This window comes from Hoplias malabaricus, chromosome 10 (assembly GCF_029633855.1).
Source record: "Hoplias malabaricus isolate fHopMal1 chromosome 10, fHopMal1.hap1, whole genome shotgun sequence".
Classification (NCBI taxonomy): Eukaryota; Metazoa; Chordata; class Actinopteri; order Characiformes; family Erythrinidae; genus Hoplias; species Hoplias malabaricus.
In genome coordinates this window covers 14,449,601-14,521,689 of record NC_089809.1, presented here as the reverse complement: position 1 = coordinate 14,521,689, position 72,089 = coordinate 14,449,601, and the positions used below count along the sequence as shown (strand labels likewise).

General features: G+C 43.0%; 1 long non-coding RNA gene and 1 pseudogene across 2 annotated transcripts; one reads left to right on the top strand and one right to left on the bottom strand.

The window, feature by feature from the left end:
* Positions 1-40,573: 40,573 nt before the first annotated feature.
* LOC136709137 (5.8S ribosomal RNA) lies at positions 40,574-40,701 on the bottom strand (annotated as a pseudogene).
* A 22,786-nt stretch (positions 40,702-63,487) lies between these two features.
* LOC136708792 (uncharacterized) lies at positions 63,488-66,356 on the top strand. Of its 2 annotated transcripts, XR_010804385.1 has the most exons (5): positions 63,488-63,612; positions 63,786-64,099; positions 64,333-64,401; positions 65,455-65,621; positions 65,768-66,356. It is a non-coding gene; the product is annotated as an uncharacterized lncRNA (long non-coding RNA). The 2 variants fall into 2 exon arrangements; XR_010804384.1 differs by having other exon boundaries at positions 63,786-64,401.
* The last annotated feature ends 5,733 nt before the right edge of the window (positions 66,357-72,089 follow it).

Below are 72,089 nucleotides of genomic sequence, written 5' to 3'. Positions count from 1 at the left end.
TTGAATAAATAAATATAAATAAATGAGTTTATTTATACGTAAATTCTACCCTCCGTTCCTTTTCAATAAAATGATCTATGACCCGTACCAACAAGGCGTCTTTTCCAGGGGACTTGACTAGTGTCCTCTCAATGGCCAGCAGAGCTAGGCTGCTTAGACGGCCTTGGCCCATGTGAAGTGTGTCCACCTGTGAGTGCTTTGTGACAGTGGAGGGGCTCAGCAGCACCTGCTGGACAGAAACTGCGATAGAAGTCAGAAAAAGTGATAGAAGTCAGTCTCCAAACACAAGCAGCTACAAAAAATACCAGAAATAGAAGCTCAATTTGTCGCTAGTCATTTTTAACAAAGAAAATGCTGCTAAGAGAATTAGGAAGTCTCCGGTTCAACTGAAAACAGATTGAAAATGCAATGCTCTCACAGATCTTTACACCAAAGGATCGCCAAATGCCCTATAGAACCCCAGAGACGCTGAGTGTCCGACGGGCGGGACAAAGCCAAGCATTTATTCAATAACTCGTCTCGTTTTGCTGCACTTCACTGCTTCGCTATTGAACTCTGTGGATGCACTGTTTAAAGCACTATGAAGCTAGGGGAATGATTGAGAGGAAAGTCACGTCTTTACCAGTGATAAGAAGCTGATTCTGAACAAAAGTTGATCACGTTGTAGTGCATATTTATTCAATGACATGTACACACAACCGTATATATTTGATCATTTATTTTTTGACATTTTAGGGGAAGCTGAGCTTCCCTTGCAGTCTTAGAGCAATCGCCTCTGCTCCACAAACTTTCTGGTTTTGTGTGTATCAAGGAATTTATTTTTGTTCTTGGACTTCTGTATGCTGAGCTGTAGCTTTACTTCAGCAAGCTCTTTCCTTAACTGTTCTGTCTAAGACATGTACTTGTTTCAGCATGTGGATACAGCAATGAGGATATTTCCAGTGCAGAGTGAAAATTCATGGATGGCTTTGGCTTTAAGTTGCTAAAGTGCTGTTGCATTCATTTAAGTTTTGAAGCTCTGGTGTTGTTCAGAGTAAAAGGAGAAACTCCACAATCTCTGAAGCATTACTGAGATTTGCCTCCAGCTGTAGGCTAAGTATAAGGGTTTGGTCCCAGCAACAACTGATTAATTGTTTTAGTATCATGCTTGTGCTCCTCTGAAAGTGAGCTCGGATACATATGTGGATGGCATGGGTCAAAACACATAACTGAATGAATCATTGTTCTCCTGCAGTGGCAGCTCTGGCACCAACGGGACATCCTCTTCAGCCATCTGTATGGCTAGGCCTTTGCATTGCTGTAGCACTTGGCTCCTTCATCGTCCCACCCATGCAGGAACCACTTCTCCACAATCATATGGTTTCAGACAATTGTGATGCATTATCTGGCTGTGCTTCAACCCCTGAATCTCATAGAGGACAGGACCCCGGCATGCAGAAATGATCAAGGGGTCCTTCCAAGGTGCCTGGAGGTTGGGGCTTAGTTCCTTCCTTTTGGTGTCATCCCTCACATACAACAAATCACCAACGTTGTAGGTGTGCTCTTGTGCTCGAACAATGTACACCTTCTTCTGTTGTTCTTGTGCAGTGTGGAGGTGTTCCCTGGCTGTGTTCGGTGCCTCCTTGAGTACCTCTTCCAGGTTGTAGAGGAACTCCATTCACCTCCATTCACAAAGATTTAAGTTCGGCAGCCCCTGACTTGATATCTTGTGGTTGGTGAACTTCTCGGCCAAACATGAGCCGGTTAGGTGTAAACCCAGTGACTGCATACCGAGAACTGCAGTCAGCCGAGGTGAGCAATGGCAGGTGCTCGTCTCAGTTCTTTTGGTTTTGGTTACATAACACCGGATCATCTGGAATAAGGTCCTGTAGAACTGCTCCACCTGTCCATTAGACGCCGGGTGGTAGGGGGTGGTTCTAGTTTTGGTGATCTGCAGAAGCTTGCATACACTTTGAAACAGGAAGCTCTCAAAATTGCAGCCCTGATCAGTGTGCAACTCAAGGGGGGCTCCAAATCAAGCAACACACAAGCAGTACACAAGCTTCCTGGCTTTGGTCTCTGCCTCTTGGTCAGGAACAGGGAAGGCTTCGACCCATCGGGTGAACTGGTCAATTATGACCAAAATGTACTTGTACCCAGAGCTGGATACTGGAAAGGGACCACGGATGTCTAAATGGAGACGGTCAAGAAGTGCTCCAGCTTGGTAGCTTTGTAGCTTGGCTCATTTCAGTGGCCCTGGGGCTTTGCGTGCACTGCAGTGTTGGCATTTCCTTATGAATCGACAAACATCCTGACTCATTCCATACCAGTGGTAGCTCTGGCGTAGGCCCTCGAGAGTTTTCAATTCCCCAAGATGACCAGAATAGGGGGGGTTGTGACAAGCCTGCAGGACCTGTCCTTGCATGGAAGTGGGAATGAGCAGTAGCAGGACTGGACGGGCTCCTATCGTCTCCCAGGAATAATGGAGAACTCCTCCTTGTAACACAACCTGAGGCCAACAGAGCCAGAACTTCCACACTGCAGGGCTCTCAAGCATCACCTGATCTTTTGTAGGGAGCGTTCTCGACTTTTTCCACACATGGATAGTAGAGAGGACAGGGTCAGTTTTCTGGAGTATGGCCAGCTCTTCAGAGATGACTGAGTGCAGCCAGTTAACCACTGGAGTCATATGCGCAGGCTATGACTTGCTTCTGTCGATTGAATGTTGTCACCAGTGGTCTCACCACCAGACTGGACACATCTCACCGCCAGTGGCACCACATCATTGACATCATCCTCAAACCTTGCCCACTGCTCATGAAGTCTTTGGCAGTACTTGCATCCTTGGCATGGGAGGTTTGATGGGTTCTTTCCAGCTTGATAGCAGTCACACTGACATAGACCTTCCCCTGTTCGTCTTGACAAAACATCAGCATTAGATTGTTTGTTGCCCTCTCTGTTCTCTATGTGGAAGTCATATTGGCTCAACTCCTCCAGCCAGCAAGCTAACTGGCCTTCAGGCTATTTGAACCCGAAAAGCCAGGCGAGACTGCCATGATCTGTCTGCAACAGGAACTTCCTGCCTAGTAGGTAGTGGTGGAATTTACAGGTGTAGCGAACAACAGCCAGTAACTCATGTCTGGTGATGCAGTACCTCTGCTGAGCTGGTGTGAGTTGACTATTGGCGTATGCCAGAACCCGCCCCTCTCCCTACTGTAGTTGTGACAGGACTGATCCAATACTGTGGCTTGAACAGCATGAGGGTCTACTCATATAGCCCCCATTTGGTAATGAATGACCCACCTCAGAAGTAGCACCAAGCAGGTCGTGGAGGTGTTCAGGTAAGTCAGAGATTGTCGCCACCCTTCCAACCGCCAGCGCACCTTCCGACTCCCTCTCCATGCTGGGCACTGGGCTTTGCTCGGGCAAGGAGAGTGGCTCCTCAGGATATGCCTCGACTAGGACGCCAAGGCAGGTACATAGCATAGCATAGCAATGCATAGCCTGACAGGCACTCGCTTCTTCATAGTAGTGGCCACGCTTCCAGAGGCTACAGCTTCTGTAATGTTCAAAGGCTCCAAACACACCTGGCCTTGTGTCGTCTACTTCGCTCCACACCATGCATTCAGAGGCAGGTGGTATGGTGGTGGTCTCCCCTAGGGTCACTCTGGCAACACAATAGTCTGACCCACCCTCACTTACTATTTTGGAAGGTACCAGTTCATTACCAATGAAAACTTTGCCACGGGTGTGAATGACAACATCATAAGACTTCATCAGGTCCAAGCCTAGCTGGACAGAGTCACGTACTGGTGTTACATGCACACTCCACACGAATGTTTTGGATGCAATTCCAAACATGACGTGTAGTCCACTCCTTGCCTCCATACCACCTTCAACCCCTGCATTCAGTAGTAAGTATTACGCAGGTTTGTTGGATCATCTCCAAAAATACTCAGATGCAGCTCCAATGAGATTAGTTGTTTGAGCTCCAGTATCCACCCCCGCCAGTGTTGGAGTGCCATTTACAGTGACAGGAATTTGCAGACTCTCCCCTTTGTTGCTGGTGCTGCTAATCTGCAACCCTCACAGCTGATGATCTGAAGTTGGATCCCCATCACCATGCCTAAGTGCAACTTTTGGGCTCGGTGACCTTGGGCAGTCCCTTCAGAAATGTCCTTTATATCCACATTTAAAGCACGGGCCAACTGCTTCACAATTTGGGCTTGGGGACTGGGTGCGTGTTCGGCTGGACTGCATGTGAGGCTGGTTCGCTTTCCTCTCTGATGGCAGGGGGGTCTTGTATTTTTCTTCTAGTTTGCTGGCGCTCTGCATGTGTAGACTGAAATTGGTCAAACTGCAACTTTAGGTCCCATACCATGTGAACAAGGACCTTCACTTGGTCCGCCAGTGCAGCAAACTGATCAGTGGTTACATACGGAGGGGTCTGCACTCTACGAGAAGTAGCAGTGAAATCCTCACAGATGCCCCCATCTTCAGCCCAGAAAATGTGCCTTGCCCTGCTCTTCATTTCAGTTTCACGTCCCATAGTAGCTTTGAAGTTATGTTCATGGGCTTCCACCCATTTTTGGGCCTCTGCCAGGGAGCATGGGTCTTCATAGGCCACCTTTTGATTTCTCAGGCCCTTGAAGAAGGCATTGGTTGCCAGTTGATCCTGCAGCTCGAGATCCACCCCTGGGTATGCAAGTGTGACGAGGCGTCGCACCTCTTCCGCAAACTCAGCTGATGTCTCTATACTTTGCCGAACCTCTTCTCCTTACTTTGGTAATGGGGTCCAAAACGCTGAGTGAGCTGCTCCACTAAGAGAACATAATCATCCCTGGTGCGTTCTGGCAGTGAGCAGACATAGCGTATTGCAGCTCCCCGTAAGCAGTCATGCAGTCTGTCTATTCTCTCCACTGAACTCCATACTTCCTGACCAGGCACTCAAATGGCAACAAAAATGAGTCCCAGTCATCATTTCCATCAAATGTGGCAAGTTTAGGCCGATGCACTTCCTGCAGAGTGTACTGACTGTTGTGGTCGGAGCTATTCAACCTCTGCCCTTCATGATAGGGAAACAGGCGCTGGGCCTCCTGCTCATGGTCTCTGCTGTTTCTCTGTCTGCTAGGTTCAGGTTCAGGATTGAAAGCCCTCCTGCCTGGGCCGGAGTTGCGAGGCCGCTGGCTAATTACATCCAGCTCGGTGGCAAAGGGGCCCCAGGCATGATTTCTTGGTCTTACAGGCATCCCCCAAGAAGCCGAAGCTGCAGCGCTAGGCTCTGATATATGCCTATCCTAAGAGTGATGTAGTGCAACTTCATCCCCATTGCCACTAGGGACAGCAAGAGGTGGTGTGACTTGCTGTGTAGCTGCGTTTCCTCCTGTTATGTGTGTCAGGACAGGGGTAAGCATCATTTGCAGCTGCTTAGTCTGCTGATTTTGATTGTCCAACAAAGCTTGTAACCATTTTGCTGAAGCTTCTTGTATCTCTTCCGTCATTTTATTATACTCCTGTCCACAAGGTTATGTTTTTATTTTAACTAGCTAGCTAATTAGCTTCTCCCTGCCGGGTTGATGTACTCACAATTGGGAGCGGTTTTGGAAATCCCACTTCTGACGCCAGTTGTTGTGCTTGTGCTCCTCCGAAAGTGAGCTCGGACACTTGTGTGGATGGCGTGGGTGGAAAAACTTTGCACGACATGGAATCCTCAGTTTACAACTTTACTGAAACTTCTGCAGGTCAGTATAGAACATTCAGCGTTTTTGCGATTAAGAACAGTTTGTCAGGATCATGGCCTCTAGCTCGGGCACAAAACAGCAGATTTGCACTGTCCATGTGATGAGCCATGAGCGCTGTCTAAACCGTAGTCCAGTAAACAGAAGCTCGTCTGCCTATATTGCGAGCATATAACATTTCTAACCAATCAGCATCCTACATGCGCTTCACGTAACACATTGCGTAAAGAAGAGAGGAGGGAACAAAGTATTCAAGTGTGAACTGCCTTACACTATGTAACGATTGGCACAAGACTGGTCAACACCTCCTCTTTTGATAGCAGAACCAAGAAGAACTTGTAGTCTTGTAGAACTTTTTTCTCCAGCATTCTGATGTGTGTTTAAATATTTTGCAAGTCTCCTCTCCATCCTCAACAAACCCATAAGCAGATTCAAACAATGTAACATAGTCTTCTCAATGAGCAGATGGACCAAGTTGCTTTACAACTGTTGCTGCTGGTGGAAGGAAATTCTCTAATATCTTCCTCCTCAGTAGGAAGTCTTGGAACATAAGCTCTACATGGAGATCCGTTGTTTCAAATCTACCTCCCCAGCTGGCTTTGGGGTCTTCCTTGAGAGAGATCGTAAACAATTAGACCCATAGCTCTGTGCTGGCAGTGATTAATTCCTAATAACATGTTCTATCACTACTTGTTGTATGTAGGGAGAATTTAACATGTCACTACTGAAGTTTTCAGGATTAACCTTGCATGACTTTCATGCTTTTTTTGGAGGAATTTCAAGAAGTAGGACTAGCACTGACGAGTGGTTGATGATGTGATAAGTTTTTACTTGCATTTTTATCAGAGGAACTGACAAAATCACTACTCCTACCCTGTAGTAGCTGGAGTTCTGGTAGGCTTTTTATCCTATCAAGAAGCCACTGGAAATTTGATGCCCTTGGAAGCTAAATCAGGAAACAAATCGCAGAATAGGAGCCCCAGAAATAAACTTTACAACGGCTATATGATCACCTGTCTGCTTTGTCTGAAGCCAGACAAATGTGGCTATAGTACCATATTGTTCTAGAGCAGCTAACATTTCATCTTTAGTTTCACTACCTGAGAGGCCAGACACATAAAGTGACCTGCTTACTAATTCCATAATTCATAATGGAATGGAAAATGTATGACCACAATATTAGGGGGAAAAAAGGTGTGTGGGGGGGGGGTGTCTTCAAAACCTTTCTGGATGACTCGTCACAATAAGTTATGTAGCATATGTTTGTGAAACGCAGTAGCCAAAATATCTACTTCACTGTTTGTATGAATTGTTATACTACAATAGTACAAAAGTATGAGGAATATGTCAACCATAGATTGGAGTTGTTTATATTTTAGGGGTTGTACCAGTATCAATATCTCCATATTTACGCTAAGGAGGGCTTTGACAGAAATGCAATGGACCAGGGTGTTAAAGTTAAGTTAAAGATGCAATTATGTATTTGTTAACAGTGCCACTGTGTGCATAAATGTGTGTGAATAAATGAGAAAAGGAAAAAATAAAATAAAATATAGCCACAAGTGACAATTCCTGGGGTCCAAGATGGTATTTGCTGGTAGAAGAACAATGTGCTAGCATATGAGCTGTCCTGAGATAGTAGGGGCTTTTTGGGGAAGTTTAAGTGGTGTTTGTAAGGTGTCCCATGCTGTCCTGGCATCTCCTTGGAGATGTAGCTTGAGATGGAGGAGTAGCAGATGACAGAGACAGCACAGAGCACAGATGTCACTCTGGAGTTGCACCCTGGTTTCTCACCCTAATGTTCAGGACCCCCAAACAACAGATATGAAGTGGAGTTGCTTGTACTTGAGTCCGTCATCAGTGGACACAGGACACTGTCTGCTGGATGTGTTTGGTTGTGGACTATTCCCAGTCAAGCAGTGATGCTGAGTGATTTATATCTCCAACACCTGCTGTATGGGTGTCCTGACCATTGAAGAGCAGGCTGAAAGTGAGCAGTCTTTGCAGAGCAAGAAGGTAGCATATGACATTTCCTGATACAGGAGCCACACTTTAAGATCGATTTTGTAGTGCTTTAAATGTGATCCTTGGTGTTCTAGATTGTAAGAAGAAGGGGTAGTAGATGAGTAGGTGAATTTCTGGTCTACAGACAGGCGAACGTGGGGTTTGAGTTACAGAGACAGCAGAAAGCACAGAACTTACTCTAGAATTTCACCCTTGATTTTGACCCAATGTTCAGGAGCTCCACAAAACAGATATGACTTGGGTGGTGGATATTTCTTAGCACAGCAGTGACACTGACATTGTGGTGATATGACAGTGTGTGTAGTGCTCTTATGAGTGGATAAGACAAAGCAGTGCTGCAGGGGCTTTTAACACCTGTGTCATCTCACTGTCCACACAGAGATACACATATTTTATTGGTCCAAATTATAGACATACATTCAGAGACAGTAGCACTAACATTGTGGTGATAAGTCAGTGTGTATTGTGCTCTTATGAGTGGAACAGAAAGAACAGTGCTGCTGGAGATTTTAAAACCTGTGTCAACACACACTGCCCACAGTGTTACACACACCTACTCTGCTGGTTAATACTATAAATAAAAAATGGCAGATACAGTAGTTCATACATTTGCAGCATACCTGCTTTGTTAGGTGTCTTGACCATTGAAGAACATGTGAAAAGGAGCAATGAAAGTATGCAGAGCAAGAGGTGCACCCCTCTCTGTAATTTTAGATCTACAAAGTGCTCCTGTGGACAGTGGAGCTGATAACATGGACACTGAATGTAGAAATAAGGAGGTGGCCATAATTTTAGTGTTTATTGCTGTAGATCTGCATTTCTGTGTCTGTTTTCTCTGGCCTTCTCTGACTGGCAGGGGGGAGGGGAGGGGAAAAGGTGATAGTCTGTGAGGAGGAGCGGCTGGAAGGGGAATCTGCAAAACAGAGTCTGCAGGCATACATGAGATGTAGCCGACATATACTTGATCAAGAACTAGTCCTTGGATCAAAACCCAATATAGACATATGTGGTATCATGAGAATCGTAAGAACTTGAACTTTAGTAATTATCAAAAAAATGTGGAACTTTCATTACTGTGTGATTGCAGCCTCTGCTTAAATAGAGATGTGCAGCTTGCCGTGGAAACATCGCATAAAGAACAGCTGTAACTCAAAAATGCTTTAGGCATATGTTATGAAAATGAACAAGGTCCTTTCCCATGATGTTCAGAATATATCTATCTCATCTTGCTCTAGGTGGCGGTGTAATCAATTAATAACCTATGCAACCAGTTGCTGTCTAATTGTAGCACCCCCTTTCTGTGCAATGTGGTCACATTTGGTACACTACCTCAGAATAATGGCATACATATGTGTACCAAGTTTTGTTTGATTTGGGTGAAGTTTGAAGGACCTGAACTTTAATAATTATTTAAAAAATGTGGAACTTTCATTACTGTGTGATGGCAGGCTCTGCTTAAAAAGAGCAGTACAGCTTGTCTTCAAAACTTCACATAACTAACAGCTGAAACTGAAAAATGCTTTAGCCATATGATATGAAAATGCACAAGCTCCTTTCCCATGGTTTTCGGAAAATATCTGTCTCATCTTGCTGGTACTGCATCTCTAGGTGGCAGTGTAATCAACTATGAACCTAACACAACCATCCATCCATCCATTATCTGTAACCGCTTATCCAATTTAGGGTCGCAGGGGGTCCAGAGCCTACCTGGAATCATCGGGCGCAAGGCGGGAATACACCCTGGAGGGGACGCCAGTCCTTCACAGGGCAACACAGACACACACACACCTACGGACACTTTCGAGTCGCCAATCCACCTGCAACGTGTGTTTTTGGACTGTGGGAGGAAACCGGAGCACCCGGAGGAAACCCACGCGGACACGGGGAGAACACACCAACTCCTCACAGACAGTCACCAGGAGCGGGAATCGAACCCACAACCTCCAGGTTCCTGGAGCTGTGTGACTGCGACACTACCTGCTGCGCCACCGGGCATATTTAGCAGACTACTTCAGAGTAATGACATACATATGTGCACCAAGTTGTGTTTGATTTAGGTGAAGATTTTTGTTGTTATAGTTCAAAGAGTGCATGGAGCCCCGCCCATGCATATTTGTTCAATTACTGCTGCAACAGCGTGTCAAAAGTTCCAACTTTTGTAAATAATTATTGACCTACAGTCTATAGAGATTGCAAAAATACCAGTTGTTTATTGTTAAGACAAGTTTCCAGGGAAGAGTTTGAAAAGCTCAATTTTCACATACCTGACTATTGTGGATAAACTGTGCATTTCTTGACAATAGTTGCAATTGCAAAGTTGTAAGACAATATGCAGAGTATGCAATAAAGCAAACTGCTTGTCGATGTGTTTATATTTGCATGTTGAAAAATTGAATTGCGCCCCCTAGTAGCTATCATTATGAAAATTTTTATGGGCTTAGGAAGTTCTGCCATGAACATACCATGCAAGTCTCATGAGGATACGGCCTTGTTAAGGTCATTAAACAGCTGCTGAAATTTGAAGGTGAAGTGTTGTAACTTTCAAAGAAAGCGTTTGTGAGTTATAGCTGTATTTGTGTGATTTTTGGAATGCGAGCTCAATCCCTGTATTTGGGCGGAGTCTGGAAGCCGAGCAGAGATGAAATTTCCAGAGACTAGTTCTCTCTCAAAAATATGTGCGATTTTGCATATTATGCAAATTAACTCAAAATCTAAGTAGGTGGAGCTTATGGGTTCTTGAGGCTTTTTTGTAGGGTCTGACCTGAGAAATCAGGGAAAAAATTAATTTCGTCTCTATGCCACACGGGGTAAGAGATATAGGGGGCAACATGTTCCACGTCGCTATAGCACCACCATCAGGCTGATCGGGTTGATTCTTTGCGCCTGAGTAGCGGGAGGGTTGCAGTGCTTGGACCCCAAAAAAGATGAAACAGACCAAAAACAATAGGGCTCCAGCACTTGCTTGGACCCCTAATAACCATAAAAATATTATATAGTAGGATTATGTATAACGAGGTATCTCAGGGTCTATTCAGATTCATTCATTTATTTATTCATTAGCTGTAACCACTTATCCAGTTCAGAGTCGCGGGTGTCCAGAGCCTACTTGGAATCATTGCACGCAATGTGGGAATACACCCTGTAGGCAGCACCGGTCCTTTACAAGGCAACACGCACACATTCACTCACACTTATAGACACTTTTGAGTCACCAATCCACCTACCAATGTGTGTTTTTTTTGTGTATGTAATAGGCTTTTATGTATGTAATAGGTCCATAAGTATCAGAAAAGGTGTTCAAAATCTTCACTACCCAGGTAGACTAAACCTACGTGTGTATGAGTTTGTTTCAAGTGTCTGCTCCTTTTAACTGTGTCTGTCTCTCCCCATGTGGTGCAGATTGGGTGTTTGTTCTCCAGATGTCACTCACACAGTACTCTGGGAATTGTAGTTTCGAGTTGGTTTGCCATCTTGTATTTTGTAACGTTCACTTGCAAATCCCACAAAAAAAAAACGAATCTGTATGATATAGCACTTAGTTTAGCAAGGTCTCTGTTGCAAGCATATTCATCTCAACATGTCTCTGAGCCATTAAACAGCAATCTTACACTTAGCATTGTATATTTATACAAGACACTACACTTAAACAAGACACTAATTGACCCCCTTAGCCTACAGCTTACCAACTGAACACCTTTTTAACAACGTATATCCCTTATAAATAAGTCCCACTGGATTCTTGCTAAAAATGTGAAGGTAACACCTACAAAAACAGTGTGAAGGATTTTTCTGCAGGACTATAATCCTTCAGGATTTTCAGTGACATTTTCCTGTGGGATTCCTGCAGGAATCCAGCTGTACATCTCTCATGGAAATTCTTGGATCTTACTTCACAGTTTCCTGCAGAATGCTTTGAGAAGGCCCATAAGAAACTGACTGATGAAAATACCTGCATATAATTCTAGTGTATTTATGATTTAAACATTTCCAAAGGTTTTCCTGAGTAAAAGAATCTTAAAGAAAACACAAGAATTAATGCTTAAAATACAGGGTGGGCCATTTATATGGATACACCTTAATTAAATGGGAATGGTTGCAATGTAAAAAAATAAAATCATAATAAAACTGTCAAATGTCTGGCAGCAATGGCTGCCAAACCAAAACCATAAAATTAAAGTGAAATATCCTAATTTAAATTCAATGGAAAATCAATAAATTTACAGAAAATGCCAATACAATTTATATAGAGAAATACCATTATTTTAGAGATTTTTCCTGAATTATTATGAAAAAACACTTTCAATATAATGATGGCGCTAAAAGTTCTGCAAAGAAATACCTTTATTTTACAGATTTTTCCAGAATTATTATGATAACATACTTTCAATTAAGTGACAACACTAAATGTTTTACAGAGAAATACCTTTATTTAACTGATTTTTCTTGAATTATTACAATTCTGCACTTTGAATTAAGTGACGGCATTACAAGTTATGCAGAGAAATACCATTATTTTACAGATTTTTCCTGAATTATTATGATTAAGCACATTCAATAAAATGATAATGCTGCAAGGTCTGCAGAGAAATACTGTTAATGTACAGCAACACCCAGAAAACATTCACATATTATTGTTACCTTCACATTCATCCTAACTCAACAGATGAACACAATTAAATTGAAATCAATTTCTAATGTGTTGATCAGAAATTATAAATCAACTCAAACACTAAATTAAGCAGATAATGTATTATGTACTAATTCAAATGAAAGAAAATACATTTTGTTAATTCTCTAACATCTTTGGTTGAGAGTTAACAGTTTATGAACAAATGGTGTCAAGAAATGTTCAGATTTTAAATATAAACAACTGTAGACTGGCTGTGTTTACAACAATTAACTAACCAAAACAACGGGTTCTCAGACTTTCATGGCAAAAAATTAGGCAATATAACTATATACCTGCATCATGTAATTGGTTTTATTTTCCTATACTAATATCTTCTCCTTCCCTGACCCCAGTCAAGACTTAAAACTGGAAAAACTCAAATACTATTTCAAATATCAACATCAATATCAACATCAATTATCATCATCATCATCATCATCATTTTCTTCTCCGCTTCTCCATTTCAGGGTCGCGGTGTCAACATCAATTATCATTTCCAAAAACAACATGAGCATAACGACTGAACTCTGACAACATGTGCAAAATTTGTGTTCATTATATGCATTCAAATTAATCAGGATTTCCAAGACCAAGTCAAATGTATATTCAAATTGTCAGGAACACGGAGATCAAGGGAATAAATAAGTTCAAAAACCATTATTAATACAAAAATGTTGAGCACCTAAATGTCCTCTATAATAATGACAAAGTCCTGTGGCTCAGAATCATCTTCATTACCATTGCTTTGAATCGTGTAAATCCCCATGACTCAGTGTCCCCCATGACTTTCTCCACTTCACCAATAGCAGCAGCCTGAACACAAATACACAACGCTGATGTGAAACAAAACTTACACTAAGATTATCAATGACAACTCAGAAAATTGGATGTTTGCTGCTGTTAATTATGTGCCTATAACATTAGAAATATTACAGTGCTTATAAACTGATGTAATTACTATGATTTGATATAACTGATTAGTCTCTGATTCATCATTTACTTAGATTCTGAATCTCTAAATGTAGAATATTTATTGATGTTGAAATTACATCATAAATTTCATCCTTGGATAAAATGGATGTCTGGGAGCACAAATGTGCAGATTACTGAAGCTCCATTTTTAAAGGGACAAAAATTAGGTGAACATGTGGCTGTGAAAGTTTCTTTACAAAATTTTTCTCAAGTCCTAACAAGTTCACCTTATCTGAGTCCCTTTGGAAACCTAAAGAGCTTTGTTTATGCATCTAAACATCAGATTCCTTCCAAGAATGAACACTGCAAATCCATTTCAACAAGAGTATTACATATTCAAATTAAACAACTGAATCAATGACTTTTGGAATTTAGGCACAAAAAAGTGACTCACATTAAAAAACTACCAAATTTGTACTGTGAGCTCTGGCTCTGAGCTGTACTTCTGCTGCTACTCTGATCTCTGGGCTTTGCTACTACTGCTGCTCTGGTCTCTGCTGCTGAAGCACTGGTCTCTAGGCTGTGCTGCTGCTGTACTGGTCTCTGGGCTGTGCTGCTGCTGTGGCTCTGGTCTGTGCTGCTACACTGATCTCTGGGCTGTGCTGCTGCTGCTGCATTGATCTCTGGGCTGTGACGCTGCATCAGCTCCTGCTCTTTCTCTGGGCTGTGCTGCGCTGTTGCTGCTTTGGCTGTGCTGTAAACAAACCACAGGCCAAACTTGTTATGCATTATTTTACTTCCATTAGGACTAAATAAGGTGTGATGTACAAAATCCTTACATTGACTCCAATAATGATCTTGAATAAATATACACAAACCATGCCTGTGCTTGTAGGATGCGTTATCTTCTTCACCCATTCACTTTTTCTGAAGACCTGCATTGGCTTAACTGAAATGTGGTCCAGCTGCAACAAGACCTTTAATTGCAGAGCCTTTTATGCATTCACATGGAAAGGTTTTGACAAATATACAGTAGTTTATTTATATTTCTACCATAAGTGAAGTTATGCTAATACCATAATTTTGGGAGTAGGACCACACCCAAACTCCTCCTCTCAGCCCTATATATACCCTGCAAATTCACGTCATTTCCGCGTCAGACAAACTCGCCTCATTTAGTTCAGGAGACGGATCTCGACTCGACTGCTTCACAACGTCAGCTCGCTCCTCCGCGCTGGGTCATTCCTGTTGATCCCCATATTCGGAGCCGTGTTCGGCCTTTATCAAGCTCACTGAGCCTCCTGTTTTAAACTTGCTCTGGCTTAACAGCTATGGGACTGCCCGGTATCTGAAGTTACGTACAGCCGTTGTCACGCCTGCAACCGCTTCAACTGTTCTATGCTCTGCTGTCTTACCCGCTCTGGATAGGTGCTCTGTTCTCCTGCTTCTCCTCCTGCTGTATCCGGCCTCCCGAGTGACCCCCCGCTTCTCCCTTCAATGCTGGTGCAAGGCTTCGAGCCTCCCCTTATCTTCATCTCCGGCTACGCTGCTACGGGACTGCCTCGTGTTTTGGGAAACGCAAATCTACCGTCTTCACGGCTGCAGCTCCACAGCTACGAGCTCTACAGCACCTTGAGACTCTCATTTCCTCCTCTCCAGCAGAACAGCCTCGGCGTGCCCTTTCTAGTTGTGTCTAAGCTGGAGACATTAGCCTCAATAGTCTTTGCTGTCTCACTGGTCGGTGCCTTAGAGGGCTGTTTTGATAATAATATAATTATCTGAGTTGAATTGGATCATGGCTTAGAATCTGCAATATTTATGCACATCTCCAATGCAGTAGTTTACCTACACTGCTTGCCAAGCTGGTCCTATCTGAAATGTTGGAAGAAGGAAAAAAAAAGCAAAACAGGCAGCATGTTTAAGCCTCCGTTCCAAATCGGCTCCTCTTTCCATCTGAACACTACCTTGATTGACAGCATTGCACCCATTTAGACACAGCCCTTCGAGTTTGTTTCGTTCTCTCTTATCCTCTCTACGCATCATCTCACCCCTCCCTTTATCATCCCACCCCTCGCCCTTTTTCTTCCTCTACATCTGTCTCTACGCATCATCCCACCCCTCCCTTTATCATCCCACCCCTCCCCTTTTTCTTTCTCTACATCTGTCTCTATGCATCATCCCATCCCTCCCTTTATCATCCACATACATTCTAGCTTGCACCCCTCTATAGGTGCTGCGGCGGGCCTGTCTCCTGTCCAGCGCTCTGACCACTCGACGCGGTCTACTCTTTGTAGGTCTACTCTACACATCATCCCACCCCTCCCTTCATCTTCCCACTTCTTACCCCATTGCAGCCGCAGCTGTATGCCTCAGACCTTCTAGCCCACACCCCTCTATAGGTGCCGCGGTGACCTGTCTCCCGTCCAGTGCTCTGGTCACTCGATGCGGTCTATTCTACGATCTACTCTATGCATCATCCCACCCCTCCCTTCATCATCCCACCTCTTCCCCCGTTTCAGCCGCAGCTGCATGCCTCAGACCTTCCAGCCTGCACCCCTCTATAGGTGCTGTGGCGGGCCTGTCTCCTGTCCAGCGCTCTGGGCACTTGATGCGTTCTTCTCACTGCATGGCTTCCTCATTGCTGATTCATTTTATTTCCACCCTCTTCCCCTCCTGCTGCTCTATGCCTTATACTTTCCAGCTCGCACCCCCTCTACAGGTTGCTGTTGCGGGCCTGCCTCCTGCCTGGCGTTCTGGGCATTCTATGCAGTTTCCTTGCTGCACGGCTTCCTCACCCTAGATTCGCTCCCATCCGATCATCTCATTCTCCCAGCCTCTACATCAGCAGCTTGCATACTTCATGGACGCTCATCCCAAACTCTTCAATTTGCGGCCACACCATACCCTGCCTCTAACATTACAATTCTCATTTTTCTATTTAGGTGCTGCTGCAGACCCTCATCCTGACTCCTCTGCTGATGTGTTTCTCCCACCCTCCGGCTTCCAGTTTATACTCTCTTTTCAGATGCTGCTGTGGACTATCATACTGGACCCTCCTCTGTGCTGTCTTGCTGCTCACACTCTACAGCTTCTAGCTCCTGCTCTGTTTACAGGTGCTGCACTACTCCGAGTCTCTGACTTTCCAGCTCATCGTCTTTCCGGGTGTCGTTACAGGCCATGTCCTAATCCTCTGATTTGTGGCTGGCCCGCACCCCGCCTCTTCCTTTACAGCACACCCTCTCTCCTGATGTGGACGTTCATCCTAATCCCCTTCCCCTCGTGGTTTCCCTGCATCCTGCCTCTTCCTTTACAGTACTCCCATCTCATTCCACAGACCTTCGTCCCAACCCCATAGCTTTGCGGCCGCACTGCCCACCTCCAACTTCTCAGCTTGCACTCTCTCCTCAGAAACTGCTGTGGATGCTCATCCCTATGCCTTCCCCTCACAAACATACGGCGCCCTGCGTCCACTGTATGACTTGCACTCTCTCCTGCTGGATCTTACCTTCTGCTTCTGCTTGCAGCTAAGCTTCTCCTAGCGACTGCACCTCGCACTGCCTCTTATGGTACTGTTTGTACTAATTCTTCCAGCAGCTGTGGGCTTTCAACCTGACCTCTCCTCTTCGCGATCATGCCACTCCGAGCCCCTAATTTCCAGCTTATGCTCTCTTCTCAGGCGTGGCCTTGGACCAGCCCCCCTACGCAGCACTCAGGCCCTTGACGCCACCTCAAATTCAATTCACCCTCTCACATGCAGCCTTGTCGCTCTCAGCTTCTAACTTTCCAGCAGGTGCCAGTGAGGACCTTAGTCTTTCATCTCTCTCTAGCAACAGCACCTCACCCTGCCTCCTATGGTACGGTTCTCACTGATTCCTCCAGGCGCTGTGGACCTTCAACCTGTCCTCCTGTCTTCACAACCACGCTGCTATCTAGCCCCTAAGTTCCAGCTTATGCTCTCTCCCTAGGTTACCTTGGACCAGCACTCAGGCACTTGACGCCACCTCTAGAACCTGTTTTTTCAACACCCTCTAGGCATCTTCGTTATCTTGTAGTTAACGTTCTACATTGCCACCTTGCTTGAGCTCCTCAGCACCTTTTGAATTTTTCTCTTTCAGAGTTTTCTCCCGTGTGACAAAATGCCTTCTCTCTATCTCGCCTTTCCTGCGGTGCTGACCTTTTTGGGCTTCTTAACTGGCCTCATCTGTCAACCCTCTAGATCACCATTCCATTCTCGATTCCCTCTATGCCATTGGAAAGGCACCACGAGGGCACACCTGCCAACGAAGAATATCTCGCTTTATTAACACTGCCCCTCTGTAGTACTTGACTTCAAAGCTGCTACTAATCCACTTTCCACCTATTTTTGCCAGCCTCAGACCCCTCACTATTACCCAATCACCATCAATTACACTGGACTTAGCAACACTCTGTCCAGTGCATGGTGGCCCCAGATAAATGTCACTATTACACTTACACCGTAGCTTAATGACATTTAGCTGGTGATACGTTAAAATTCTATTATTAGTTGATCAATTTGATTTCTGCCAATGCGATGATCTTGTCCATCTTAAGACCAACTCTGACTCTATATCACTTTTCGCAATCATCACCCCTTTACCGCTGCGGCATCTGAATACTTTAATTACCAGTCACACTAGAATTTCCGTTATCATAATCAAAAAAGTACATTCAACTATTTTTCTACCGTCTCACATGACACTCAGTCATACACCAGTTTATTAAAGGTAGTTCATTCAAAGACTCACTAACCCCTTCATTCACCTAAACACAATCAGGACACCAATCATACCCTTGACCAGAGTACCTGAACCTATCCATTCTGTAGCACTTAATGACCAGCATTCCTGTAAATTTTTGGGGGTCCGGCTTCATACGCATTCATAAGCTGCCATGAACTCTTCCCCAAAAGCATTTCTCTGAGGTAACGTTAACGTTAAGGCGCTAAAAGTTCGCTAACATTTTCTATTGTCATTGACTATTAGTCACATTTAAATGATCATGTTGTCATTTTGCATTTGTCTCCAAGTCTGTTAACAATTACTTCCTTGGTTATGCTCAAACATAGACCCAGTTTTTTTTTTAGAAGTGTTGCTTTTGTTACGACCTGGTCTAGGGCAGACCGCAAAAAAAAATGAAATAACGGAGTGTGATGAGTGCAAAAAAAACAACAACTTAGGACAGTTCTCTGAAGTGTATTGAGGTGATTGATACAGTTTTGTGACCAGAAAAGTGACAACAAACAAACCCCACACTAACTACTTTTAGGTACACTAACTAACCTGTGAAAGACGACAAAAACAAAGACAATGTGCTAACCTGACTCCCTTGCTGTGTATAAACAGAGACAAACCCCAGTTCCCAAAACAAAACGGCAGCCACTCCCTACAACTGGTACTAGTTACAAATGTAAACAATGACAGACAGGCAACACTCACAAAAACATTCAACAATTAACAATTCAAACACGAATCGAGTTTCAACAGCGAAAAAGGTAACAATTGAGTGAGGAACCATTCCTCCCGGGTGTGACGTAACTCTCTCTTTTATGGCTGATGGTTGAAGCCAAACCATGGACACAGATTCCGGCATCCGGCATGCAGTCAGTCAGGAACCCAGGACTGGATCCTAGAACATATGGACAGGACAGGACAGGGATACGAGAGAAACATCCATGCCCATAACACTTTTTACAAAAAAAAAAAAAAAAAAACAGCAGACAAACATACAAACGCATTTTACTGACATTGACTGCACAAGAACCAAAATGAGAACTGACAGATGGATCAACAAAAATCTCTTACAGCCACCACTACTTCTACTTCAAAAGAAAAACAAAAAAACACTGTATCCATATGACATACGTATGTCTATATAAAAATCTATTATCTGAATTGTCATCATGAAAATAGGCATGAGCATGATTTTCAGGGGCAGAAATGAATATTTTTTTTTTTCAAAGCAATTACCTGCATCATGTTCTGTGGCAAATACATATGTTCAGAATACTACACCATATTTTGTTTTGTGTACTTTTTTATCTTGTACACCACTGGATCCTCTGAATTATAAGGACATTAAACAGTCAAAATATGAATATTGCTACATGAAAGCTAATAGTCCTGTGCACTGGTTCAAAATGAGACTGCCACATCTTAATCAACCACGTTGTTTACCGCTAGTCTGTCAATTTGAATACCCACAAAATGATACCACCACTCTTGAACTTTGCTTTGGTGAATTTTAGCTCACTGATGTCTAACTGATGCATGGCATTACATATTAGTATTACTCTTAATTTTACTTTTAACAGATTTATTTATATGCTTTATCTCACTGATATCACTGATTGTTTGCTGGCAGAGGCACAACATGAGAGGTGTTGCTTTATACTCTTTTAAAAAAAAATAATATGTATGTATGAATAATATTGTATTTTTTATATAAAAAAGAGAAATACATCTAATCTGTAATTATTAACATAATATGTAAAACATCAGTTATGTTATTAATTTACAGATAATTTCTATAACTTTACAGAGTTGTGTATACAATCAGAAAAATAAGAAAACTACTTGTGTTATAAAATGTGTTATTTTCTATAAAATTAGGACTTTTCTACAGTGTGGTGATATTAACTTCCTGTTTGTGGCACATTAGTATATGGGAAGGGAAAAACTTTTCAAGATGGGTGGTGATCATGGTGGCCATTTTGGATCCAACTTTTGTTTTTTCAATGGGAAGTGGGTCATGTGACACATCAGACTTATTGGGAATTTCACAAGAAAAGCAATGGTGTGCATGCTTTTAACGTAACTTTATTCTTTTATGAGTTATTTAAAAGTTTCTGACCACTTATAAAATGTGTTCAAAGTGCTGCCCATTGTGTTGGATTGTCAATGCAACCCTCCTCTCCCACTCTTCACACACTGATAGCAAGACCGCAGGAGAAATGCTAGCACAGGCTTCCAGTATCCGTAGTTTCAGGTGCTGCACATCTTGATGGTATGGTGTGGTATATGGAGTACAAAGATAGTGGGGCCATTCTTCATCAGTGGAAACCTTAAGGATGTTGCGAAATTGCTACATGATGATGTGTTTCCCTCGTTATGCACATAAGCTGGCACGTTCCCTGAATTTTTCCAGCAAGATGGTGCACCACCACATTATGGGTGTCAGATCCAAGCATTCCTAGATGAACAGTTTCCTGGAAAGTGGATTGGTCGTCGTGGGCCAGTTGAATGGCCCCAAAAGTCTCCCGATCTGACCCCTTAGACGTTTATCTTTGGGGTCATCTGAAGTCAACTGTTTATGCTTTGAAGATATGAGATGTGCAGCACCTGAAACTACGGATACTGGAAGTCTGTGCTAGCATTTCTCCTGCGGTGTTGCTATTAGTGTGTGAAGAGTGGGAGAAGAGGGTTGCATTGACAGTCCAACACAATGGGCAGCACTTCAAATACATTTTATAAGTGGTCAGAAACTTGTAAATAACTTATGAAAGAATAAAGATACGTTAAAACCAAGTGCAGTGTTTTTCTTGTGAAATTCCCAATAAGTTTGATGTGTCACATGACTCTCTTCCAAATGTAAAAACAAAAGTTGGATCCAAAATGGCCAACTTCAAAATGGCTGCCATGGTCACCACCCATTTTAAAAAGTTTTCCCCCTCCCATATACTAATGTGCCACAAACAGGAAGTTAATATCACCAACCATTCCCATTTTATTAAGGTGTATCCACATAAATGACCCACCCTGTATATTTTAACATTTAATTATGTTGTTCAAATACATCAGTTAATTCACTTCACATCATTTAAAACTCCATTTTCCTGCACCTTCCATTGCTACACATGCTACCACGAAATGTTTGTCAATTTTATTTTCTCTTTTTCTGATTTCTATACATTTGCCATCCGACATAAATTATCTCCCCAAACCCTTAATATATCTTTCAAAGAAGGTCTTAAAGTTAGTATTCCTTCTTGGGGCATTAATTTCAACTGATTTCTGTAAACCTAATTTCAGGTGATTACTGATCATTTGCAAAATAATGATTAGCATCAGCCAGTCAGAATCATCTCAAGAACTACCTCTTCTATTGAGGCTTTAAAAAATTGTTAGGCTGTAAAAAGATATATATATATATATATATATATATATATATATATATATATATATATATACTTTTTAGTAGTGATTTTGCACACATGCTTCCAAATAAAACAAACAATAGACTTGGACTATTGAAAAGCACTGTAGAAAAATTATCAGAAATATTACCGTAGAAAAATTATCATATGACCAAGGGGTAGAAACCAATACAGTCTTCTACCTTCTCTAGTCCACATACCCAGAAGCTCACATCTGGACTGCATTCATTGTATTGAACCCTTGTCTTTACTGGCAGAGCAAGGGTAAATCCCGAAGATGAGTGCACCCTGGTGGGAGTGCTCCATTACTCTGGTCCCTGGGCATGACAGGCCTGGCTCTGGGGCTTCAGCATGCTGAGAGCAGGTGTTGTGTATCAGCTTAATGGAATATTCACCCGTATCACCTGTCCAAAAGCATTTGGCTGAATGACAGACACAAACATGCACTTACATAATCAAATTCATGCACACTTTTTTCACTCATTCAGCCCAGAAATTCATTGAACTCATACCTGTAAACATTCTTACTTATTTGGCACAGAGTGAACACAAGCCTGAAGTAAAAATTGCATGCAGATTTTTGGTGTTTTGCTAAACAAAAATTCAGTGCAAATTTATAGACATCATTTACACTTAATGCAGTGAGATGTCATGTGGTCAGATGTCATGTAACTGTCTCACTGGTCTTGGAGACAATTAGGATCAGACATTAGTGTCATCTCTATGACTCATTTGCACATGGCAGCAAATCAGCCAGCCCAGCCCTGCATTCCTGAATGTCTTTGCTAATGGCCATAGAGGAACTGACAACACGAAGCTATTGTTTACGTGTATTGGGGTCACATTCCCTGGAAGAATTCTTAGGAAGCACTTGAAAAAGAATATAGCCCAATTGGTGTCTGGGTTTAGTTAACTAAAACAAATAGCAAGCAAACAAACAAAAAAACACTAAAGACCAAAAAAAAAAAATATTTGAAAGACACCATAGTACAACTGTATTAGTGCCACAAATACATGACGGTAAATGAGAAAAGTGTGTGAATTGTTGTTTTATATATAAAGTATCTTTGCATAACGTAACAGTTCTTAAAGAGCAATCTGTACTTGGTCATAAAGTGTCTAGGGTGTGTGATTAAGAAAACAGTCAAAGCTAAAACACTGCTGCCTTTCATAGCTGAAGCTCCTATGATCCCGCCCTCCGAGGTCCTGCCTCCCGCCCTCCTAGGTCCTGTCATCCCGCCCTCTGTCCAATCACATTATGTCTAAAACCACTGCGTTGCCAGGCCTACAAACAGTGACTTGCAGCCATGAAATTACCAAGTGAACTGAGTTAATGTTATATTTTATCCAACCCAAAATTCCCAATTGCCCTTTTGAAAATCTCCATGACCAGAGATAAAGTAAAATGAGAGCAAATATTGGCGTTGTGTTTGAAAGTGGAAGCAGTTTAGAAGCAGCAACACTACACAACAGAACCAGAGCTGGATCATTTTCTCCTGAACAGGCCATTGCAAATCATAAAAAAATATAGAAATGAAAAAAATATAGAAATACAAATGCCTATGAATAGATTAAAAAAAGGATTAAACACCATATGTTGTGTGTTTTATATAAAGAAAGTGAGGCATAGCGATGTTTTAAAGGTGTCAGGACTGTTGTGTGTGTTTTATACGATGAAGGTGAATAACAACATGATTGAAAGGTGCAAATACAATTTTCTGGTTATTTTAAAGAAATTCAGGCAGATTCATGTGTATTCCCTTTCTGTAGTGTTTTAAACAAATTAAGGAGAAAGAATTGTGTTTGAAAAGCCTCATATTTAATGTGGAATGGAAAAATCAAGCTTGGTAGTACAGAGCAAATATAAATATTTCAGTGGGAAGATGTTTTAGTTACATGATGTACACTTGTTTGTGTGTTTTAAATGGATAAAATGGGAAATAAAAAGTGTTTAAAAATGAGCTTTGTACAACATAACACTGAGACTCATGTAACAATTAAATTGACATCAAATATGACCTATAAAGCCTACAGGAGATCCTGAATAAACTTTCAGGAGCGACTGCAGCCATATGGAACAAGCCCTCAAGTGGCTGCTATAAGCTATGTCGCCACGTGACATCAAAGAAGTCCATTGTCCTAGCGCCTGCGATAATACCTGTATGTTTCTTTTCTATAACTGTTGATCTTGTTAATCAAGGTTGTAGCATTTTACAAACCTCCTTATGTTCTGGAAATCCCTGATATAATCCAGCCTAGATTTGTAAAGATGAATGTTCATTTTGCTTTTATATTCACGGGCGACACTCAGTTGGATAAATCCTAGATGTTTTGTTTAACATGACTTTGAAAGAAACCCTTCCTTTATTTCATGTATTATTCTGTATTTGGGCTAAAACTGTGGTGTGCATATGCTATGTGGAATAACACAGCAAAAGAAGATATATCAAGCTATAAAAAATGTTTTATCCACAAATCTTCAATAAGTGAAACAATGAACCCATCTCAGTTCCCGCCAAATCCAGAAGGCGGGGCCTTCCCAGCGAACAAAATGTCCTTTAAAGTTGAAAGGATGTCAAAAAATAAAGTTATAAGGACGTTATTTTGTAGGGTCCCAGAAAACGTTCAGAAGATGTCCTCACGTTTCAACGTCCCCAGCACTCAAAAAAACACATTTTTAGGACGTCTTTATTTTGTAGGATGCTTTTATATGGCAAATTTAATACACATTTGTAAAATAAATACATTTTAGAAAATAGAAATTACTTTTCTAAATACATTATCCTTAAAGTGACAGTAATTGTTTAATCAATAATGAAAATAACGTTACACATGGCCACATTTTGTTTGGCTATGTAAATGATATTGTGTTATAAAGTTACCCAATAGAAAGCATACATGTCTAAAAATAATTAAGGCTCCAGTGTTGTTAAACGCATTACATATTTTTTGTAAATTGTACAAATTCCACATTATGTGTCAGAGTAAGTCACCTTGCACGTTAATGTTTCTTGCATGTTCTTTAAAAGGATATTTAATAAATATACAGACTCCAAGGTCAGTCATCTCTTCAGTAAGGACAATATTGACAACAAACACACATTTTTAAAAAATGAATGGTATTTAAAATTTATTGATGTCATGTTTTAAATTTATTTTCACATTTTAATGCTTTGTAGGGCTGGGCGATATGGACAATAATCTCTATATATAACTGAATGATGTATGATCTATTTGTCACGCCCTTGTCCTGTCATGTCTGTTTTCCCCAACATGTGCTCTTGCACATGGCTCTGTTTGTTATTGTTCATGTCTCCACCCTAGTCCCACCTTTGTATGATGATAACATATGATAAAAAAATGTTTTTTGCTTTAATCCAATGGGAATTTGCATTAAAAATTGCATCCATTAAAAATTTCAAATGTGTGCATCCCTGCTATGAACTTTAACAATATGAAGTAAACATTTATAAGAAACGGACTATGAACTTTTACCAAGTAAACATTACTAAGGGACAAACAGTTAATTATTGCAGTAAGAAGTAAACATTACTAAGCGATACACTATGAATTTTTACCAAATAAAGTAAACATTACTAAGCGACAGTCTATGAATTTTTGCAATGAGAACTAAACATTACAGGGACAACATTTTGTCAAAGTTCATGGCTACTCTATCACATCAGTTTCATGTCTTTAGCTGCCATTACTGAGATATTAAAATGTTTTGTAAAATATACTTAGCCATTTTCAAATGGATAAAATTTGTTATTGTACTCCTCTTCGTCATATGAATATAACACCTGGGTCTCTAAAGCTCCGTTCTCCTCATCAAAAATCACTGCACATCAGATGCAGAATGAATAAAACATGGAATTTCACTGCAGTGTGGTCATTTAAGTCCTTAGTCATTTCTTGATATTCCTCTGGCCAGTTTCAAACTAAAATACTGATGGACACACAAATTCATCAATTGCAGAAGAGATGCTTTTGACAGACAAGAGAATCCATCAATTAGACACGGCAAGAGCCAGAGGAGGCGTGTCTCAAGGTTTTCCACATTGCCTCCCAATGAAATGCAATAGAAAGAGCAGTTCTTACACATTCAGGGTGTGTTTGAACTGTATTTCTGCACAGTGGTATCGCAAAGATATTAATTGAAACATAGAATTTAACACATCTGCAAAAATGTAAAATGTAAAGCCAAACAAAAAACATAGAGACTACATGAGTCTACATTCTAAAAATGTCAAGCGCCAATGTCATTTGGCAAGCAATGTCATATTGTCAGGATCTGACAGGACTGACAGAGGTGGATGCATGTGCAATAACAAAGACTTTTATTAAATAACAAACAGATGAGAGAAAGAAACACTAACAGACTAGAAATACAGACAGACTAGAAAAGGTACCATGGAGCAAACAGACTAAAGAGGAATACAGACAGACTAGAGATACGGACAAACTAGAGAGCTAAACAGACCAACCGGGACAGGCAGACTGAACATGATTAGAAGCAGGGGACTGGAATGGAAACAGGGCAGGTGACAGGACTGAGGCTGGGTACTGGGACTGGACTCGAGACAGGACAGAGGGTTGAAATGGGGACTGGACTGGAGACAAGACACTGGACTGAAACAGGGACTGGACAGGACTTGGCAGAGGAACATGGACCAGGATGTTCACAGGGACTGAAACAAGCACGGTGACAGGGACTGGGACAGAGACAAATGTAGACACTGGTACAGTGACATGGACGGAAACTGGGACCAAGACTGAGACTGATAGAGGAACAGAAACAACTATTGATGAGTGCCCAGGACTGGCAAAAGTCTGAGAGAATGTCTGAGAGGCCAGCCTGTGCACAGATCTAGTGATCGGCCCTGAAGTCCAGCTACTCCATTTTACAGCCCTGTCGAAAGGATTGTCTGTGTTAGCTGCGTCCTTGGTATGGCTGGACATTCCACCATTGTTGTTTTGCACAAATCTGTTAGACTACTGTTCCTCGCTCCATGTATGCTTGTCTGGCTTATCTATTCCTTGATTTGCTTCTCTTCCCTGTGTTTGTCAGTTTGGTATGTCTGTCCCTTCCTTGTACTTTGTGTGCTCGTCTGGTTTGTCTGTTTGTACCTCTCTCTTGTCTGTTTCCCTTTCTTTGCTCTGTTTGCCCTGTTTAGCTCTCTCTGTCTGTTTAGCTCCCTCTGTCTAGGTCTTTCTTTATCCAAGTCTGTCTGTTTTGTTATCTTTTGTTATAAATAAAAGTCTCTGTGTTTTAGCATGTGCGTCCGCCTCCGTCAGTCTGCTCCGCCCTGACACACATCATCATCACTGTAATCTGACATAACAGCAACAACAAAAGCTAGTGTCAGTTGCCATAACATACTATGTTATATCACGCCAGAAAATCTTATGACACACCCTAATGTCACCAAAAATCTGTCACTTGACATAGCTGTTATTGCAAGGCTGACAAAACCAGCCTTTATGACAATTGCCACCTTTAAAAATATGCTTATGTCAGTTGTCATAAATGCAGCTCACACAGTCACACAGCTCCAGAGACCTGGAAGTTGTGGTTTCAATCCCTGCTCCGGTTGAATTGTCTGTGAGCGGTTTGGTGTGTTCTCTCCATGTCCATGAGGGTCCTGGTGCTCCATGGTTTCCTCCCATGATCCAACAACACACTTTGGTCGGTGGATTGGCAAATCAAAAGTGTCCATAGGTGTGAGTGTAACCCTGTTAAGGACTGGCGCCCCCTCCAGGGTGTGTTCCCACCTTGTACCCAGTGATTCCAAGTAGGCTCCGGACCCACTGCGACCCTAAACTCAATAAGTGGTTGTGAGTGAGTGTGAATTTCAAAAGCTGCTGGACACAAAGTGCTATGGGAACATTGCTCGCTCAGTCAATCAGATGGACACCCCATAGGGACCAAATGCAGGGATGTTGTTTCCTTTGAGGCTACATGACACCTACATAAAGCCTTTATGACAACTGACATAAGCATATTAATAAATGTGGCAGTTGTCATAAAGGCTGCTTTTGTCAACCTTGCAATAACAGCTATGTAAAGTGTAATTGTCGTTTCTCCTGTATGATAACCATGTAAATAACACATTTTAATTTTCAACGTTTTTTCTTAGCACATTTTCTTAGCCAGGGTGCAGGTTGATGTGACTGGCAAGAATCAGTGAAAGAAACAGAATTATCTTCAAAGGCTTGGGATTGGATTCAGACAATCTGATGGGGAGTGCAGCTGCTGTCTATCAGAGAGAGTAAGAATAAGAGAGAGTGGGTGTTGTGCTCTGTCTGAGTAGAAGACATGGCTCAGCTGCCTAGATGAATGAAGCTACATAGCGAATGAGGACAAACGAGTTGAATCTAGGGGGCAACCTTCAAACCAGTACATCAAAGCCTCAGACAGAGACACACTACAGATTCCCCTCCCCCAAAGACCAGCAAACCCCCCCCACACCCCTCCTCGCCACACACACACACACCTCCAGTCAAAACCCTAGTGCTCTTAGTGTGATTTTTTTCATTTATAGGTCAAACTATCACTCCTGTTTATTTCCTTATATATAAATAATATTTATCTTGGTGTGAATCTGAGGGCAAACACATTTAACCTAATATCAATTTTAGCTTATTTGAGCTGCATTATGCTTTAAGCTAAAAAACACATTCAAAATCACTTTTCTGCCTCAGAGTAAGATGTATGGTGGAAGTGGCTCTGAAATGTAGATTAATCTGGAAAAGGGCACAGTGTTTCTATTCTAATCACATTAGTATGCCATTATTCATTTAGTCAGTAATTCATTATTCAGTTTGTCTCAAAGAATATTTAACAATGTCTTGACATCTTTATTGAGTGCTTGTTCAGCAGTGCAATTAAAAACAGTATTGTCTCTTAGTAGCCACATGCTCACTATCAAACTGGAATGTTTGAATGGATTGAAGAGATGATTGAATGCTATGAATTTCTTTTTCTTCTTTCCTCATTCATTAATTTCTGATCCGTGATAAGGCCAAGAAATCACTGTCAGATTGACAGAATGAGGGATAGCAACTTCCATAGCCTTGGAACATAGCCTTTTTTTCAAATATTTGAGTTGTTTCATCAGCCTGGAGGCCTCCTTTGCCTAAAGAATAACACCAGGAAACTGTGCAATCAGTTGTGTTAAGTAGACAGAGTACTGCATAATCTCCACCAACAAAGTAACAATCACAGAAAAAAATTTGGATGTGTGTTTGATGTTGGTCTGGAGATGCATAAAGCTGTGACGTTGGTTGGGCAGTCTGGTGGATCAGTCCAGGGCTCATCACCTGTAACATTGTGCAAAGTGTTTGCCATTGCTGTGCTTGTCCAAAGGTTCACTGAACATTTTCAGAGCACTTTTGACAATGTAGGAGTGTGGAGCACACTGTGATTGGATTACAATGCCTGGAGAGCATTTATTGTGGCCTGGATACAGGCCATCTCTGTAGTCCAGCAGAGAAAAGTGCTTGTCTGGCGCTTTGCTCCACAGCTAATTAACTGTCTGCACCGCACATTCTGCTTCTCCATTTGAGTGCAGAGTATGCAGTGAGAACAATGTGTGTGACACCATACAAACTGCAGAATTGTTTAAAATCCTCACATAAATACTGCGGGCCAGTTTCTGTCCTTAAGTTATTAGGAATGACATGCCTGCTAAATTGACTCTTCAGAGTGTCTATTACAGCCTGTCCTTGAGCTCATCCACTTCCAAATTTTGAATAGTAGTCCACTAGCAGGATGTAGTTTTTGCCTTCAAACTCAAATAAATATGAAACTACTTTCTCAAATGGCAACTCTGACACCATTGTAGGCTTAAGTGGCAGTTCGGGCAAACTTTATTGAGAATTTGCACACTTGGAACAATTTCGAATTTTACCTTCAATGTCAGTAGTCATACTTGGCCAGTACAGTACCTTACAGGCCTGTTGTTCACTTTTACCATGCCAAAGTTAGACTGATGTATGAGCTCTAACATGTGACTTCGCATAGAGGATAGTACCACTATATGTAGCCCTTTATAAACTATACCATCCGACACAGTTGTATTACATTTTATATAAATGAATATAGTGTTCTCCCTGTGTCCGCGTGGGTTTCCTCCGGATGCTCCGGTTTCCTCCCACAGTCCAAAAACACACAATGGTAGGTGGATTGGTGACTCAAAAGTGTCCATAGGTGTGAGTGCGTGAGTAAATGTGTATCTGTGTGTCTGTGTTGCCCTGTGAAGGACTGGTGCCCCCTCCAGGGTGTATTCCTGCCTTGCGCCCAATGATTCCAGGTAGGCTCTGGACCCACCGCAACCCTGAACTGGATAAGCGGTTACAGATTATGAATGAATGAATGAATGTTTGTTTATTTGTTTTTGGGAGAGTTTTATAGGGCGAGTAGAAGTTTGGCAATGCTATTTTGATAGTTTGATAGTTGCCAAAATTGTTGTGAGATATGATGATGCTTTATCTAACTCTATTTGGAGAAACCCTGATTTAGCATCCAGCACAAAGAAGACTTTTGCACCTGTGTGAAAGTTTTCTTTCCAGTTTTGGTGCTAAATACAACTAAACAAAGTTACAATGTCTCACATGGCACAGCCAATCACACTGGCCATGTGTGTTACGGGGAAGTAGGTGATTTAACCCCTTCTGCATCTCTAGGTTAATGAGACATTGACAGATTAGGTTTGTTTGTTTGTTTATTTGTTTGTTTTGTAGAGGATCAAATTATTTGTGGGGACAATTCAATTATTGCTGGATATTGGTGGGAACACATCACCTTCATCCAAGCTAATTCTACACCCTTGCTACAAGGGAAGTTTTTGAGTCAATTAAGCAAAAATTATGGAGCCAGAGAACTGTGTGGTGGAAAATTATGACAGAAAATAAGACAGCTGAGTGGCATGTCTATTTCTAGTTACTTAGTTAGACTAATTAGGCCTGTATGTACAAATGGAGTGCCATTATCACTCGAGACGCGTTGTGGCAGGTCCCATCTGGGGATTATTTCTCTGAGGAATATTTTGGCTACTGCCTCGCCATCTTGAATACCTGTGGGGAAAGCTTCAACCCATTTACTGAACATGCATACACAGACCAGGAGAAACCGCTTCCCTTCTGCTGGTGTTAGCTCCACAAAATCAATTTGCCAGTGTTCGAATGGCTCTGTCGCTGGGGGGTGGCCTACAGGTTGTTGCGACAGGGGTTGTTTGTACCTGTGTATGTTTTGTGCACACGTGAGGCATGTTGAACAAAACTTTTGGGTGAGTGTAGAGAGTCTGGGTGCATACCAATGCCTGGCTATCATATTTTATCATTCCCTCCTTTTGCTCATCTCCCATGAGCAATAGCAATTAACCCTTTTATGTATGTTTCTGGGAGACATGGTCTGTTCGTTGCAGTGTGTACCCATACATTATTTTGCTTAATGCACCCTGATTTGGACCACTGAGCTTGCTCTGCTCCAGTGACAGTGGATTGAATAGCCTGCAGAGTGGGTTTCTCTTGATCTGTTACAGGAAGTTCTGTGGCGGCGACCGGAGCGGTGAAAGCTGTGTGTTTAGCTACATGAGTTTATAATTATCCCATGTCATGTCAGGTTTCATGGTGTTTCACATGCATGCATATCTAATAAATGTGATATAAATTTATTAATCAAAATGTGATATATTGATTTCTCAGTTATCACATGTTCTAAAATGTTAAGTTAGATCTTGTATTAAACAAATTGGTTGGCTCAAATCAATAATGACTCAATTCATATCAATAACCGGTAACCATTAGTCAAACTGGGGATAAAATGAATCTCATTGTTAATAATATTTTTAAATCTATATATTTAGAATAAAAGTCAATCAAAACCATCACCAAACTCAACAAATTCGATGATAATTAATGATCATGCAAATTAAACTGTACAGCATTGTACAGACTTAACATATACATGCAAAAGTGTTAATTTGTTGTTGTTCTTATTACAGATATCAGATTTTCCAAAGCATCTCTGGGGCACAATTGCCTGCAATCATCCTACCAGTCTAGCTGATGTAACATAACTCTGACTGAGTTAATGTTTCATATAACACGTTTCATATTGCAATAGTAACAAAAACACAACTCCCTTCTTTGGATGTTGATTAGTATAGTGTTTGCGTTTAGGCCATTTTTTCCTTTCAGTGTCACACCAGCTACAAGAATGTCAATCAATCCCCCCTTTATGGAGAGTTTGAAGTTACATTATTTAGTAAATGGCACAATATTTTACATTGCCACATTTAATTCCTTTATCACATTGATTCCTCAGATGCAGTTGTTTCACCTTCTCTCCCCTACAACATTCTACATGATGCTAGTAAATACATGCTTCTTTCAGATAACACAGCAGACCCAAGCAGATATTGTTTTGCTTTGTTATTGTTTTTGATTCTAGTAATATCATGTCTGTGGCAGTTTGAAAAACATAATTTGATAGGGGACTGTTAGAAAGTATCATTGATTAAACAATTGAGGAGAAAATTGGGAAAACCAGAAAAGAATATTCCCCTTAAGCAATTGCACTTGGACAACTCATGGTTGGAATGAGTTTAGAAGTTGTTTCTTATGTATGAGTACTGTTATTCTAGCTATAATTTACTTTAGTAAAATTATTTTTATTATGGACGAACTGGGGTATATAAGGGGGTCAACTTCTCCCAAGAGCCGTCATTCTGTCATGATGGATAGCTGCCCGCTTTGCGAACAAGCCATTGCCACGGATCTAACTTTTCACCTTGCCGTCTTCCATCAACTCGGACCGGACGACGTAGCCTTCCTCCGAGAACTGGACCGAAGCAGGGAGAATTCATCACAGCTTGACTGCCCTCTCTGCGGCTTGCCGTCTCTCTTCGCCGGCTGATCACCTGGGCTCGGCGCATTTCCTCAAAGGCCTTGCCCTTCGGATCGCTCTTTCTGCCGCTCGACGCCTTCGCACCATCCACCTTCTACGTCGCCATCAAGAGGCTAAGCTGTTGAACTCTCCACCGCCCTCGGGATCCTGTTCCCCGAATTCAGCCTCGCCGCCGGACCCAAGCACGCCAGACCCAAGCACGCCGGATTCCTGCCCGCTCTGCGAACAAGTCATTACGGATCTGACTTTCCATTGCACCATCTTCCACCGGCCTCGAACCTGCCGACATTGCCTTCCTCCGAGAACTGGACCGAAGCGGGGAGAATTCGTCACAGCTCGACTGCCCTTTCTGCGGCTTGCCGTCTCTCTCTTCGCCGGCTGATCACCTGGGCTCGGTGCATTCCCTCAATGGCCTTGCCCTTCGGATCGCACTTTCTGCCGCTCGACGCCTTCGCACCATCTACCTTCTGCGTCGCCATCAAGAGGCTAAGCCGTTGAACTCTCCACCGCCCTCGGGATCCTGTTCCCCGGACCCTGCCTCACCGGAACCTACATCGCCGGGCCCAGCCACAATAGGCCAAGCCACGCCGGAGCCGGTCGACAGCGACTACCAACCGAGCGAGCCTTCCCCTGCCGAATCCACCTCGGGCACAGATTCGGAGACCGAGCTTGCACGGCGAACCTCCCGGGGAAAGCAGCTCGTGGTCCCGCATCGCTTTCGGGACACCTACGCTTGCCGTTTGGTAGACGAGTTCCAGGACTTCTACCTCAGGGCAGACGCATCCCCGATAGACGTCGAAAACTCTTGCCAGCGACGGGGCCAAGTGCTATCTCCACAGCGCCAAGTCATTCATCTCGCATGTGGGCGCCTTCAGCCCAGAGGTCTCTGGGCTCAGCCCCGAAGAGCTCCAGAGGATTCATTTGACCTTCGCCAAGGCAAATAGGGACCTTGCTCGCACGATTCTGGGCCACATTCAACGCGTGAAGCGGGCCAAGTTAAGTCGCTTGCCACCTCCGTCGGATTTCAGGGTCTTTCTAAGCCATGCTAAGACCCGAATCCCTCAGCTAATCGAAGAGGCCCGGGCGGGGGACACCGCCCGCCGGTCGCCACTACGGATGCTCCAGGGCTACCTCCTCGGCCTGTTGTCCGTGCTAACAGGACATCGGTCGGTGGTATTTCACAACATGACCGTGCAGGAGCTGAGGCAAGCCAGCGCCACGGATGATGCCGGCTTTGTGATCTACGTCCGCAACAATAAGACCAGTGCCTCATTCGGTGATGCTCCGATCGGGTTGTCCGCCACCGAGCTCTCTTGGTTGACTGCTCTCACCGACTTACACGGGACCCAGGACGGGTTCGTGTTCTTGGACCGGGGGGGGGGGGACCAGCTGCATAATGCAAACAACCTTCTTCGGCTCGCGTGGCAAGATGCAGGCCTTGGAGGCGCGGTGGCCTTCAACCTCATCCGCACGGCTGTTTCGAATCAGGTGAGTGTCGCACTTATGTGGCTCTTGACCCGGCCTGGCCTTCCTACTTTTCTGACACCTCGTCTCTGTTCCAGATTTCGAACCTGCCGGTCGACGATCGAGATCGAGTGACTACCAGCATGTGTCATTCTAACATCACCGCCTGGGCCTTCTACCGAGCCAGCTTCTCTGCGGTCGATGTGATGCGGGCTCGTGAGAACCGTCTTTCCGCCCTCGAAGCGCCCTGAACCGGACCTCTTCAAAGCGCAACCCAGCCGGGATTCACTCCGTGTTTCTGCACCCCCATTGGGCTTATGTTTTGTGCGAAATAAATAAAATTTATTTCTTAATCTACAACCAAAGTGTTCCCGTGTGGTACTTGCTTTGATTGCGGACAGAGGGGGGGGGGGCCGGAGGGGGTGGAGATTGGGTGATCCTCCCAGAGGGAGACTTTACGAGGTCCGACCGACCTTGTCCGAATTAAGGCTGTAACGATCAGTTGTTAAAGGTTAACTTTGCTGGCAGGCGGCCCGTTCCACCGTCCCGCAAGTGGGCAGTGGTCGGAGGCCTATCGACCTTAGGCAGTCCCCGGGGGTGGGTAAACTACCTTTAGGCACCCGTCGAATTGAAGTAGGAGACCATTCGGCTTTTTTGGCCCCAGAGAACAGCCACCTCTCCAGGCATATATCAAACAAACAATCGGGGGCTAAGGGCAGATAGTCAAGTCAATTCTACCAGTGTTAAAGCTTTGGCATTTGCCCTTGGGACTTAGAGTTTTTTTTTTTTTTAATAAAGAGGGGAGGCCGGGCTTACCTCCACCTTAAGCCCAGAGGGTGTCACTCCTCGGGCTTGTGTATTTGCAACACCGTGGTCCATGGAAGTCATTTTAGACCTCCAGATGGGAGGCAACCTAAACCATCCCCTTAGCCCAGAGGTGTGCCACTCCTCGGGCTTTAAATTCGCAACACCGGGGTCCATGGATGTCATTTTAGACCTCCAGAGGGGAGGCAACCCAAACCATCCCCTTAGCCCAGAGGTGTGCCACTCCTCGGGCTTTAAATTCGCAACACCGGGGTCCATGGAAGTCATTTTAGACCTCCAGAGGGGAGGCAACCCAAACCATCCTCTTAACCCAGAAGTGTGCCACTCCTTGGGCTTGAAATACGCATCACCGGGGTCTACGGATGTCTCGACTTAGGTTTTGAACACATCCAGAGAGTGGGGCCCGTCTTACCACCACCCTAGCCCAGAAGGCGCCACTCTTCGGGCATGAAATTCGCATCACCGGGGTCTACGGATGTCTCGACTTAGGTTTTCAACACATCCAGGGAAGTTGAGCGGACATTCCCATTATTTCAAGCCCATCGGGTCACCACCTAATATCCCGACGGGACCAGGCTGAGAAACCATATGCCCACAGAATTCAAGGCATCTGAACCCCTTTCGTATAGCCGACAATGATGAACCTCCCTCGGACTCACTACAAGGCTTGAGGGGGTCCTGATTTTTCTTAAAATCTCAGTTGCGGGACTTAGAAAATTTTCACTTGAAAACCAGAGACCTCCAGAGGAAAGGCCGGGCTTATCACCACATTAGCCCAGAAGGCACCACTCTTTGGGCATGTCACTTCGCATCACCGGGGTCTACTGATGTCTCGACTGAACACATCCAGAGAGTGGGGCCGGTCTTACCACCACCCTAGCCCAGAGGTGTGCCACTCCTCGGGCTTGAAATACGTATCACCGGGGTCTACGGATGTCTCGACTTAGGTTTTGAACACATCCAGAGAGTGGGGCCCGTCTTACCACCACCCTAGCCCAGAAGGCGCCACTCTTCGGGCATGAAATTCGCATCACCGGGGTCTACGGATGTCTCGACTTAGGTTTTCAACACATCCAGGGAAGTTGAGCGGACATTCCCATTATTTCAAGCCCATCGGGTCACCACTCCCTTGGGCATAGCATTTCGAATCGTTGTTACCCAAACTTATGTCTGATTTAATGCCTTCCTAATATCCCGACGGGACCAGGCTGAGAAACCATATGCACACAGAATTCAAGGCATCTGAACCCCTTTCGTATAGCCGACAACGATGAACCTCCCTCGGACTCGCTACAAGGCTCGAGGGGGTCCTGGTTTTTCTTAAAATCTCTGCTGCAGGACTTCGCATCACCGGGGTCCATGGAAGTCATTTTAGACCTCCAGAGGGGGGTCGCGCTTACCACCACCCTAGCCCAGAGGTGTGCCACTCCTCGGGCATGAAATTCGCATCACCGGGGTCTACGGATGTCTCGACTTAGGTTTTGAACACTTCCAGAGGGGGGGGGGGGTCTTACCACCCCCTAGCCCAGAGGTTAGTCACTCCTCGGGCTTTAAATTCGCATCACCGGGGTCCGTGGAAGTCATTTTAGACCTCCAGAGGGGAGGCAGCCCAAACCATCCCCTTAGCCCAGAGGTGTGCCACTCCTCGGGCTTGAAATACGCATCACCGGGGTCCATGGAAGTCATTTTAGACCTCCAGAGGGGAGGCAACCCAAACCATCCCCTTAGCCCAGAGGTGTGCACCTCATCGGGCATGAAATTCGCATCACCGGGGTCCATGGAAGTCATTTTAGACCTCCAGAGGGTGGGGCCGGGCTTACCACCATCCCCTTAGCCCAGAGGGTGTCACTCCTCGGGCATGAAATTTGCATCACCGGGGTCCATGGAAGTCATTTTAGACATCCAGAGGGTGGGGCCGGGCTTACCACCACCCTTAGCCCAGAGGGCGTCACTCCTCGGGCATGAAATTCGCATTGCCGGGGTCTATGGATGTCTCGACTTAGGTTTTGAAAACCTCCAGAGGGGGGGCCGGGCTTACCACCACCCTTAGCCCAGAGGTGAGTCACTCCTCGTGCTTGAAATTCGCATCACCGGGGTCCATGGAAGTCTCGACTTAGGTTTTGAAAACCTCCAGAGGGGGGGCCGGGCTTACCACCACCCTTAGCCCAGAGGTGAGTCACTCCTCGGGCTTGAAATTCGCATCACCGGGATCCATGGAAGTCTCGACTTAGGTTTTGAAAACCTCCAGAGGGGGGGCCGGGCTTACCACCACCCTTAGCCCAGAGGTGAGTCACTCCTCGTGCTTGAAATTCGCATCACCGGGGTCCATGGAAGTCGTTTTAGACCTCCAGAGGGGGGGCCGGGCTTAACACCACCCTTAGCCCAGAGGTGTGTCACTCCTCGGGCATGAAATTCGCATCACCGGGGTCTACGGATGTCTCGGGTCACTTCCAGTGAGATTAGGCGTAAAACTCACTATATTCATGCCCAGAGACGAACCAGAGCCTTGGGCTTGTCATAGTTACTTAGGGTGTACCCAAACTTTCATCGTTTCTAAAGTAACCCTAATGTCCTGACGGCGCCAATTTGGAAACGCCCCTGCCCTCTGAATTTTTGCCTCTCCAAGGTGCTCCTTTTCGGGCTTGCTACTCGGGCGAAGAGGGTCAAGAATTGTTCTAAGTCCCACTTTAAAACGTCCCACTGGGATTCCTGGCTAGGGTTAGCACTTGGTCAAAAAATGACGGCTGAATTGAATTTTCACATCTGAGACCCTTTGTGCCTTTCTATTGAATAAAAAAAGGAATCGACCCCCCTTTGAGGTCGGCTATGCCCCCGGCGGGATAAAATTGAAATTCCACATAAACACGTATATAACTCTGCGAGATTTTATCCTAAAAAAAAAATACAACATACCTCGGAAACCTTGAAGGGTCTACTTTCCAACTATATATAGGATGAAACGATATATATATTTATATTCTTGTGAGAGAAGCGTAAACAACAACCGGCACATTTTTGAGGCACAAGCTTTTTTGTTCCGCCCATAGACGCGTTCTGCCATTCATATATTGACACTATGGTAATTCGGCAGCTGCTAGTGGAGGATCATTGGCTGATAATTTGCATGAAAACGCCCAAACACAGAGCACATGTCGCGGAATTGTTTACGTGGAGCTTCGTCATGTCGCACTCACGGGAGCTGGAGCCACTGCGGAGGAGAGCTTTGTTCTGGAAAATGAAGAGAATTTCAGCTAATCTGACGAAAGCGGGGAGGACAGTGACGAAGAAAGATTTATTTTGAGATGCGGATTGATCCGAAGGAGGATTTTTGTGATAGGTAAGTGAAATATTTCCTTTCAAATGAAACAAACCCACGCTTCGCGCTTACTGTGTACACTCCGCGAATTCCGGATAAATTAAAACAAAGAATAAATTAAATAAGTATTACTTTGTATATGAAAGCATAAATTAATGTAAAAAAAACCTGCTGTTGTGTAAACGGGACATTCAAGTGTAGCCTGTTGCCAATCTGAGTGCATGCTGAGAGTGCTAACATTACCATGCGAGGCTCCAGTAACATAAGTGTGGCTTATGGCTGTATATGTTTAGCCTAGTGTGGTAATGTCATGTGTAAATGGCCTGTGTGAATGTAATAGTGTCATCCTATGTAGCTTGTTATGCTATGTACTGCTATACATAGGTCATATGTAAGTACTGTATTTGAAATACAAGTAATTATTAGTTGTAGTGACTGTTGGCATGTATAGCTAATCTTTGTAACTGCTCAGAAGCTCACATTTCTTATTATTTTTCTTTCAGAAATGTGGAAAATACTCCACCTCCAAGCAAAGACGACGGCGTCAACCAAGTCTGCAACCACCAACGCGTAAACACATGGTCCTTCCACATCTGCTCTGTAAGTTTAGCATTTTGCAGTACACAACTCAGCACAAAACTCTGAAGTGGTACAGAAAACTGTTTCTTCACTTCTTGGACATTGCTGCTACCAATGCCTACATTCTCCACAACAACATATGCAACAGGACAGCCTGACCCACAAGGCATTCATGGAAGAGCTTGTTGAACAGCTGTGTGGTATGCAAAATCCCCATGGAAATGTGAACAGTGTGATGTCTACCTTTGCATGCAGCCAGACAGAAACTGTTTTAGAGACTGGCATCTTTTGTTGAACTGACTCAAATATATATACACACACAAGGATATACAGTATGACTATCTTTAGTATATTATCACTATGTTTACATGTGAACATTTCCCTTTTTTTCACATTTTCCATTTATTTTAATTCATGCCAGTTATTTATTTTTTTGTTTTTATTGCTTGTTTAGTTCTCTTTTTTTGAAATAAACTGTGATAAAGTCTGCCTCTGGTCTCTTCTCTTTTGACAGCTGTGGCAGTGACAGCTAATGGGCCATTCATTAGGCAGTGGGGTGGGGACCTCGCACCTCGGTTTTCGCACCTATCTTCATACATATGCAACGTAGGAGCCAGTGACTGAGAAAAACAGAGTGTCACCTCACATTTGTTATGTCCTAAGTATAAAATTACATACAATTTATGAAAAGTAGAATCAGCAGTGTGTTGCCAAGACCCGTGTTCACAAAGTTTTGACCTCAAAGGTCCCGGTGAGAAATGTTTAGAATGTGTTTTTTCACAGTATATCAGCACTTCTGAAAATAGGTTTTTGGAAAGTCTAAGTTTAGAGTAAATTTAATCAAAATATAGATGTATGACACTCTTACTGATTCAACACTGTTGTTGCAGAGATAGTTCTGAAAAATGCATGTGTAACACTTTGAGAAAAAATCATTTCAGATGCGTACAATTTGTAAAACAATCAAGGCATGTCAGACTACACCAGGGTGTCTGAAATCCCCTCAGACTCCAGGGGGTTAACAACACCTTGCCGAATTTAGTTCACTATTCCCGGGGTGGACAATCTCAGGCTTGCCCCCACGCTCCTTACCTCCGGGGATAAGACCCCCATCTCCGCCCACACCCATGCCCGAGCCATGGTCCCTCAACTCGGCCTCACTCACGCCATCGCCCCGGTCCTAACCTCCGGGGCTCCACCTCCAGCAACCCAGCGCACCACTCGAACCTATCCGGCCCACACTTAAGCCACACTTAAGGGGCGGTCTTCTCGGTCCCCCGACCGTTTACCTCTCAACGGTTTCAAGCTCTCTTGAACTCTCTCTTCAAAGTACTGTTTTCAACTTTCCCTCACGGTACTTTGTTCGCTATCGGTCTCGTGCCGGTATTTAGCCTTAGATGGAGTTTACCACCCACTTTGAGCTGCATTCACAAGCAACCCGACTCCGGGAAGCCCGATCTACCCGGCGGGATGCGGGATGATACCGGGCCTTCACCATCTATGGAAGGCACTTCCTTGCAAAACTTGGTCCCACGTCCGCGCCGAGACTAAACGGACTTCCGTACGCTACATTTCCCGGCCCACCCCAGTCAGGGGAAAGAGGGATTCAGCGCTGGGCTCTTCCCTCTTTGCTCGCTGCTACTAAGGGAATCCTTGTTAGTTTCTTTTCCTCCGCTTACTGATATGCTTAATTTCAGCGGATTGTCTCGTCTGATCTGAGGTCGCGCTACGAGGCTGTTTTGTGGGGCGCGAACCCCCCGGCCGCACCGTATTACGGTGCCCACCCTCCGATGGCGGGAAGCCCAGCGGGGAGAGATGATGACGGATGGGACCCGTACCTAATGGCTCTCCCTACGTCCGGAGCTCTCGCCACACGGTGGTTTAAGAACCGAGTCTGGGTTTAGGAAGACGAAGGGCCGTCCGAGGTGGAGGCCCTGCAAACTTCCAGCCGCGGTCTAGGAAGACCGATCGATGGGTAAAGCGACCCTCAGACAGGCCGCAATGTGCGTTCGAAATATCGATGATCTGTGTTCTGCATTTCACATTATTTAACGCAGTTTACCGCGTTCTTCATCGATGCAAGAGCCAAGTGATCCACCGCTAAGAGTTGTATCATTTTGCCTGCCCTTATGGACAGGACTTTGGGTTAAAGCCTTTTGAACAATTTAATTTGAATTTAAGGGTTTAGGTTAGGTTCACGTCCCTTGGATGAGATGGAAGGGATTCATGAACAAAGGGAATTTTATGGTCGGGTGACCCCGGGCTGGGGGTCATTAAACCCGGCTTGGCATCCAGATGGATCGCCTCGGTGGTGCCCAACCTTCCCTTTTACGTGTTAGGAGACCAAGACACCCGGGGGTGTAGATGGCTAGCGTGCGCTCTTAACCTCGCTGCTTAACCTTCCAGCAAGGCCCGGTGGTTCGCTTCCAAGTCCCCAGCAAGGGGGAAATCTGAAAGATCCCACTAAGACCGGCGTTGCGCCGGTCCACGCCTCGGGGGGTTTCTCTGGGCCCCGTCAACTCGCGCACGGCCATCGGGGTAAGTTTGCCTTAGCTTGCGTACGGGTCCCGGTCTAAAGTTTGTACCCGGTGTGCGCTCCAGCCACGCTCTCCCCCCGGAGGGGATGAGCGGGCCCGGTGGTGCGCTCCCAAGTCCCCACGGAGGGTGAGGCTGGGTGGAGATCCCACCTGTGTTCCACATCCGGGGCTCATCAGCCCCTTCAACTCGCGTACGGGTCTCAGACTATTTATACGGTCTGTCTTTCGCGAAGCCCAGGGAGGTGCCGATATACACCTCCCGATCCCTGCATGCGCTCTTAAGCTCCGCTCTAACCCGAGAGGGAAAGAGTTTCACCCGTGGTGCGCTCCCGTCCCCTGGGGGTTACGGAAGATCCCAACAAGGCCGGCGAACACCGAGGACCTCACCAGGCCATCCAATCGGTAGTAGCGACGGGCGGTGTGTACAAAGGGCAGGGACTTAATCGACGCGGGCTGGTGACCCGCGACTACTTGGAATTCCTCGTTCAAGGGGAAAAGTTACAATCCCCTATCCCCAGCGGGGAAGGTGTTCATAGGATTTTGTCCGGCCTTTCGGCATAGGATGGATGCACACGCTGAACCAGCCAGTGTAACTCACGTGCGGCCCTGGGCGTCTAAGGGCATCACAGATCTGTCAATCCTTACCGTGTCCGGGCCGGGTGAGTTTCCCCGTGTTGAGTCAAATTAAGCCGCAAGTTCCACTCCTTGTGGTTCCCTTCCGTCAATTCCTTTAAGTTTCAGCTTTGCAACCATACTCCCCCCAGAGCCCAAAGACTCGTGGTTTCCCTCACGCTGCCCGGCGGGTCATGGTCGCTAACCTAATGCCGCCGGATCGCGGGTCGGCATAGTTTACGGTCGGAACTACGACGGTACCTGATCGTCTTCGCTCCCCCGACTTTCGTTCTTGATTAATGAAAACATTCTTGGCAAATGCCTTCGCTTTCGTCTGTCCCACACCGGTCAACGAATTTCACCTCTGTCGGTGTGGTACGAATGCCCCGGCCATCCCTCTTAATCATTGCCCTCGGTCCTTAAAACCCACAAAATAGGACCGTGAAAGCCCCGGAGCCCCACTCCGGAACGACCAGCCGTACCGAAAGAGAGACCCTGACGCCCCGCGGAGGGCCCTATTCCATTATTCCTAGCTCAGTCAGACATGGCACGTGTCGGCCTGCTTTGAGCACTCTGCTTTATTCAAAGTAAACCCTCTGGACCCTCCAACCCACCGTGCACCACAGTGAAGTACCCAGCTAAGGGCTACCCAGCTAAGGGCTTCTCCGCGGCCGGCGAGCAGAGGACACCAGTGGAAGGGACCGGGTCTCAACATCCACCCAGAGACAGGGGGTCACCCCCGAAGGAGCTTCCCACGCATCCGGACTGTCCAGGAGATCCGAGACCCGTCCCCATATCCAACTACGAGCTTTTTAACTGCAGCAATCTTAGCATACGCTATTGGAGCTGGAATTACCGCAGCTGCTGGCACCAGACTTGCCCTCCAATGGGTTCTCACTCATGGATGTAGATTGAGTTCATTTCGGTTACGCTCCACAGGATCATAGGACCCGCATCGATATTTTTCGTCACTACCTCCCCGTGTCGGGAATGGGTAATTTGCGCGCCTGCTGCCTTCCTTGGATGTGGTAGCCGTTTCTCAGGCTCCCTCTCCGGAATCGAACCCAGATTCCCCGTTACCCGTGGTCACCACGGTAGGCCCGTAGCCTACCGTCGAAAATTGATAGGGCAGACACTCGAATGATACGTCGCCGCCCCGGAGGGCTTAACCATCGGCCAAAGGTTATCTAGAGTCACCAAAGCGACCCGACTGGAGCCAGGAGTGTTTTTCGGTTCTGATAAATGCACGTATCCGGGGGACAAGGGCCGGGAGAATATTTCACGCCAACCCCCAGAACCCTTCCAACGCTTCGTTTGCATGTATTAGCTCTGGAATTACCACAGATATACCAAGTAACGTGTGGAGCAATCAAAGGAACCATAACTGATTTAATGAGCCATTCGCAGTTTCACTGTACCAACCCCCGTGTGTACTTAGACTTGCATGGCTTAATCTTTGAGACAAGTATATGATACTGGCAGGATCAACCAGACCGATCCCCCTGGATCTCAAACCCTGGCTGAGGAAAGAGAGGGGGCGCATGGTGCCAGTGAGAATAATCTCAAGGGACACCAGTGAAGAGGATCTTGCCCGGACGGTGCAGGCTAGGGGACGGCTCCTTCCCTCAAACGGATCCCGACTCTAAGGCACCACCGACGTGGACGTTGAACGGACCTACTGTTGGATCGACCGACCGACTAAGTCCCCCTCGGAACAATTCTGGACAAGCGGACGCCTCTTACGGGCATCCACGAGCCATGGAGGCTGGGAGCACAAGGCGGGGAGGATTGTTCTAAGCACGGTATTTCGGCTTAGAAACCTGCCCCTGGTGCTCCGCGTATACCGAGCTCAAACGGTCGTAAAGGACGGCCGTTAAGGGAAGAGAATGGAAGAGAATCCTGGCCCCCTCAAAGTGCGAGGAGGTCGGCATAGGTTTACGGTTCGCCCCCGGAGCCTACGGAAGTCTGCGTTTAAGAAGACAAAGGGTCGATCCATAGGCCAACCCTGCGAACTTCCAGCCGTGGTCTGTGGAAGATAGATCCGTGTCACCTCTAATGCGCTCTTTGCCTCCGGCCGTTTCCAGCTGGGGCCTGGTGGTGCGCTCCCACGTCCCGCTCAAAGGAGGGGAAAGGTCGGGAGATCCCACGGCCCGGCGGATAACCACCGGCCAATGCCTCGGGGGTTACGCGGCCCCATCGACTCGCGCACGGGCAAATTTATGGGTTTAAAAAGGCACGGGCAAATTTATGGGTTTTAAAAGGGGGAAAATCCTCATACGTTCGACCCCCCGGTGCCCAGGGAAGTTGACCCTCCCCGGGCAGGCATATCGAACGAATCATCGGTTGTAAAACGACTCTTTCGGGACGGGGGAAACCCCTCATACGCTCGACCCCCCATGCCCAGGAATGTTTTACCTTCCCAGGCATACATCGAACGAATCATCGGGGTGGAAACGGGCTTAACCGGGTTAACACAATCGATGGGGCGGCCCGTTCCACCCACCCCACAAGTGGGCAGATTGTCAGTGGCCTATAGACCCACAGGCCGTCCCAATACCACCGTGATACGAGATCCGGGGTTGGGACTCGACCTTAAAGGTACCCGGTCGAGGCGGACCGAGTGGAAACCACTCGGATTTATGACAGTGACCCCACTGACAGGCCCCACGGACCTTGGGGACCACTCCCCATCGCTCTGCCCCGGCACCTGGGTTGGAAACCGGGACTAATTTCGTCAGTAATACGCTATTCGTCTCAATGATCTTACTGGTCCATAAGCCCGGACGGGTGACATCGAACGCGACCGAGAAAGAGAAACGCCCCATAATTTGTATTAATATACAGGTGCTGGCCATAAAATTTGAATATCATGAAAAAGTTAATTTATTTCAGTAATTCATTTCAAAAAGTGAAACTTATATATTATACTCATTCATTACACACAGACCGATATATTCCAAGTGTTTATTTCTTTTAATTTGATTATTATAACGGACAACTAATGAAAACCCCAAAATCATTATCTCAGAAAATTAGAATATTGTGAAAAAGTACAATATTGAAGACACCTGGTGCCACACTCTAATCAGCTAATTAACTCAAAACACCTGCAAAGGCCTTTAAATGGTCTCTCGGTCTCGTTCTGTGGGCTACACAATCATGGGAAAGACTGCTGACTTGACAGTTGTCCAAAAGACGACCATTGATATCTTACACAAGCAGGGCAAGACACAAAAGGTCATTGCTAAAGAGGCTGTCTGTTCACAGAGTACATTAATTGGCCAAGCACATTAATAGAGAGGTGAAGGGAAGGAAAAGATGTGGTAGAAAAAAAGTGTACAAAGCAATAGGGATAACCACACCCAGGAGAGGATTGTGAAACAAAACCCATTCAAAAATGTGGGGGAGATTCAAAAAGTCTGGACTGCAGTTGGAGTCAGTGCTTCAAGAACCACCACACACAGACGTATGCAAGACATTGGTTTCAGCTGTCACATTCCTTGTGTCAAGTCACCCTTGAACATGATACAGTGTCAGAAGCGTCTCGCCTGGGCTAAAGACAAAAAGGACTGGACTGCTGCTGAGTGGTCCAAAGTTATGTTCTCTGATGAAAGTAAATTTTGCATTTCCTTTGGAAAGGCAGAGGAGGAGAGGCACATAATCCACGTTGCTTGAGGTCCAGTGTAAAGTTTCCACAGTCGATGATTTGAGGTGCCATGCCATCTGCTGGTGTTGGTCCACTGTGTTTTCTGAGGTCCAAGGTCAATACAGCCATCTATCAGGAAGTTTTTGCTTCCTGCTGCTGACCAACTTTATGGAGATTCAGATTTCATTTTCCAGCAGGACTTGGCACACTGTGCCAAAACTACCAGTATCTGGTTTAAAGACCATGGTATCCCTGTTCTTAATTGACAAGCAAACTCGCCTGACCTTAACCCCATAGAAAGTCTATGGGGTATTGTAAAGAGGAAGATACAATAATCCAGACCCAACAATGCAGAAGAGCTGAAGGCCACTATCAGAGCAACCTGAGCTCTTATAACACCTGAGCAGAGCCACAGACTGATCGACTCCATGCCACACCGCATTGCAACAGTAATTCAGGCAAAAGGATTCCCAACTAAGTATTAAGCGCTGTACATGCTCATACTTTTCAGTTATCCAGCATTTCTAAAAATCCTTATTTTGTATTGGTCTTAAGTAATATTCTAATTTTCTGAGATACTGAATTTGGGTTTTTCATTAGTTGTCAGTTCTAAGCATCAAATTATCCGTTATATTGTATATTATAAATTGTCCATTATAATAATCAAATTAAAAGAAACAAACACTTGTAATATATCAGTTTGTGTGTAATGAATGAGGATAATATGCAAGTTTCACTTTTAGAAAGTAATTACTGAAATAAATCAACTTTTTCTTGATATTCTAATTTTATGTTTAGCACCTGAATGTGGTTTGTGTGATTGTGTTTAACTCGAGTTGAGGCTCGTTTTTTCTCCCCTGCTGTCGTTGACCAGCTCAGCAGCAATACTCCACAATACTCACTTTTAATTTAAACAGAGAGAACTTCCCCAAGAGCAAGGAGACAGTGGAACCTCCGCTTGCTACGGAGGCCAGGCCCTGAAGCCTCTACGTTTCCTGATACCGGTGGCCGGGGAAGGAGACGACGCAAGCGGTGTGAGAGGAGACAGAAGCGTGGCAAGCGAGAGGGGATCCATGCTAGGCTAAGAGCTAACAAGAGCCGGCAGGCTATCCCTTCTCTCTTTATCTCCAATGTCTGCTCGCTGGAAAATAAACTGGACTATATCAAACTTCAGCGAGCTGCACGGCGAGAATACAGAGACTGCTGTGTTTTTGATTTTACGGAGACATGGCTCAGCAACAGTATTCCCGGCGCCGCCATTCAGCTAGATGGGCTAGCTGCGTTTCGAGCCGACAGAGACCCAGTGCTATGCGGTAAGACTCGCGACGGTGGTTTATGTGTCTATATCAACACTGAATTGTGTAAGAATCCTTGTGCAGGTCTCTGCTTAATGTTCATCGTTAGTGGAGTTTGTGGCTGTGAGATGTAGACCATTTTATTTACCTTGAGAATTAATTGTTGCTTTCATAATCGCAGTCTATATTCCTCCCGATGCAAACACAAATCAAGCACTGTAGGAATTATACGAAGCCATAAGCGATTTCCAAAACACACACCCGGATGGACTGTTTTCACTCCAACCAGAAGCTGTGGATGAATGCAGAGGTGCATGTGCTGCTGAAGGCTAGAGATGTCACTTTCAAATCAGGCGATAAGGCGGCCCTGAGAACAGAGAGGGCCAAACTCTCCCGAGCTATCAGAGAGGCAAAGCATGCACACGGCCAGATCATCAACAGCCACTTCCAGAGCAGTAGGGACACTCACCGCATGTGGCAGGGCATCCAGAGCATCACCAGCTACAAGACTACACCATCTGCTTGTGACGCAGATGCTTCCCTACCAGACGTGCTGAACCACTTCTACGCACGGTTTGAGGCACAGAACAACGTAACAGCGAGAATGTCCACCCCTTCTCCCAGCGACCAGGTGCTGTCTTTTACTGCAGTCGACGTGAGGAAATCTCTATGCAGAGCTGACCCACGGAAAGCTGCTGGATCAGACAATATTCCTGGAAGAATGCTCAGAGAATGTGCAGACCAGCTTGCTGATGTCTTCACTGATATCTTCAACATCTCTTTGAGCAGCGCCGTTGTTCCAACATGCTTCAAGAACACCACCATCATCCCTGTGCCTAAGAATTCTTCTGTGTCCTGCCTCAATGACTATCGTCCCGTTGCATTCACACCTGTCATCACAAAGTGCTTCGAGAGGCTCGTCATGAGGCACATCAAAACCCTACTTCCCCCCACACTGGACCCTCTACAGTTTGTGTATCGTCCTAACCATTCAACGGACGATGCCATATCCACCACACTCCACCTGACACTCACCCACCTGGACAAGAAAGACACATATGCCCGAATGCTGTTCATAGACTTCAGCTCAGCATTCAACACCATCATTCCTCAGCACCTGATCGGGAAGCTGAATATACTGGGCCTGAACACTTCTCTCTGCAACTGGTTCCTGGACTTCCTGACAGGGAGACCTCAGTCACTCCGGATCGGTAGGAACACCTCCAGCACCATCACACTGAACACTGGGGCCCCCCAGGGCTGCATGCTCAGTCCTGCTGTTCACACGGCTGACCCATGACCGTGCAGCGATGCACAGCTCAAATCATATCATCAAGTTCGCTGATGACATGACTGTGGTGGTTCTCATCAGTAAGAACGATGAGTCAGCATACAGAGAGGAGGTGCAGTGGCTAACTGACTGGTGTGAAGTCAACAACACGTCTCTGAATGTGGACAAAACCAAAGAGATGGTTGTAGACTTCAGAAAAACAAGGGGTGAGCACTCGCCGCTGAACATCGACAACTCTGCTGTGGAGATTGTCAAGAATACCAAATTCCTTGGTGTTCACCTAGCGGATGATCTCACCTGGTCCACTAACACCAGTAACATCAGAAAGAAAGCCCAGCAACGCCTCTACTCCCTGCGAAGCCTGAAGAAGTTTCATCTCCCACTTCCTATCCTCACCACTTTTTACAGAGGAGTCAGCGAGAGCACCATGACCAGCTGCATCACTGCACAACTTCACAAAACACTGGTTTGTTGGACTGAAAATGATATACGGAAAATGAGTGTACTGTTTACACATATCCTGTTTACATCATGGTTACATCCAGTTACTGTTTACAGCACAAATACACTTTAAATTCCAGTGTCTCTCCCCCTCAGCCCCCCCCCCCCCTTACTTATGGTTTTGCATTGTCTTGTATTGTATTGTATTGTATGGATATTGTTTTGTATTTTCTTAACCATTTCTTTTGCACTTTAATGTTTATGCACTGTTTTATGTTTGCACTAGCTTTGTGCTAGTTGCATTTTAATGTTGTGTATTGTTTTATGTTTATGTCTTTTGCACTTTAATGTTGTGTATTGTTTTATGTAGCACCTTGGTCCTGGAGGAATGCTATTTCGTTTCACTGTGTACTGTAAACACTGTATACTGCTGAAATGACAAACTTCTTGAACTTGAACTTGAATCTTTAAAGTTGAAATGATGTCGAAACACATTATATGGACATTATTTTGTAGGGTTACAGTAACAGTTCAAAGATGTCACACATTAAGAAATTTCTTAGAATTTTTACTTTCTTTTTTTTACTTGAGTTGAAGGTTCCATCCATCCATCCATCCATCCATTATCTGTAACCGCTTATCCAATTCAGGGTCGCGGTGGGTCCAGAGCCTACCTGGAATCATTGGGCGCAAGGTGGGAATAAACCCTGGAGGGGACGCCAGTCCTTCACAGGGCAACACAAACACACACACACACACACATTTGAGTTGAAGGTTGTTTTTTCTAAATTTTTTCAGAGTGAGAATATGCTTCTGCAATAAAAAATTTAACACGTTTTAACTAGGGTTGCCAGTAAGTATGGAGGGTGCTGTAAGAGAGATATAATAATGAGTATGCCTGATATAAAAAGATTATGCTGAAAATGTTGACACTATGCTTGTTCTGTTACTATTGCACTATAATTTTGAATATAGTAGCACTACACGATTCACCCCCTGTGGTGAATAAAAATATTGTAGCTTTATTTTCTGTCTTTGTTAAATTAGGTCATTCAAGAAGTGGTTCTAACAGTTGTTCATCTGTTTGAATCTGCTTTCATCCTGTGCTCTGATAGCATGCTCTGTATGTATATAGATTATTTTGTGCTCTTTATTGAGTCTGCATTTATATTGTACAGTATTTTTGTTTTGGGATGTTATTAATAATATTAGTTGAAAATGTGTTTACCTGGTAAAACTGCAATTCCATTTAATGTCAGCAAATCTCTGTGTTTAGAGAGAACTTTTGTCATATGGAACTCTTGTTTAGACTAATATTCCAATCCAAGAAAGCTTCTATCTGTTGTCAAAAGAAGTAATATTAGGCTGTATTGTTTTGCAGTTTCACCCTTTCAGTCACATCATCTCTGTGAATACAGGACAGTACTGTGCTGTATTAAAATTATTTATTAATCTTATTTATAAAGGATAACAAAAGAACCTGATGAATTATTAATTCATTCATTATCTGCAACTGGTTTTCCAGTTCAGGGTCACAGTGGGTCCAGAGCCTACCTGGAATCATATTGTACAAGGCAGGAATACACCCTGGAGGGGGTGCCAGTCCTTCACAGGGCAACACACACACACTCATACATTCACTCACACCTATGGACACTTTTGAGTCACCAATCCACCTACCAACGTGTGTTTTTGTACCATGGGAGGAAACCAGATCACCCGGAGGAAACCCACGCGGAAACGGAGAGAACACACCAAACTCTTCACAGACAGTCACCCGGAGTGGGACTTGAACCCACAACCTCCAGGTCCTTGGAGCAGCGTGACTGCGACACTACCTGCTGCACCACCAGGCCGCCCACTAATGAATTAAAAATGTAAATTGGACTGTGAATGGAAAAGTGCTGTAAATGTGTAATTTTGTCTAAAATTCTGTTTAATCACCAGCGGTCCAGAAAATGCTGTCCAAGACAGCTTTGCCCTCAGTGGGCCAACAATAGTCTGCTGTCTCCTTGTTATCAGGGTAGCTGCTGAATTTGTACATTGTTTTGGAACCCTGGGTGGTTGGAGTTTTGGGGGTATTTGTGGATGTTTTATATGGGTTTGGGGGTGGGATTACAAGAAATGCATCTTAGCAATAGTATCATAGAATCATTTCAAACTGAAATTTACTTGGGTTGGTGACATTTTTCACTCAGAATTTAATTTTAAAATCAGAGGAGTAGCAATTTTAATTAGAAGGGGTATCCAGTTTACCTATGATATTAATAATAATATCATAGGTAAACTGGATACCCCTTCTAATTAAAATACAGACGTGAAACTCATCTTAATCATAAAAACTGGGTTGTGACTTGAAGTGTACAATTGATCTTGTTTTATTTCGATCAGATCAGATCACGATCCTCTATGTCCCAAGCAATGAGTTTATGTCAAAAAATGGTTACATCGATCCTTGGAAATTTTATAATCCTTGTGCTGAGGAATTCTCCTTTCACATTCATCCTCGTCAAATATATTTTCGTATTATCTATTTATTTAGTTTATATATATATATATATATATATATATATATATATATATATATATATTCCTAAAACCACCTCTTCTAGTTTCTATCCAATAGTTATTTCAGGGTCTTGCCCCTATCACTGTGAATATAACATTTCCAATATCCTTTCCATATCCTTTTCAGTTCCCTGGAGATTTGACTCACTGTTTTATTCCAATGATGCATTCAATAATTTTATTTCAGTCTCTATTGATAATTTTATTGCTAATAATAATAATAAAATAAAATAAAATAATAATAATAACAATAATAATAATAATAATAATAATTATTATTATTATTATAGCTCTTTCTTCCTCTCTTTTATGGCCTCTCTTAAGGCGTACCTGCATTAAGTATACAGAATCTGCTGCATTTAATAACAGCCTTAATTCGGTTAATCCGATTCAGAAATAGATAATGAATGAAAAGGATGAACGATTCAGAAATACTTTATTGATCCAAGAGGGAAATAGCTGCTTTACTGAAACACCACCTAGAATTGCTGAACAACTGCTGTTGCGTGCATGTAGCACTTATGAACATGGAGACACACAATCTAGACTTTTGGCACATTGTCTAAAACAACAGATTGCATGCTGTCCAATTTGTCAAATTAAAGATTCTTTGGATGTGCCTTGTACTGATCCACCATCTATTAATGCAGTTTTAAAGTCTTTTTACTCCAGTTTCTCTCAGTCTGAATCAATTCACAATGACACAGATGTTTCGGTTTCCCTCTGTGAAAAAGACTTTGCCCTTTACTTTGGAAGAGATTTCTTTTTCCATTAATGTCATGCAAACCAATAAGGCACCAGGTCCAGATGGTTTTCCAGAGTTTTTTTTTTTTTAGGGATAAATTGGCTCCTCTTCTTTTAGCTGTTTATAGTGAATCTTTACCTGGAGCTCTTCCTTCAAGTTTCTTTTAAAAGGGGATAAGGGTCCTTCCTCCTGTGCCTCAAATAGGCCTATATCTCTTTAAAATGTTGATATGAAAATTCTGGCTAAAGCTTTAGTGCTTTAGTTCCAGGTCATCCAGTGAACTCACTTGCATTGCCACTTAATCCGTTATTCCATATACGCCTTGAATGGATTCAGCTATTGAATATGTCAGCCCATATTCAAAAGGCTCTGTGTGGGCTTCAATGCCCAGTTTTACTATGGTGTAGGTTAAAAACTTCCTCTCTTTCTTTGTCTTCTGCGCTTTCACTTCTTACTTCCTCCGAACCACTTAAACTGTCCAATTTCACTACTAAACAAATGATGAATTACTATTTTCATATGGTTTGTCTGATATAGTCTATAATATATAGCATTAGAATGTTATCGAATCTTTTTGTGACCTTTATAAGAAATTTATTTTTTAGTAGTTTCAGCTATCTCCAGATTTTAATTTGCCCTCCTGACATTTGTTTCAATATTTCCAATTAAGCATTGTGTTTCTTCTTTTTCACAGTTATTCGTCTTCCTTCCAAGCATCCATGGGATGATCTATTGTTTCTTGACCCTTTTCAAAAATCACTCATGTCCAAGATTTATTCACATTTCATCCAATTAGATAGACATTCTCTTAATAAAATTAAAAGTTCTTGGAAACATGAGTTGGGTATGGCCATTTCAGATTTTTGGTAGGACAATGTCATTCATAAAGTGCATTCAAGTACGCCATGTGCAAGATTACAACTTACAATTATGGTATTATACAGAGTACATTGATCTAAAACTCACTTATTCAAATTATATCATGGGTGGGTGAATATAGAACTTGAGGAAATTATAGATATTTATATATATTGTTTATCCTTCACATGTCTTGTTTTATTTTATTTAGCTGTTTTTGTTATCTTGGTTCCTCAATAAAAGAAAAAAAAAACTATTTTAATATTTTAAGATATTGACTTTACTTTGGGGTCTTAACTGTGTTGGTATAAACAAGTCTAATTATAAGCTCAATTTGTGGTGTGTGTGCCAAAATGACAATCGCAGTGTTTGAGTCTCATGTGTTTTCTCTGCACCCTGCCATGTACCTCCAATGTTTTATAACATATTTCGTAAAACATGTTTCGTAAAAATGAACCCATTAAAATAACTCTTGCAAATCAGGAACAAATCCACAGGCATTTATCCTTCTATGAGAGCATATAGAGAGAGTCAGATAGGTCAAAACAACGCATGAATTAGTGAAATAGACAGCATACTTTATGTAGCATAATAAAGTATAATAATCTCAAATAAAACTGCAGTGCCACAAGGAGAGATGTTAACACACAGAACATCACACTTACTGTAATAACATTTTGTTTTAAATTTTTTGAGCACATCAATTCTTACTGCTCAGATAGTAGCTTACTAAATCTCATTTTATCAGGTGCCTAAAAACTTAATAATAATAGTAATACAATTTATTTTTAAAAAGTGCCTTTGAAGACAACCAAGGGAACTAGTAAACCTGATAAGTTTAATGGATATCCTAATAAATGCCATGGGTTTTTGTTACAGTGCTCTGTATATATTGTTAATTCAACCACTAGTTCAGATGAAAGCAAAATAGCTTTCATCAAGTCTAGCCTGGGGCGGCACGGTGGCGCAGCAGGTAGTGTCGCAGTCACACAGCTCCTGGAGGTTGTGGGTTCAATTCTCACTCCGGGTGACTGTCTGTGAGGAATTGGTGTGTTCTCCCTGTGTCTGCGTGGGTTTCCTCCGGGTGCTCCGGTTTCCTCCCACAGTCCAAAAGCACACGTTGCAGGTGGATTGGCGACTCAAAAGTGTCCATGGGGTGGGTGTGTGTGCCTGTGTTGCCCTGTGAAGGACTGGCGCCCCCTCCAGGGTGTATTCCAACCTTGCGCCCTATGATTCCAGGTGGGCTCTGGACCCACCGCGACCCTGAATTGATTAAGCGGTTACAGATAATGAATGAATGAATGAAAGTCTAGACTGGGCTGGGCTACTGTCGCCACGCATGATGTTTTTATAATGTTTTGCGGTGTTTGATCACTCTAATCAGGGGAATGCAAGTGGTGAATTACTCACCCGTATCCGTCAAGGCAAACATTCTGTATCTAACTATGCCCTGGAATTCCGCACTTTAGCTTACTAATAATGAGTGGAAGGAACCCGCCTACCCGAGTAGCATTTCACAAAGGTTTGCAAGCTGAGGTGCTTTTGGAGCTCACCTGTAAGGATGAGGGACTGGATCTGGAGGCCCTTATCAACATAGCCATTCGTATTGATCATCTGCTATCCAACTGTCCCCTTCATCGAAGCCCCAGATGGAATGCCTTTATGTTGCGCGAAATACAGGAGAACAGTGAAGAACCTATGCAATGTGATTCACCACATTTGTTGGAGCCCGGAAGACGTTGTCGAGAGGGTTTGTGTCTATCCGGTGGAGACCGTGAACACCTCCTAAGAGGACAGGAATAAATACAAACATGGACGAGTGCCCAGGACTGGAATAAGTCGATGGCATAGTCTGAGAGACCAGCCTGCGCACTCACCTCAAAGTCTTCGGGGCTGACTCAGGGACACTAACAGAAGCGGCTGGAGGAGTCACTGGTACTGGAGCAGAAGTGGCTGGAGGAGCCGCCAACACAGGAACACCACAAGCAGCATGTCAGATCATCACTGGAACAAGAGTGGTGGGGGTCACCACAAGTACTGGAAGAGGATCGGTTAGGTTTGCCACCAACACAGGAACAAAAGCAGTGTGGATTGCTGCCAGCACAGGAACAGAAGTGGCTGGGACCTCAGACACAGGAACAGGGGCAGCTAGAGCAGGAGATGCCATTGGCACAGGAATGAGAGACCCTGCGGAGACATCTTTGGAAGCAACCTGGGAGAATCTTACTTTAAGAAGTTTACCAAAAAAATTTCTCATGGCTACTTCTAGGGCTCTTTCTCTCAGCAATAATAATAATAATAATAAATAAAAATCTTAATATAATAGGGTTTCTAGCACTAACCCCTAATAATAAACATACGAATGTCACGCTTTTGCCCTGTCTAGTGTGTTCCTGCTCTGTCTTTGTCTCCCTTGTTCACTTGTTTGCCATTTGCTAGTAGCACATCACTCTCTTTTTGTTTTGTTCCCATCTCCTCCCTTGTCTCCACATCCACCAGTATCTCCACCTGTCTCTCCTTTGTGGTCCTGCCCTCTCATTTATTATTGTTATTATTATAGTTATTATTATTAACCTGTATGCAGGGGTTACTTTTTCCAGTTGAATGAAGGGTCCTGGTTTAGTATTTAGTTTTTTTATGAAACCCCCAACTCGTCCCTATGACCCTGCTATGGATGATGTGGACAAAACTGTCCTGCGTATTCGTTGATGTAGATACTGGGAACAAATGAGATCAACACAGAGAATTCGAATAAACAATTAAAACAGTTTATTATACAGAATTCTGGGAAGAACAGTACAGCAATGCTTCCTCTCCCTTAGCTGGTCTGTTCTTCGCTGGCTTGGTGTGTGACCCCTGATAATATCCTTCCTCTTAGGTATATGCTTCACCTGATTGGCTCCCTGATGCCAGCGTCAGTCGTTGCTAGGGTGTTGCTAAGGCTTTCCAATGACCTATTGACCCCTTTACTGGGAGAGTCTGTTGTTCACTGCTGAGTTCAGATAGTTAACACCCACTCCCTTCACACACACACACACACCGTTTATCATTTGTCCTGTTGCGCAGATCATAAAATTAATACTGTTTCTTAAAAATAATAAAAGTATCAAGCTAGCTGAAAAATATAATGATTACTGAATCATTTTTCCCACAATTCCCCCTTTTGACCTGTCCTAATGACAGGTCAACATTACACATATTCCTGATCTTCCTCCTGGTTAGGTGTGTGTAAAATGTAAATATAAACTGTGTAAATCAGTGGTGATAGCGGGCATTTACATCACCCCCTTTTTAGGGGAGAGGCAACCTCAGTCCTACACCACTTCTTTTCTAAATGTTTTATTTCCCTATATGTGTATGTGTAAAGGTGTAAAGTCTTCTGTCTTCTTATGGCGAGCAGGTCTGCACTGGGAGCAAGGGTAGACTGCCTTTGTTGTGCTCCTGCCTCAGGGGATTATTCTGCCCCTATGTTGGTTGAGGCTACCTGATCTGCCTCTTCTGAAGTGTTGTTTTCCTTCAGTAAATGTTTGATATTGGGTGCCGGTGCAGCTCTGCATTTTGTGAGGTGGTACCACCGTGAACCTTTACCCCTCAGCCAGACTGCGCAGCTGGTTCTCTCCGTCACCTGGTAAGGCCCTGTCCAGCGAGGTTCACACCACTTCCGCTTAATGACCTCCAGGGTGAGACTGCCACTTCTGGATCCTTCTCCTCCGGTTCTTCTCCTTCTCTCCTTTCCTCCACCTGTATAGAGAGATGTTTACAAACAGCTTTTAGTTCTTCATATAACTGTCAGTACTCTGCTTGGTAGGTAGGTAGTTTCTGGGGGGACGCAAGTGCGGTGGAGGGCCCTGGAAAGGGCATGCCCCTCACTAATTCAAAAGGAGTGAAACCTGTATTTCTGTTCACTGAACTTCTGACACTGATCAGAGCAATTGGAAGGGCATCTAGCCAATTCATGCCCGTGGCCAATTTGATTTTTAAGGTTTGATTCATCCTCTCCACCTGTCCTTGTGAGGCGGGGTGATACACACATCCATAGCTATGTTTCAATCCTAACGATTGTTCTACCCACTGCAGTGCCTTACTAGTAAAATGTTCCATTATCGGAGTGAATCTTTTTTGGAAACCCATGTTGAGGAATCCAGTGGTTGATCAACATTTTGCAGACTGATTTGGCATCCTCCTTAATAGTGGGGATTGCCTCGACCCATCCTGAATACCTATCTACTACCACTAGAAGGTACTTATATTTGCGTATCGATCATATCTGTATAATCAATCTGAATTTCTTCCCCGTGGGTTAATGGCTGTGGAAACCTTCCCTGTGTTAATTTGTATGCCTTTCCTGTGTTATAAATGAGGCAAATGTTACAGTTAGCTAGGAAATCAGACACTAATGCTCGCATAAATGGATGCCACCACTGTTTAAGATTTTCCATCATTTGTCTCCTTCCTACATGTGCCATGGTGTGTGCTTCTTCCAACACATTTCTAGCTAAGGACATATGTAGTATGTACTGATTGTCCTTGTTCATCCATAGTCCCTCCACTCTACGTGCTCCCTGTTTTACCCACATTGATTTTTCTTCTGGACTAGCCTGATCCTGTATTTGTCTGAGTTGTGTTCCCGTGGGAATGGGTTCCCATGGGATGCTAGAGTCTAATACCATCATAGTATTGGGTTCCCTGCTGCTTTTTTCGCTGCCTTGTCTGCTGCTTCATTTCCCCTACTCACCAATGTGTCCCCCTTTTGGTGACCTCTGCACTTTACAATGGCAACTCGCTTAGGCTTATGTATGGCTGCTTCTAGCCGTCTCAGTTCCTCTAAGTGTCTTACTGACTTTCCTTCACTCGTGAGAAATCCTGTCTGTCTCCATTGCGGGAGGTCTACGTGTGCTGCTCCCACTGCATCTGCCGAGTCGCTATAAATTGTAACTTCTCTGTCTTGTGCCAATTCTAAGGCTGCTATTAATGCCATCAATTCTGCCTTCTGTGCTGATGGGTGTTGTTTTATCTCTTTTGACACTACCATCCAAAATTTATCCACCTCACCTCTCCTCTCCTGCACTACTGCATATCCTGCCCTTACCTCTCCTGTGGGTGCTCTGTAGCCACATCCATCCATCCACAGGTTGCATGAACCTGGAATGGGTGTGGCTAATAGGTCTGGTCTTACCTTACTTTGCCTGACCACATTCTCTGCACATTTGTGTGGTGTGCCTTCCAACATCCCATCTGCCTTGTTTATGCCCTCATGTGTGTATAGGATATTAGGAGCTGTAAGAACCTTGTGTATGTGTCTCTGTCTCAGTGGGGTGAGTGTAAACATTTCTGAATTTATAAATGCTACCACTCCATGTGTTGTGAGTATGTGTAATGAATGTCCTGTAACTATGTGTGCTGTTTTTTGAACTAGCCTGGCCAATCCTGCTACGTGTCTGGTGCAGTGTGGTTGTCGTTTCTCAGTCAAATCTAAAGGGTACATCAAAACTGCTCTGTCTCCATCCCCCTTTTTCTGAAACAGAACCCCATTAATAATTGTTTCTGTTTCAGAAACATCCAAGTAGAATGGTCTTGTATAATCTGGTCTAGCAAGGTCAGCCGCATGTGATAGGGCCTGTTTCAAGGAGATGAATGCCTGTTCTGTGTCAGTAGTCCATGTCAATTTCCCAGTCAAATTTCTCATACATAATTCTTTTACCATGTCTCTGAGAGGTTGTGTTTTTCCCGCGTAGTCAGGAATATATTGCCTACTATATCCCGCTAGCCCTAAGAAGGATAACATGTCTTTGACTGTCAGTGGTTGTGGATGCGACAAAATGGAAGACCTATGTGTAGTGACCACTAAACCTCCTCATATCATACACCGTGTGGGTAGGGTTGCAACTTTGTAAATCAAAATAATGAACAAAGAGGCCGGGGGACCAGTACGCACTTCTAAATTCTTTTCAACTCTAGTAAATCAGATATAACATTTTTGTTGTCAGACATTTATTAGGCCAACTGCCGTCAGGAGTGTCAGTCTTTTTTGTACAATGGCAAAGCAGAATATGTTACTGTATTTTACAAATACTGAATTACCAGTATAAAATAAATGTTAATTTAACTTTTTTCATTAATTACAGTAAGAATTTTAGTGAAAGAATCTTATAGTCAAATTTAGAATGGACGTCATGATTACGTCACTGGCAGCTGTGCACCCATTGTGGTGGCGGTAAAACAGCATTAACAAATGGAGTGAAATGGGCTAGATACACAAAATAGGGAAAAATATGTTGTGTTGTGCTGTTGGATGCATGTTCTTGTTCTGGACATGTTCTTGACCTAAGCGCAGCCTTCGATACAATAGACCACAATATTCTCATAGAAAGGTTAGAAAACATGGTTGGAATCACAGGGACAGCCCTATTATGGTTCAAATCTTACTTGACGGAACGTTATCAATTCGTAAAAGTAAACAATCTAAATTCAAATTATTCTATAGTAAGATTTGGAATTCCACAAGGCTCTATTTTAGGACCATTATTATTTACATTATACATATTACCGCTAGGCACAGTTATAAGAAACCATGACATTAACTTTCACTGTTACGCAGACGACACATATTTCAGCCAAGCCCGATGACAAACACAGATTAAAGAAAATAGAGGACTGTGTAAAAGATGTGAAAGGCTGGATGTTGCGTAACTTCCTCCTTCTAAACAGCAACAAAACAGAGGTCCTGCTTTTGGGTCCAAAAGTGGCAAGAAATAAATTATCAGATTTAATTTTAAATCTAGCTGACTTTCCAGTTAAACCTGGTTCAGCAGCAAAAAATCTTGGTGTCATAATTGACCCGGATTTATCATTTGATCAACACATAGGTAGTATCACTAGGACAGCTTTTTTACATCTTCGCAATATTGCTAAGATTAGAAATGCCTTATCCCTTCAGGATGCAGAAACATTAGTACATGCCTTTATTACTTCAAGGCTTGACTACTGTAACGCACTACTGTCAGGATGCACCAGCAGCAATTTAAGAAAACTTCAACTAGTTCAAAATGCTGCAGCTAGGGTCCTCACTAAAACTAGAAAATTTGAACATATCAGCCCAGTTTTATCATCACTTCATTGGCTGCCTGTTAAGTTCCGCATTGACTACAAAATTTTGTTATTAACATATAAAGCTCTACATGGGCTTGCTCCTGAATATCTTCAAGATACAATTTCCTATTATGAGCCTCCACGTTCACTCAGATCACAAAATACTGGATTTTTAATTGTTCCCAGAATTCAGAAGGCCTCAGCTGGGGGAAGAGCCTTTTCTTATAAAGCCCCCAGACTCTAGAATGATCTTCCAGAAAATGTTCGGGACTCAGACACAGTCGCAATCTTCAAATCTAGGCTAAAAACACATTTGTTTAGTTTATCTTTTGGTAGCTAATGCTCCCCCATAGATAAAGGCGGCAGATCCGGGGGGTCCATGGACACAGGGAATTATAGTAAACTGAGACGCTGGTGCTGTCGTCCCGCCGCTTCTCGCGATCACTCAGGTTTGTTGACGGTGGAGCGGAGGGATGCCAGTGTTTCAGGATGCTCCCGTGTCTGTGTGTCCTCCTGGTTCTCTCCTTTTAGTTAAAGCTGTCATAGTCAGATCTGCCGGAGTCATTAGCCAAACTCTGGAAATGTTCATATTTTCTACTTTACAAACACAAAACAGTTCAAAACTAATTCCATCCCTTTACATCTTTCCGAGTAAACAACTGCCCACCTGTCTGTCTGGACACTGATGGATGACTGTCGAGATCCTCCTCCACACTTCAGACCAGCTGCCCACGCTCCAGCAACCACCAAGTGCCTTGAAGCTGTCCCTACACTGAAGTTGTCATGGACTACTAACTATCATCACCAGTAGATTGACCAGAGGAGGATGGGTCACCCCTTGTGAGCCTTGGTTCCTCCCAAGGTTTCTTCCTCAGCTGGGGGAGTTTTCCTTGCCACTGTCGCCCCTGGCTTGCTCACTTGAAGGTTTTACATTTGTTTTTACATTTCATGTCAAATCTTTGTCTTACTGGAATTCTGTGAAGCTGCTTTGTGACAACATCAGTTGTGAAAAGCGCTATATAAATAAATTTGATTTGATTTGATTGATTTATTTACTGATCCAGAGATAGCAGCACCTGATTTGCTGAAACTAGCTGTCCAGAAAATGAGAGTATTTTACAAGCATATGGATGAAGGACCATACGTCCTTTTGTATCCAGATTGCTCTGAGGTGTTCCATGTGCCTGGGAAAGGCCATTCACATTGGATAATTATAAAAAGGAAATAGGCAAGACATACTGCAGGATCTCATTGTTCATATGCCTAGAAAAACACTTTAGAGAAGGTCTGTGGGTCTGATTATTTAGTAGTATACGTTTTTTACATATCACATTTTAAACTACTGTGACATACATAACATTGATTATGTTTTTGTTTCCTGTAACTGCAGTCGATGTTGGCCCAGAATCAGACTCAGATTCTGAAATTGTCATCACAACTAGGAGCAGAGCTGAATTCAATCAGGCTGACACTGTGTTGATTTAACATCAAATAAAAAATTAGGGGCGGCACGGTGGCACAGCAGGTAGTGTCGCAGTCACACAGCTCCAGGGACCTGGAGGTTGTGGGTTTGATTCCCGCTCCAGGTGACTGTCTGTGAGGAATTGGTGTGTTCTCCCTGTACAAAAGGCTATGTGCTCGAGAAGGAGTGATGTACCGGACTTATTCGCACTGCAATTGTTGCATTCAGGACTTATATAAGAGTTACACCTGTTCGTGCTTATCAGTCACTGTGATGTAGTGTTGTGTGTGTGAATGCCAAATAAGTGAGTAACTATGTTTTATCTGTTGTTAAACGACACCACTTCATGTAACTAAGTTAGAAATTTACTCTCCAAAGTTTATACAGTGCAGTAATCACATGCTGTTGTTAGAAAGTGGCTGTTAGCGATTAGCCGTTAGAATCGCGTTATGTGTGTGAACTAGAAATACTGGTTTATATCACTACTTAGGCACTCATTGTTTTCTATAGGATGTGAGCATAGAATGTGATAGTGATTATTCTTTGTTTGATTACTTTGCAGCCACACATAGAGACAATCTTCTACCTACTGAAATATCTGCTAATGTGCAATGTTCTGTATTGCTGCTCTGAATTGCAAGTAAAGAGAGGAATATTTAAACGTCTGCCTCTTTCCTGTGCTCTGACCGGCACCCCAGAGTGAATACCACTAATATAAACCTCGCCTACATTACAATCAATATCAGCCTTCCCAACACTCCCCGTGTCCGCGTGGGTTTCCTCCGGGTGCTCCGGTTTCCTCCCACAGTCCAAAAACACACGTTGGTAGGTGGATTGGCAACTCAAAAGTGTCCGTAGGTGTAAATGTGTGTCTGTGTTGCCCTGTGAAGGGCTGGCGCCCCCTCCAGGGTGTATTCCTGCCATGCGCCCAATGATTCCAGGTAGGCTCTGGACCCACCGTGACCCTGAACTGGATAAGCGGTTACAGATAATGAATGAATAAATAATTAGGGAAAAGTACATTTAATAGGTGTGCTGAGTTTTTCTAATGTTGGCCGATATTTTGGTTCAGCAGGTTTGTACAGCATTATACTTGGAAGGGCAGTAGTGTTTTAAACTGCATTTTATTGGATGTCAACTATTTTGATTATTATTCATTTATTTTATCTATCGATATATGTATCTTCACTCTCTGTCCGTTTTATAAGCTGCACTGACCACATTGGTTCACTTTAGTTCTTCAGTTACAGACTGCTTTCCATCTGTTTCTCTGCATACTTTATCCCCCTGTTCAATGGTCAGGACCATCACAGGGCAGGTATTATTTGGGTGGCTGATCACTGCATTGACACAGATGTGGCAGTGTGTGTTAAAGCAGAGTGCTGCAGTCTGAGTGTTCAAACCAGTCATGTGTCACTGCTGGACTAAGAATAGTCCACCAAATAATACCTGTGGGCCTGACCTTTGAAGAACAAGACAAAGGGGGGCTATCTAAGTATGAAGACAGTACAGTCAGTCAACAATACAGTCAGTAATTGTAGAACTACAGAGTGCACCTCTATTGTCAGTGGAATTGATAAAATGGAATAAGAGTAGGGATACAAATATGTGGTTTTAATGGACTGGCTGGTCATTATGTATGTAATAATGGAAGAAAAATACAGGCTATATAAATTTGTTGAGATTTGTATGTTTTTACGCTCAGGATTTTAAACAAACACAAAGAGGAAGTGTAAGTACTAACATCTAAATTTAAGTTATTTGTCTCTAAGCTGGTAATGTGATGAGGAGATGTTTGGAGCAGACCCTTGAATTTATGTTGAGACCAGAGTTTTTCCTTTGACAAAATAAAGAGTGAAATAGTATAATGATGTGAAATATAGCACAATTGTCTACATTATTATGGCTTACCATACCTTTACATTCCTTGTTATTTCCATAATACCCTGTGGCACTAAAATAGCAATGTTAACATGTTTCAGAGATGAATTGGGGAATTCTTCTACAACAAACGCTGAACAGGTATTGAAGCAGATTTTACCGCAGTGTATTTGCCTTCAGTTTTGTGTGGTGTTGGACATTTAGCTTTCTTTATGTTGCATTACTCAGATAGTAATATCTGATTCTGAGGATAATCTGAATTCACCTGGATGCAGTATGGCGAAGTCTACCTGCTACAGGCAAGCCAAAAATAGACAATGTTATGGCTCACTTTATAGATATTTAGACTAAATGGAAAAGAAAATGGTACATTGTTTCTAAATTATCTGTAAAATGGTTAACTTACAAAAAGCACTTTAGGGATCTACGTAAGTTTTAAATCACTTACAAAGCATATTTTAGTGTAAAATGGATGGAGTAGCCTTTTAACAAGAGAATGATAATTTCTCTACAGTAGATACACAGACCTGTATGCACCATGTGTTGAGGAGGAGGATGAGCCTGTTCCTGTAAATGCTGAGATTATACCAGACATGTGAGTTGACAGTGGCAACTTTCTCTTTACATTTACTAAATAAATATTTAGTTCATTTGTATAATAATGTTTGAAAACAGCCTTGTACTGCACATCAGTTTTGTGCAAAACAGCAAATTGTGTGCTGTTTGGAATTTAAACCAATATATAGGTCACTTTTTTTGTAATTATAGAGAGAATGCAGATGTTACACTACTTGATATTATCACAAACCTGTCACATCCTATTGATCATGGAAGAGTCAGTCGGTTCAACATTTCAAGGTCCAATATGTGGGATGGAGCAATCTGAGGTTTCGAGCGTGCAACCTATTCTGAAACCTGTGACATGCTGGTCAAATTTACTGATGATGCTTGTGCTTTTGAAGATGGAATTGATGCCGGTGGTCCAAGACAAGAGTTTCTAACTTTACAAATGAAGCAACTAAGAGATCTGCCTATTTTTGATGGACCACCAGGGCAACATTTCTTGATCTACAATGCAAATGGTATGGTGTATGACTTCCACTTATTGCATCAGTGATGACTTGTTAACTGTTCCAGAGATATTAAGCAACAATTTGCTGAGTTTTATCTGAATTGTAATGGATTATGTAGCCTATCTGAATTTAGAAATATGAATGATTTTCATACACAGCTGTCAGGGAGAATGAGTACTACTTGGCAGGAAAGATAATTGCAGTTTCAGTTGTGTCAGAAGATCTTGTACTTTACCTTGCAGGCCAGTCTTAATCCAAACCAACAATTGAGTTAATAACTCATGATGAAATAGGGAAAGCCTTTGCAAGAGGTAAGAAAAGTGTAAGGCTATGTTTGGGCAGGGTTTATTATTTCGTTTCGAAAAAGAATTTAGTTCCATGATCTCATACACAGAACAATAGCCATATTTATTATTCTGTAGTGATACAGGAAGTAGGATTAAGCTATATATGTAATGGAATGAAAATGAAGGCAAGCGGGTAGTTATGGAGCTGATTAGCCATAACATTAAAACCACCTTCTTCTACATGTGCACTTGCCAAACATCAGCACAACTGACCATGTAGGTGTACTTTGCAATTCTACAGGTATAGCCTAGTTATGTGTCTTTGTTAATATTTGTGTTTGCTGCTGCTGTCATTGTGGTTTTCTTGCTTTGGTAGTGTACAGTGCTGTTAGTGGCCCCCAGAACTCTCTCTATTTAAAAAAAGCCTGGGAAAACCTGACACAGGGAGAGATGGTTAGGGCTCAGAGCATGTATTATTTGGGTGGTGGATCTTTCTCAACACTGCAGTGACACAGATGTGGTTGTGTCTCGGATGGGTATATGGGACACTTTTGGTTGGTGGTCTAACTGGTATTCTCAGTCCAGCAGTGATATTGAGGGATTTAAACACTTTGGCTGCACTATTTGATGCACTCATACCAGCACCGCAGACATTAACACACCTCAAGATCACCATCACTGCAGTAGTGAAAATGATCCACCATCCAAAAATACCTGCTCTTGGGTGGCCCTGACCATTGAAGAACTAGGCAAAAGGGGACTAAAAGTATGCACATAAACAGACTGACTACTAAAATTTCTTTAGTGAAAGCAATGGTTACATTGTAGAACCATACGCTTACATAAATGGTTCCTAAATTTGATATATATGCATGCAAACAAACCATGCAAATGGTTCAGTATTGCACTCATACTTTTACAGAGCCTCTGCCTTTACTAAAGAACTCTTAATGAACCATCTTTAAGTGCGTTATACAGCCTGTAATTAAAGTAGTCCAAAGTGCACTTATTTGGGAATTGGAGATTAAAATAAAGAGTATAGCGAGTGTTGATCTGTATATGCTTTTTTTCTTTTAGATTGAGAGCACTGCTTCTGTGGAAGCTCTGCAACAATGTACTCTAAGGTACAGCACAATGTTACAGACAGCTTGTTGTCTGAGACGTGGCTACTCTTGAAGAAGAGAGAACACTTGTGTCAGACTCCAATGGTATATTCTTGACCGCAATTCATCTGTAATTGACAGGTAACACCTCTTAGTCTTATTATCTCTTAATATATATATCAGTGGCAGATGCTGGTCTATCAAGGAGGGGAAGCTCAATTTCGGCCTACATCATAAAATGTGTCAGTTTATTTGTACATAAATTCTACCCTCCGTTCCTTTTCAAGAAAATGACCTGTGACCCTGCCGTACCAACAAGGCGTTTTTTCCAGGGACTTGACTAGTGTCCTCTCAATGGCCAGCAGAGCTAGGCTGCTTAAACGGCCTTGGCCCATGTGAAGTGTGTCCCCCTGTGCTCCCACGGATCTTATAAGGATCGCTGATTCGCTCATTTCGCTGTCAATCAAAAAGGGATTCAGCCTCAGACAGATCATCCAATCATCATGCAGAAGCTGAGCGTCCGGGCCAGTCGAGGCCCGCCCACTGCCCCATAGACCCCCAGAGACACTGAGCATCTGATGGGCGGGACAAAGCCCAGCATTTATCCAATGACTCGTCTCGTTTCGTTGCACTTCACTGCTTCGCTATTGAACTCTGTGGATGCTCAGCGTCCTCACTGTTTAAATCACTGTGAAGCTTCGGGAATGATTGAGAGGAAAGCCACGTCTTTACCAGTGATAAGAAGCTGATTCTGAACAAAAGTTGAGCGCGTTGTAGTGCATTTTTTTTTGGTCATGAAAAAGGGTTTAATGTATTTATTATTTCATTATTCATGAAAATGTTTTAATGTATTTATATATTACCACATATCCACATTTGGGCTTTTTCTGTATTTTTATTTTTAAAAATACAAAAACGCAAATAAAATATTGATATATGGAAATGTATAGATAAAAACATTTGTTTTAAGTGTGCCCTTTTTTTATGATAAATGTATATTTATATAAATAATGTTTGTCTTTTCATAATGTTATGGAGGACTAAAAATGATTGAATTATTAGTCCTAACAGTTGAATTATTAACAACACTCTTAAAGTGTAAGTGTTTTAAGTTGGTTGTCATTTTAGGGAATATTTGGATTATTATTGCCCATACACATTATGAATTGCTCTATACAGCAGTGTAACAGTGTGTTTTATTATTCAGATTTAAAAAAGGTCTTTCGGCCCTTAATTTTCTGGCGGCACTGCAGCAGTACCCTACATTGCTGGCCCCTGTGCTGTCCCACTCAGAAAAGAAGCTGACTGCTCTTGAACTTGAGAGCCTTTTCAAACTAGACCTCAGTCCATCAGGGAGCAACAGGAGACTTGGAGAAGGACAAATGCTGGGTTACTGGGCAGACAACCTTCTTGACTGTGAAGGTTTGCAAAAGATTACTGAATAAATAATTATTTTACTACTAGTTAAACACTTTATACCAAGATGTGCATGACAATTGTTTCTTTAAAGAAGGCTAGGCCGCTGTATGTGTGGATGACGTTATCATGTTTGTGAGTGGACTAACTTCGCTTCCCCCATCTGGATTGGAACCAAGTTCTGTCCGGTGAATTCTAAATCCATAGTCTCTGGAGCCAAATCTAGATTGAAGAATGGATTTCAATAAATGCATTCATTTACAGAAGTTACAAATCAGAGCTAAGGGGACGTAATAAGCCATCACCAATTAATTACCTGTGTGGTAAGTAGTACAGTTCATTAGGCACTCCTCTTGGACATTATGCTGTTCTTGAAGTTCGAATCCTGTGACTGTTTCATAGTGACACACATTCATCCTGGTCCTTGTGTATGACATAATTGAAGCAAAACCTCAATAAGCCTTGATGTTCATGACTTCCATTAAAGTCTCCTGCATCTTGGAGGTCTGCAAATAACTCCATGCAGAACTGAGACCTATAGAATTTTATTGCATTAATTACCATCAATGCGCTACAGTCAGGTTAAATGTACTGTACAACAATTTTAAAATAGCTGGGGTTTTAATGCATTTAATTATTGAATTTAGGTTATTTTCAATGTGATTAATTTTAATTACTCTCTGATTGACAGCAAAAAGGCAAAATATTTAAACTACCCAACAATTACGTGTATGCAAATAAATACTTAAGGCCACGTACCTTCCCTTTCTGATTGTAGACCACCACAATGCTATGTGTTGGTTGCCAACTCTATGCGTTGGTTGCAGTCTCATGGGGACAACACCAAGTTTCAGTGCACAAGTGAGGAAACTGTGATCGATGACTGATGGATTGTTATTTGTTGGTCCACATACAAGCCATAGTATTTTCCTCGAAAATCCATCTATGCAACCTGAAAGGGCCGAGCCGAATGGCTTGAGTTTGTCATAACCATTAGCATGCCAAATATAATTCAGCCCCATTGAGTGATAGGTCCTTGGTATAAACCTTCTGCGTGCCCTCATTTCGCATCCTTAAGGATTGAGCTCCCGGAGTAACACCATAACGTCATCTCTTTACTCGCAAATTGTACTTTTGTTTGAGTACCTGCCACATAGTACGATACGCAAATAGCTGCCCTGGTCCACGAAGCTCCAACCTTATAGCATTACTGACAGCATTTGTAGAGGAATAGTCCCTTCTACGGCACAGTCCAGCCTCTTTAAATTTAGTTTTAAGACACTGCAAATTAATGCTTACACCATGTAATGAGGACATCATATCAATGATTACATCATAGGAGTGACCTTCCCTGAAGTAGCCAACAAAACAATGCATTATATCTTCTTCTATGTGCTCTTTTAAAAACTCTAAATTCCTCCCACATGAAAAACAAAAGTGTGCCAACCAGCTAAAATGACTCCCACAAAATGGACAAAACATGGTTTAAAATTACCACCCCAAACTCCATTCACTTCTTCCCCACGAATCAGTTTGACTGATAAACGTCAACAGCACTTCCTGTGTAATGTACCTACCCTTTCCATCTGATTTGCAGTTTGTAAAAGTGTTTTGGTCATTTTTAAAATGTGTTTTGGGTTGGTAAAAGTGTTTCACAGCTTGTAAAAGTGTTTTTATTTTTGTAACTTTGTTTTGCCCTTCTCGGCCACCGTAGAAAAGAGAAACAAGTATGGAAGCAAATCTGTCTCATCAGACTTTGAAAAATTACCACCTTTGAATTTGTAGCATTGATGTTTTTTTTTGCACTGAAATTATGCATCTGAATTTTGCTGCTTTTGAACATAAATCTTCAGATTTACACCTCTGAATATTTTACTTAAAAATTACATCTTTATACAACTTTAAGTTTAATAATAATAATTAAAAAAAGAATACAGTGGGGTTTTACCCATTCACCTCTAAAAATAACCCCAACAAGGTTATTGGCTATATTGGCTCACCATATGGTCTCACGATTTGCATATATTTTAACTGGTTTCCAAGCAGACGCTCTCTTGTACAGAGTTCCAATAATAGAGACTATACAACCCACACACACAGGTTACCAAAAAGAAGGGTAGTGACTCCACACACAGCAGATCAAGTGCCCAAGAAGAAGGAAAAAATCTACAAAGAGGATAACCAGTCAACCAAAAGAAGGAGACACATGCACCAGGTTGCTCTGCAAGAACAGGTAAACTAAACAATTATGTAGAACAGGGAGATCATTTGACTCAGAGAACTGTAATACCCACAGCCCAAACAAAATCCAAAATAATAACCAAATGAAGGGTTAATTTAAAATACAAAGAAAAACAAAAGAACTCAATAACAAAACAAACTAGAAAAAACCACAAGGGTGAATAATCAAAATAAAAGAAAAAATTAGATAAAACCACCTCCAATGGGAGGGCCACCTCCAATGGCAACACTCCAGAGTACCTAATAAAAAGAAACAATTTAATCATAAAAATATAAAACCATCATATAACAGGTGGGATAAAGAGCTAGCCACGTGCTACTAAGCACACATACCCTCCATGCTTTAAGCCCATCTCTAAACTAAAACATACACCAGAGCCTAACTAAAAGAATGGAATTCATACCTCAATGCAGCTTGCCAACCCGACCGTTCTCAGGCACACCAAAATACACTTAAATACAACATTTTCTGTTAATTTCCATTCTATTTAGTTGACCAAATTCATTAAAATTGGTTGCGGTAGCTCAGAATGCCTATCGTCCAACCAATCGTACTCACCAACAAACTGCTTTATATGCCCTGTCCCAAATTAAAGCTACCACTAACGGCTAGCAACGTGGTGAATTGGCGGAGAGAGTGGCACCCATTTTTCCAGTAAAACGACCTCAAAAGACCCTCAGAAGCAAGCACCGCGCTAACGCATCCCAAACGATGAGAAGTGTGAGCTTAGCCTACCACATGCTAACTCTGTGTGTATATATATATATATATATATATATATATATATATATATATATATATATATATACACACACACACACACACACACACACACACTGGAGCTAATGAGCAACAGCATGACCCAGGAGAGAAAGGGGAAGGGGGAGCTGCTCCTCAACTACGGTGGCTGCCCGAGCCCAAACAGAACTGACGGCCCAGTGACAGCTCTGCCTGTTACATACACATCCGGGATACAAAGGATGAGCAATAGATTCATTAGAATTTTCTCTTTCACCTTAAATGCTGCACTAGTTGCTTTCTGTCTCCGCTAAATGGCAAAATATGAATATGAATTTCCATACCGTGTAAAAAACTACACATTTAGCTTCCTTCTGCGGATATTATCTCTTCACATTCAGTGTTTAAACAAACACAACTTTATGAATTAAACTCTGCACTTTGGCCTATTATATTTGTATTTCACCTTCTGCAATGTCAATTGCATATTCTTGATTATCTGACAATTAAAAAATAAAAATGCTAGGGGACATTTACTTCAAGTTTGCACATATTCTGTCATATCACATGCAATGTTCACAGGGCCATTACAAAAAATTTCCACAGTAAAATTTCTTCATATTCAGGATATCAATAGTCTGTTATATTGTGCCTTCAATGAGCCTTTCAGATTTTTGAGACACTTTGAAAATAAAGAGATAATATCCACGGAAAAAGCCAAACAACAGAGTGCAACTAGTGCAGCATTTAAGGTGAAAGAAAAAATCCTAATGAATCGATTGCTCATCCTTTGTATTCCGGATGTGTACTCTGAATTTTTTGTAACTTGTATTTTGGTATCTGAATTTCGTCTACCGAATTTGAGAATATATTTCAAATATATTGTTTGAATTTTTTTGAGCTTGAATATTTTTATCTTAATTTATTATCCTTGAATAATAAGAGTGAAAATGTTTTCTTGAAAATTCACGAGTTCTATTCAAGAGCAGTTATATTCAGATGCATAATTTTGAAGCAAAATATTCAGAGGTGTAAATCTGAAGACTTAAATTCAAAAGCAGCAAAATAGTGCAAAAAAAATTCAGTGCTACAAATTCATTCCTTCATTCATTCATGATCTGTAACCACTTTTCCAGTTCAGGGTCACGGTGTGTCCAGAGCCTGCATGGAATTATTGGGCAGAAGGCGGGAATACACCCTGGAGTGTGCGCCAGTCCTTCACAGGGCTACACATTCACTCACAAACTCACACCTACGGACATTTTGAGTCACCAATCCACCTACCAACGTGTGTTTTTGGAGCGTTGGAGGAAACCGGAGCCGGAGGAAATGCGGACACCAGCTCCTCACAGACAGAGTAGGAATCGAACCCACAACCTCTAGGTCCCTGGAGCTGTGTGGTTACAAATTCAAAGGTGGTAATATGGTAATAAGTCTGATGAGACAGATTTGCTCCCATAAATATGACAATAAGGAGTGTGAGAGATGTTCCTGTTCCTTTAATGTTCCTTTAATGCAAATTTAATAATTTGTATATAACTTCTTAATTCTTAACTTCTTAATTAAGTCCGTTGTCATTTTCACATTTTGTGAGGAAATGTGAATGATTCACATTAAAAAAAAATAATCATTATCAGCAATAATTTTGATAAGTATTATTAATATTAATAAACAAGAACAGGTGAAGTGACAAAAATTTTAAATGTTCTAATAGTATGCAGTTTAAGCAAAAAAGGGCTATATGTTTAAATATTAGGAAAGGGGAAATTCTATGAGAGCACGTTCATATGCATGATATTCAGCACATGCAGAGTTCCAAAGCCAAATAACACACTATTGCTGCAGTTGAGTTGTGAACAACGTCAACGTTGTCACTCAAAAACTCATTAGCCAATGAGAAGGCACCCCTGAGAAAACCCACCCACACAAGAGGTTTGTGCCAAAAATGCTTGCAAAACTCAGGGATCAGATGCACATAACTCGGAGTGCTCGCAGCTCACACACAAAACTCAGAGAACTCGTGCACAAAACTGAGAGAGCACGCACAAAAGTCATGAAGCACAAAACGTTATAAGTTTTATGTTTATTTTTTTGGCACAAATCTGATTCCATAAGTATCGGCCTGGATGGCAGAAAAGGAGCAGCTCTCCAACTCCAGGACAATGGTCCTTTTTAAATCTCCTGCTATCAGAGCCAGCCAATGAGAACTGGAA